General features: G+C 44.2%; 2 protein-coding genes across 3 annotated transcripts; one reads left to right on the plus strand and one right to left on the minus strand.

The window, feature by feature from the left end:
- Positions 1-2120: 2120 nt before the first annotated feature.
- On the plus strand, positions 2121-29549 carry LOC124035789 (lysyl oxidase homolog 1-like). Its single transcript, XM_046349520.1, has 7 exons — positions 2121-3673; positions 11257-11365; positions 12519-12656; positions 19691-19847; positions 20130-20225; positions 26169-26284; positions 27743-29549. Exons 1-7 carry the CDS (start codon positions 2557-2559, stop codon positions 27747-27749), a joined length of 1740 nt encoding a protein of 579 aa, XP_046205476.1. The 5' UTR covers positions 2121-2556; the 3' UTR covers positions 27750-29549.
- A 20281-nt stretch (positions 29550-49830) lies between these two features.
- Positions 49831-56297, minus strand: LOC124035790 (secretory carrier-associated membrane protein 5-like). 2 transcript variants are annotated; one of them, XM_046349522.1, is made up of 7 exons: positions 56049-56297; positions 55440-55495; positions 55121-55243; positions 52692-52848; positions 52325-52426; positions 51651-51768; positions 49831-51455 (listed from the first exon to the last, which is right to left on the minus strand). In XM_046349522.1, the coding sequence occupies exons 2-7, from the start codon at positions 55444-55446 to the stop codon at positions 51264-51266; spliced, it is 699 nt and encodes a 232-aa protein (XP_046205478.1). In that variant the 5' UTR covers positions 55447-55495; positions 56049-56297; the 3' UTR covers positions 49831-51263. The 2 variants fall into 2 exon arrangements, with proteins under 2 accessions (XP_046205478.1, XP_046205477.1); XM_046349521.1 differs by having other exon boundaries at positions 55121-55246; positions 56049-56295.
- Positions 56298-57500: the final 1203 nt, after the last annotated feature.

A 57500-nucleotide genomic window follows, 5' to 3' on the forward strand; every position in this document is an offset into this window, starting at 1 on the left:
AGTGATAATGAAATGACCAGGACAGTAGCATTCTACACAGTAGAAGAAAGCAGCAGAGAATCGGTACTACAGTTTTAACAGCGAGAATAAAACCAGACGTTTTCTGCCATTGAACTTTGCCATAAATGAGCACTTGTCTCAACAGCAGCATAGCAATGCCCCCGCTGTTAACTAACATGGTAAATCGAGGGTAATTGCCTCCAACCTGTAATAATTTCCCCTTGGTGAATGAAAGGTAGTTGACATTTTAACAGCCTGTGATAGCTGCACAAGAACAGAATGATCTGATCATACCAGGCTATTAGTGATCAACTGTTGCTGCAGGCAGGACTGGGAAGAACAACAGAACGGCTGTGCACCTGTTCTGTTCTGTTCAGCAGGTTATCCGCTTTACGAGAAGGGAAAGCACGTGAGTGATTCCAACCAATTCTCCGAATCGAGAGAGATGCTGAAATTGCCTCCCTGTTTTCTCCTCTGGACTGCTTGCTATCTTGTTATCTTGCTATCTCATTTTCCGGTCTTGACCAGCTAGATGATCCTAATTCATCAATGACAGAACCACCTAAACTAAGGCCGTACCAAGAATATCCGCTTGACGTGTGTAAGATGCAGTAAAGCATTTCAATACTCAAATGATATCCCCTCTCATCTCTTTTGAGTTTGTGCTGGTTGCTCCATACAGCATTGAACCACGAAGGTTGTGTAGAGCCGTAGCCAAATGGCACCTGGGAAGGATTTAGTTCTCTGCTCTGCTATATACAGCGTCACAGTGTCACATACATATTGATGCCCTCTACAGGAGCCTTTTGGCCCACTCCCTGGAGGAGCTCCTCCTAAGTTTCCTCATTAGCGTTGACTATAGGAGTTGGAAAGACAGCACAAACTGATCTGGAACCAGGCTAGCTCTTTGCAGGACATTGGTCTGACTTTCAGAAAAGAAAATCAAAATCAAAAAACAAAATCATCTTGTTTTACTGAGTCATGTTTCAAAAGGAGCCGAGCGGAGTTGGCAGAGCTCAGCTGATTTAATTTAAACCTCTGATCCTGTCTGTGGCGGTGGAATGTTGTCCTTTCGTTGGTCTGTAGCACATTCTGCCAGCTCCCGACAAAGGCCCATGCCAATTCAAACACCTTGGAAACCGCTGATTTTGATAACAAGGAAAAATATGATATTGTCTCTCTCTCCCTCTCTTTCTGTCAAGGCAAACGGGAACCAGATCTGCTGTTAATTTGGAATGTGTTTACTTGTCTTTGAGAACAGTTGTGTACTAGTGTGATTACAGCGTTACTACACAGATATAAGAGCAACTTCATCTATCATTTAAAAGGGGCCCGTGCACACGGTTTGATCTGGGAGCTTTGTATGGGTGTATTGTTCATTGTACTGGCCACAGGGGAGATGCTGGGTGGGGAGAGTAAGAAAGGCTGTTGCTTAATTGACCTCAACTTCATTGCATAATATGCCTTGGGGTGGGGGACACTTCACATTTCACATTTCTACAGTACAACCACATAGTGGGAGGATTGTTGAGATTTAAAAAACAACAAGACTTTCTCTGTAACCAGATGGAAAATCCCCTCGTATCAGGACATAAGTGTACAGAAGGCAATAATAGTGACTGTTTTCAATGGCCGATCTGACTGAATCAAAGACGATCTGATCCCTCTGTGTTTCTCTGAAAGCTGTCCCTCACTCTCTCTCCTCTTCATCAATTATCCAGTTTAAAGGAACCTGTTGCTCATTGTCACTGAACTGATCTGAGTGGCTCTGTTACCAATTCCTTTCTAAAGTTCTTTTTGTTACATGTTATTTCCCATCTGTAGGTAGTTATGAAGTTAAAGGGTTTGCTAGACACCTGTGTGGGTGAATCCAGGCCATGTTCAACGCATCTCTGCTTGTTCAGGATGATAAAAGAATTTGGGCAACGGAAAGTGAGCCGCGATATAAATCTGAGTGCCTTTGCAGATGGTGATGTTGACTCTGGAAGCCTTACAGAGCGAGTCCTGGCTCCTGCAGTCAGTCCAGGAAACCACTCTAGCACTAGGGCCATGTGGGACCTCTCCTTTTTTTTTAAAGCAGTTGAGAGTGCTTTTTTTCACAACCCATTGTAAGCAATCAGAGGAGCAAATAGAAGGCTTCGGTCGAGGCACACAGGCAGGCACTCCTCTCCAGAAGGCTGAGTGAGAGCAATGCTCAGTCAACTGACAGTCACAGCACAGCTAGACAGCCAGGAAGACAGGGCATTCTCTCACAGCACTAACAGACACTAGCATCACCAGCGGGGCCTCTGGAGCCCACTCACCCCCCTCCCGGATATGACTGCTCCTGGACACAGACTGATCCTCAGCCTCTCTAGCCAGTTGTAAGGAGCAGCGAATGGACAGAACCACTGGCATATCCTCCTGCTATCCTCTCCACACCCCCACCACGCGCTGCTCCATACCCCCAGAAAAGGATTCATGCTGTGTTGACATAGGCTACAGGTGGTTGGTCGTGTTTGAGCGGCTGTTGGTTGTTTTCTCTGTGTGGTGGTGAGTTGAGGTGTGTTTAGTGTCATGATGATGCTGCCTCTTGTTGTGATGAGCTTGGTGTGTGTGCTACTGGGCTCCGGATGGGCCCAGGCCCAGGACCAGGCTGTGGGGCAGGATGGCGCTGCCACCCCCTGGAGACAAATGATCCAGTGGGAGAACAACGGCCGGAGGTTCAGTCTCCTCAACAGTGGAGCCGAGTACGTCCCTGCAGGAGCACAGGAACAGGAGAGAAGTCACAGAGTGGTGGTGGCTGACTCTCGCCCCCGAACCCCCCGCAGACCACAAGGTGGGAATGTACGCAGGCAGGCCCCCTCCAGGGGAGGCTCGGAGACCGTGAGAGGACAGGCCAGACATCCATTTGGCTTCGGACAGGTGCCCAACAACTGGCGCCAGGGCTCCGTGGGGACAGGCTCCACCAACCCCCGCTTTAGGCCATCCACTGGGTCCTCTTCATCGTCCTCATCATCCTTCTCATCTTCCTACAATGTCCCTGTCCAACCCTACCCGCAATACCCCTTCCCTCAGCAGCCCTACCCCCTGCCCTATGATCCTAGTGTGGTGGAGGGAGCAGGTCGGGGCTACGCGGAGCCACCCTTCCAGAGGGCCACAGGTGGAGGCTATGGAGCTGGTGGTGGAGGATACGGTGCTGGTGGTGGAGGATATGTTGGTGTCGGTGGAGGATACACTGGAGTCGGGTATGGAACGGGTGCTGGTCTGGCCCCTGTGGTTCCACGCTCCCCTCAGGACTATGGTGAGGATGGCTACCGTTACTACCAGTCCTATGGCTACGGGCCCAACCCTGCCGTGCCTGCCGTGCCTGATGTGCCAGCACGGGCTGCCCAGCCACCCTTCTCAGATGGCCTGGACCGCAGATACACACACAGCCTCTACAATGGAGGAGAAGATCCTGCTGCTGCTGCTGCTGCTGCCGACACAGTGCCCGCTGCCCTGGACAGGACAGTGGCTGGCGCTCAGCCTCCAGTACGAAGTCCCCAGTATGAGCAGTTCCCCCCGTTCGGTAGGCCCCAGGTGCAGCCACAGCCTCCTTTCCTTCCGCCTGTGGTGCCAGGTAGAAACCCCAACACGGCCGTGGAGAACCCCAGCGTCAACGTCGGGAGTGTCTACCGGCCGGAACAGAGAGGTATGCGCAATTAACATGCACAAAGTCATTTAGTTCAACATACTATGTCTTATAACAAAGCCAGCTCTTTGTCCACTGTCCAACCAGATGTTTTAAATCATCAGAATGTACAGTATTTTTTTTTTGAGAGTATGAAAGATTATCTGTATGTGGTCCTAAAGAAAAAAAATAGATTTGTCATCTTCTATTTAGTCAACTTTATAGTCTGTTTGATGTGAGCAGTACAAGACAGTCATGCAAACCACGAATGAACCACCAGATCCTAATGGTAGCGCACATGTGAAGTGGATTATGCACTTGTGGGGTCACATCCAAGCTTTTCCTCAGTTGAAGGAAAGAAAACAAGAAGGGAATGTGGCTCCTCTACTCTGCTCCTCTGCTATTTCCTGACAGCGGTGGACAGTATGAGCCCAGGGGGAGCAGAACCCTTACCACCTGTCTCCCCAGCTATGTGCCTCTGCAGCTGGAGAAGTACACTGTTTTCTAGAGGTCACATCTCTCAGGCCCAAAACACAGTACATGGAAATCTCTTTTTAAATAACCAGAATTTCATTGCTATTTACTGGCTCAAGTCTTTCAATTATAATTTGCCAAACAAAAGCAAACTCTACTGAAGGACGGTTCATCTTTCCCCCCTCACTCAGAGGGGTTATTGAAACCAGGTGTTGAGAAAGGCCTGCCAATGTGGTGAGCGCACACACAGGGCTCACTGTGTCATAGCTTGGGGAGTAAATAGTCTGCTGAAAATGGCTTGGCTCTTGGGGAGGTCTGGGTGTAGAACCTGGGAATAGAGGTTACCTCGGTTTTGGGGCTGGCTGGAGGAGGGTGACTGGGGCCTGGGTGAGCAGGATGGGAGAGAGGGGGGTGCTGCCTGTACCACTACCAGAGAGAGAGAGAGGGGAGGAGGGGGTGCTGCCTGTACCACTACCAGAGAGAGAGAGGGAAGGAGGGGGTGCTGCCTGTACCACTACCAGAGAGAGAGAGGGAAGGAGGGGGTGCTGCCTGTACCACTACCAGAGAGAGAGAGAGGAGGAGGGGTGCTGCCTGTACCACTACCAGAGAGAGAGAGAGGAGGAGGGGGTGCTGCCTGTACCACTACCAGAGAGAGAGAGAGAGGAGGAGGGGGTGCTGCCTGTACCACTACCAGAGAGAGAGAGAGAGAGGGAAGGAGGGGGTGCTGCCTGTACCACTACCAGAGAGAGAGAGAGGAGGAGGGGGTGCTGCCTGTACCACTACCAGAGAGAGAGAGGAGGAGGGGGTGCTGCCTGTACCACTACCAGAGAGAGAGAGAGTGGAGGAGGGGGTTGCTGCCTGTACCACTACCAGAGAGAGAGAGAGGGGAGGAGGGGGTGCTGCCTGTACCACTACCAGAGAGAGAGAGAGTGGAGGAGGGGGCTGCTGCCTGTACCACTACCAGAGAGAGAGAGGAGGAGGAGGGGGTGCTGCCTGTACCACTACCAGAGAGAGAGAGAGGAGGGGGTGCTGCCTGTACCACTACCAGAGAGAGAGAGAGAGAGGAGGAGGGGGTGCTGCCTGTACCACTACCAGAGAGAGAGAGAGAGGAGGGGGTGCTGCCTGTACCACTACCAGAGAGAGAGAGAGAGGGGGGGTGCTGCCTGTACCACTACCAGAGAGAGAGAGAGGAGGAGGGGGGTGCTGCCTGTACCACTACCAGAGAGAGAGAGAGGAGGAGGGGGGTGCTGCCTGTACCACTACCAGAGAGAGAGAGAGAGGAGGAGGGGGGAACGGATTAGTGGAAAGTCCCTGTTTCACATGGTCCATTGCCTCAGGAAATCAAACAAATATTTAGTATGAGCTGGGGTGAAGAGGGAGGGAGGGAGCATCAACAAGCTACTCTTAAACATGCAGTGGCCCAGCCAAAATGCCCAATATTCGTTTTGTAATTCAAAACACACAATTTCTTGAAAACCAAGGGTAATTGATAGACTCTGTTCTGAGAGCCAATCACAGGGCTGGGTTAGGGAGTATGGTGAGGGTAAGGGGTGGACACCGACTTTATTATTGGAGCCCAAAGTTATCAATGTGGAAAACATTTATTTACAGTAACTGAAGCCGTGTGGCGAAAAGTGACGCAATTGCCAACACGTGTGTGGGAGTTTTCTCTGTCCTAGCTGCTAGGAGCCTCCATGGCCTGAGGAGCAGGGACATCAGATGGGGTACTCTCCTCTGGTTGGGAGCATGGAAGACTGACTTACACATATTTCTATTCCTCTGCCTGGCCAGGCTGTGCATGAGGCTCCTTAATGTGCCATGTGCTTCAGTTCCATAACTCAGTCTCACGCATTAAGACACTGGAATGTGGAAGCATTCTTCTCTGTCCAAGACACAGCCAACGTGTGTGCAGATGCCTCAGCTTTCTCACACGCCATTTAATAAATGTGATATAAGTTCCTCCTGTGGGCCGACAGTCAATAGAAGCGAAGGCTGCAAAGGGATTCCAATTTAACTGACCTTCGAATGTGGAGAACCGGTTCGCTTTGTTGCCACTCAAATGAATAGGACTCAAATCAAAGACCGATTAGACACAGAATTATTGAGGGTCACATTTGATTTGGATAGCCTGGCTAGTCCATCTGTAGATGCTCTACACATGGTCATTCTGTCGACAAACTATCTGTTGATAAGAAACCGCTGGCTTAGGTTACAGTTAGGGCTAGGTTTAGAATAAGGGTTAGGGCTAGAGTTAGGGTAAGGGTTAGGTTTAGGTTTAGGATAAGGGTTACGTTCAGGATTAGGGTTAGGGTTAATAGATAGTCAGTTGAAACGTTAGTGATAGTCTGTAGAGTATCCACACATGAACTATCCAAAGTCCACTGGGCACAGACATCAGTTCAATGTCTAGTTTGGATTTATATTTGGTTGAGTTGTCAACTAACGTGAAACAACGTTGATTCAACCAGTTTTTGCCCAGTGGGAAGTGTTAATGTATTGACTTGTCAATAGAGATAAGTAGTAACTTGTCTTGTTTATTGCCAAATGGCCTTAATGGGAACAAGATAAATGAGGGATGTGGAAAGAGCCTGTGTTGGTGTGTTGCAATAGGCTCGGACTTGTCTTGTTCACGGAGAGCTGTGACTGCAACCATCACAGCACTATTATATTGCACTCTATTCTCTCACCACTCTTAAGCTCTCACGTATTCTCACATGCACCCACTCCAATGAAAGAGCTGTTCTCAAAAGATAAATGACATGCCATTGACTTCGTAAAAGGGATGTGTTTATATGTTGTGTATTGTACACTTTCAGGGAAAGACATTATTAAAGAACTGGCAAAATCCAACATCTTTTCTCTAGTGCCCCACTTAGAATATGATACAGTATGTACAGCCTTGTCAAATGCTTTTGAGGGCTGATCAGCCTTTGGTTCAGACACACTATATCCCTCTGAAAAATACCCAATTTCCAGTTTCCGGAGATTAGGGGGCTAAAGAACAAAGGCTTTGGCGAAAGAAGAGGGAGAAGAGTCCGCTGCTGGATGGAAAACCTCTGCATTTCACACAGGCCTTACAGTGTTTACATGGTCTGCCCCAGGAAGCATCCCGTGGCCTGTAAGTCTGCTTCAGAGAGAGATGACAAATAGGATCTGTACACAGTGCTGGGAAAGACAGAACCCTCACTTGAACCTGTGTCTAAACTGGGGAAGGCTCACCTGGATGTTAAACAGGCAGAGGAGATAGGAAGCTTTCTCTGTAGAATTCCTATAAACAAACTGTATCCAAAGCCTGCTGTAAACAACCGTGATGACAGAGCGAGAATACAAAAGTGCAACGCTAAATATCATGTCCCCGTATGGCTTCAGTTGTTTTACTGTTTTTTCAATTTGGCCGGGACCAAAATGAAGCTGATGGTAGTTTTTGAATGGTATACCAGAGGTCAAAACACGAGATTGACTTTATGTTGCTCCAACTGGTTCACATTTAAGTGGATGTCTGGCCTTCGAGGTTGAGGTAAAGGGGGAGGGAAGGGGGTGGTGATAAGGTATCCCAGTGACCCTTTCTGACATGCCCTTTACTGGAAATGGGACACACATTGGCTCTGACAACTCAGGCCTGCTTTTTTATTTAGTCTTATGTTTTCTCTGACAGAGTCGATCACTGGCCCAGTTTAGGAACAGCGGGGTGTGAGATCATTGTTGTTTTACCTTAGCATGCTGCTCTGTCTCTCTTTCTCTCTCCCTCCATCTCGCTCATTTTCTTGCATGTGAAATAACTTTCCATTTTTGATTACTAGGAGCCTACAGCAAATATGAAATATGAACGTTGGCTACTGTAGCAGAACAGAATTGCAAGTGTAGTTGAGGAAGTTGATTCTGTAATGCTTATCATTATCCCCTCCAGATATGAATAGTCTGAATGTATTTTTCACGCCAAAGGTTAACATGGAACGACAGGTGCAAATTAGGATTAGTGTCATGAAACATCACATCACATAAAGAGGCCCCAGCGTTTTAGCATCATTTTCTCCCTATGTGTACCAACCATGTTTTCACTTTCACATTCAGGTTGTGAGGGAAGTATTTTTTAAAGAATGAATGACTCATTCATGTATACTCCATTGTATTTTTCTTGGCATGATTAGCTTTTTTGTGTACACTAAGATCAGAATCTATAATGACCTATAGGGAGGGAGTACTAATCCTGCTGAGATGATCATCTGGAATGTACTGTAATTAGTGATTCCTGACTGCAGACCACAGGGCCCACCTATCTGAATGTGCAACCATATGTAACCGGTGGTCATAACTCTACACTAAATCTTCGGTCCCTCTTTAAATGACGTTCAGCTTCTAGAGGCTTCATAAAGCCTTCATAAGCGCTACATAAAATGATCGCCATTGTCAACTGTGACATAACCCACTATGTCGAATATGATGTAATCATGCTTTATACAGGGTGACATGTTGTGCTGAAGGATGGCACACACTATAAAGTGATGTCATGTTAGTCACATTACACCTAATCCCTGTGTTTAACACTTCTTTGGTTACTACCTAATCCCATATGTGTTATTTCATAGTTTTGATGTCTTAACTACTACTATTACTATTATTCGACAATGTAGAAAATAGTACAAATACAAAAAATATATATGTGGGGGATTGGAAATGATGCAGACAATTACATTGATGGAAGCCACAATCTATCTGCATATTAAAGATGATTTACCCTCTAAAAACTTAATTTGTACACATCATGTTGCCTAGCCCATAGCCCTATATGTTTTGTATCACAAGGTTTGAATCACAACTAAAGTGGCCAAATAACTTAAAATGAAGCACATTAATTTGCTTTATAACCGGTGTAGAGCCTAACTGGCATACATTGGCGGCGCGTGAGTTTCAACTTTGGGGAAGATAACTTTCACTATAAAAATGTAATAGAATAGGTCAGCTTTTGTACCATGGGGGACAGTAGATTGTCATAGGCTAGTGCTTCTGCTGTTCGTTAGGCCGACTCATCTGGTTGGCTGATGAAAAGTCAATGTGGACAGTTATTCCAATATCTTCAATATGCGCCTCGGAATTCGATAAGAAGGACTCGCGCAGTTGCGTCCCCGATGTGTCTGTCTTCACTTGTAGCCTACAGGTGCTGAGATGCCTGTGAGAAGGAACAGATCATGTGACAGTCATTGGTTAATAAGAATTGAGATATCTGAGAGAATCATGGAAGTGAGAGGTGCAGCCTGGAGAAGGAAATTATGATTATTATATTCAGCCCAAGGGTACAACGGCCACTGGCCACAAAAGACCTGGATGTTTTTAGTGGGCATTACAGCCACACAAGGGGGATGCCGCCAGGAAATTTGAGGCATTATCAAGTGCTTGTCAAATTGTGAATGAGAGACTGATGAAGTGTTTGCAGCCTGCGCAAGAAACAAACTAGAGCTCATGCCATTCATCATCAGAGTCGCATCTTTCAGTCTTAGAATTTATTCCAAATCTAAACATATAGACCTCCCGAGTGGCATAGCGGTCTAAGGCACTGCATCGCATTACAGACCCAGGTTCAATCCCGGGCTGTATCACAACCAGCCATAATGGGAGGTTCATAGGACGGCGCACAATAGGCCCAGCGTCGTCCGGGTTAGGGGAGAATTTGGCCGGGGGGCTTTACTTGGTTCAATTTCCTCTAGCAACTTCTTGTGTCGAGCTGGGCGCCTGCAGGCTGACCCTGGTCGTCAGTTGTTTCCACCGACACATTGGTGCGTCTGGCTTCCGGGTTAAGCTGGCGGGTGTTAGGAAGCGCAGTTTGGCGGGTCATGTTTTGGAGGATGCATGACTCAACCTTTGCCACCCGAGCCTGTTGGGGCGTTGCTGCGGTGAGAGGAGAAAAAGGGGGTCAAATACAAAATCAATTTTAACATATAGCCCAACGTTTGTATCACAACTAAAGTTGCATAAATAACTCTGAATGAAGCAGATAGGAGGACCTGTTTCTTTGTTAACCGCTCAACACAGAATAGCCGCATGTGTGTAGTCCCCCAGAATCATTTGGAGAAAATATCCTTTCGCTGCCCAGAGGCATTTGAACTCATAATATGATCAGTGTCTCGTCAGCAACACTAAAAAAGTACTTCCATGTCAGGGAATTTCAGAAATGTTTTAAATAAATGTACCTAACGTAATAGTAGAAAAGTGTCAATAACCATTAACGATATATGAAAAATAATTGTCTAAACATGAACAATTAACAATCCGAAACCTGGAAAAACAAAAACAAAAACAAAATATTTTTTAAAGGCCCTACCAAAGTGTTCTTCTGTGCATGACTGCACACATCCTTCTGCAGCACAGCATTTTGGGGAAAGTTGAGTTCAGGTCCAATATTGACTATGCACCCAAGAGTGAAAGAGGTTGGGCCATCCTAGAAATGTTTTAGTGAATTAATAAAAATATATATAACATTTAGCAGACGCCTTTATCCAAAGCGACTTACAGTCATTGGTGAATACATGTTTACGTATGGGTGGTCCTGAGAATCAAATTCAATATCCTGGCGTTGAGATGCTCTACCAAGAATGTATGACAGGTTTATAAATGTATTGTGAAGCCTCAATTTAATATGATTTATAAGGCCTTTATTAAGCTGTGCTTATACCACCCTTTATAAAGCACAAGTTTATGTCATATTTGACATAGCGGGTTATGTCACATTTGACATTGGTGGTTATGTCACGCAGTTATGCCACATTTATGAAGCGTTTATAAAGCATGAAATATGGTTATAAATGATTTGTAACACATGTATGTAGTGTTTAGGAAGGCTTTATAAGCTGCACATCATTAAAAGCGTGAACTTCTACTGCATCTGTATCAAAGTCCTTACAATAACACAACGCAGGGGAATGAAATATAGCTGATGGATGAGGAGGTGTAAAGCTGTGCTGTTTCATTTGAGGAATGACCTCACTGGTCGGTGCACCACAGCGATACTCTATATTCTGTCAAGGGAGGAAGCAGACCGGTAAAAGTTGACATTGGCATCAAGGTATTGATACTAACATGATTGAATCAATTGCTGTCGAAGGATACTATGTGTTGAGCCAAGTGTCTTGTTCTAGGTTTGCCAGACCTCGTTCCTGATCCCAACTATGTGCAGGCCTCCACGTATATCCAGAGGGCTCACATGTACTCTCTCCGCTGTGCTGCCGAGGAAAAATGCTTGGCAAGGTAAGAGACCATTTGAAACCTTTTAAGTGTTTTAATAAGTGTCTGTGTTTGCTTTGGATGAGGAGAACATACAATAACTTTGTTAGTAGTCACTCTGTTATTAGTCACTCTGTTAGTAGTCACTCTTATCACCAATTTTTGTAAGCCAGTTGTCACATTCTGATGGACAATCAGTCTCCTCCAGTTAGAACACATTGTAAGATTCCATGTGGCTATGGGTGAATGTTAGCATATTATGTCTCAGATCCGGACTGTTTTATCTACCTGCTTAGTAAATGTACTCCTTATCTAAACTGCAGTATATACAGTTTGGAACCCAGTTCACGGTGCAACATCAATAACCTGACATCTGATCACCTAGGCCTGTCACTAAGGCTGCATTTATACAATTTTGACGTCTTTTGACCAATCAGATCATGTCTTTTGCCTATAATTGGGCAAAAGATCAGATTTGCGCTGCCTGTGTAAACGCAGCCTAAGGCTTGCCTATGTAACGTGGCCTGTCAGTAAACGGTTCTCTGAGTGGTTTGGTCTGCAGTCGCAGCACACAAAATGGTCCTCTGACTTTGGCCCCAGGGTTAGATGGGTACGGTACAATTGCCCAGACTGCAGAGCATTTAAATGAAGGCGATGAACTTTGTTGTTTCACTGGCTCTTCTGTTTGCCCTCCTTCCTGTCTCAAGCACAGCCATTCCTCGAAGCCCTCTCATATTCTGTCTGTGTTATCAGCAGTCATGGACAGATGGCCTTGTATAATGTGCTATACACTCCAATGTCAACAACAGCCATAAGATGAATTGCAAAGATTTTTACTGATACTTTGGAATGCAGGTTATTATTAAAACAATTCTAAAATGTGTTCATACTGGACGTCTCTAGACAGTGTATGCCCGTCCTCTTCCTTGCTACAAAACTGAAAACGTGTGCAGTAGGCTATGGAGATTAATCACAGTAATCTGTCATTATTTATTTAACATCTTTTTTCCCTCTAGCTTTTCCAGACACGCTCAATTCTGTCTTGTTGCAGGAACACATTGTGAGCCTGAGGTATCAGAAACTCACCGGGACAACCCTTGGGAGACTAGTTCTCTGTAGCCTTCTGTACTTTCCTTCACTCATTGCTATTCCATTCTTTGTGTTTGTCTCCCCACAGCACTGCCTACAGCGCTGAGACTACAGACTATGACGTCAGAGTCCTGCTTCGCTTCCCACAGAGGGTGAAGAACCAGGGGACGGCTGACTTCATGCCCAACCGACCTCGACACACCTGGGAGTGGCACAGCTGCCATCAGTAAGTAACCAGTGTTTCCCCAAACCCATACAGTATATGCTATTGGTTTATGATGCTCAAATCAAATTGTATTTGTCACATGCGCCGAATACAACAAGTGTACACCTTACAGTGAAATGCTTACTTACAAGCACTTAACCAACAATGCAGTTTTAAGATAAATACAAAAAAAATAAAACATAATAATAAGAATTAAAGAGCAGCAGAAAAATAACAGTAGGGAGGCTATATACAGGGAGTATCGGTACAGAGTAAATGTGCGGGGCACTGGTTAGTCGAGGTAATTGAGGTAATATATACATATAGGTAGAGTTATTAAAGTGACTATGCATAGATAATAACAGAGAGTAGCAGCAGCATAAAAGAGGGGGCAATGCAAATAATCTGGGTAGCCATTTGATTAGATGTTCAGGTATCCCGCTCCTTGAAAGTGGCAACTCTACTCTTTAGCTCAGTGTGGATGTTGCCTGTTTGGTGTATGTACGTACAGTCCATGTGGGGACGATTTCATCGATGCACTTATTGATGAAGCCAGTGACTGATGTGATGTACTCCTCATTGCCATTGGTAGAATCATAGAACATATTCCAGTCTGTGCTAGCAAAACAGTCCTGCTTCCTACTTTAGTGCTTGTAAGCAGGAATCAGGAGAATAGAATTATGGTCAGATTTGCCAAATGGAGGGCGAGGAAGAGCTTTGTACCCGTCTCTGTGTGTGGAGTAAAGGCGGTCCAGAGTTTTTTTCCCTCTGGTTGCAGATTTAACATGCTGGTAGAAATTAGGTTAAACGGATTTAAGTTTCCCTGCATTGAAGTCCCCGGCCACTAGGAGCCCCGCTTCTGGATGAGCGTTTTCCTGTTTGGTTATGGCCGTATACAGCTCATTGAGTGCGGTCTTGGTGCCAGCATCGGTTTGTGGTGGTAAATAGACAGCTACGAAGAATATACAGTGGGGCAAAAAAGTATTTAGTCAGCCACCAATTGTGCAAGTTCTCCCACTTAAAAAGATGAGAGAGGCCTGTAATTTTCATCATAGGTACACTTCAACTATGACAGACAAAATGAGAGAGAAAAAATCCAGAAAATCACATTGCAGGATTTTTTTATGAATTTATTTGCAAATTATGGTGGAAAATTAGTTTTTGGTCAATAACAAAAGTTAATCTCAATACTTGTTATATATCCTTTGTTGGCAATGACAGAGGTCAAATGTTTTCTGTAAGTCTTCACACACTGTTGCTGGTATTTTGGCCCATTCCTCCATGCAGATCTCCTCTAGAGCAGTGATGTTTTGGGGCTGTTGCTGGGCAACACAAACTTTCAACTCCCTCCAAAGATTTTCTATGGGGTTGAGATCTGGATACTGGCTAGGCCACTCCAGGACCTTGAAATGCTTTTTATGAAGCCACTCCTTCATTGCCCGGGCGGTGTGTTTGGGATCATTGTCATGCTGAAAGACCCAGCCACGTTTCATCTTCAATGCCCTTGCTGATGGAAGGAGGTTTTCACTCAAAATCTCACAATACATAGCCCCATTCATTCTTTCCTTTACACGGATCAGTCGTCCTGGTCCCTTTGCAGAAAAACAGCCCCAAAGCATGATGTTTCCACCCCCATGCTTCACAGTAGGTATGGTGTTCTTTGGATGCAACTCAGCATTCTTGGTCCTCCAAACACGACGAGTTGAGTTTTTACCAAAAAGTTATATTTTGGTTTGATCTGACCATATGACATTCTCCCAATCTTCTTCTGGATCATCCAAATGCTCTCTAGCAAACTTCAGACGGGCCTGGACATGTACTGGCTTAAGCAGGGGGACACGTCTGGCACTGCAGGATTTGAGTCCCTGGAGGCGTAGTGTGTTACTGATGGTAGGCTTTGTTACTTTGGTCCCAGCTCTCTGCAGGTCATTCACTAGGTCCCCCTGCGTGGTTCTGGGTTTTGCTCACCGTTCTAGTGATAATTTTGACCACACGGGGTGAGATCTTGCGTGGAGCCCCAGATCGAGGGAGATTATCAGTGGTCTTGTGTGTCTTCCATTTCCTACAAATTGCTCCCACAGTTGATTTATTCAAACCAAGCTGCTTACCTATTGCAGATTCAGTCTTCCCAGCCTGGTGCAGGTCTACAATTTTGTTTCTGGTGTCCTTTGACAGCTCTTTGATCTTGGCCATAGTGGAGTTTGGAGTGTGACTGTTTGAGGTTGTGGACAGGTGTCTTTTATACTGATAACCAGTTCAAACAGGTGCTATTAATACAGGTCACAAGTGGAGGACAGAGGAGCCTCTTAAAGAAGAAGTTACAGGTCTGTGAGAGGCAGAACTCTTGCTTGTTTGTAGGTGACCAAATACTTATTTTCCACCATAATTTGCAAATAAATTCATTAAAAATCCTACAATGTGATTTTCTGGATTTGATGAAAATGATGAACCTATGATGAAAATTACAGGCCTCTCTCATCTTTTTTAGTGGGAGAACTTGCACAATTGGTGGCTGACTAAATACTTTTTTGCCCCACTGTAGATGAAAACTCTCTAGGAAGATAGTGTGGTCTACAGCTTATCATGAGATACTCTACCTTAGGCAAGCAAAACCTTGATACTTCCTTAGATATCGTGCACCAGCTGTTGTTTTCATCTATACATAGAGCGTCACCCCTTGTCTTACCAGAGGCTGCTGTTCTATCGGTGTATAACCCACCAGCTGTATGTTATTCATGTCGTCGTTAAGCCATGACTCGGTGAAACACAAGATATTACAGTTTTTAATGTCCAGTTGGTAGGATATACGTGCTTTTAGTTTGTCCATTTTATTATCCAGTGATTGTACATTGGCCAATAGGACAGATGGCAAAGGCAGATTAGCCACTCGTCACTGGATCCTCACAAGGCACCCCGATCTCCTTTGGCGAAACCTCAGTCTCTTTCTCTTGCAAATGACGGGGATGAGGGCCTGTTCGGGTGTCTGGAGTAAATCCCTCTCGTCCGGCACATTAAAGAAAAATTATTTGTCCAATTCAATGGGAGTAATTTCTGATGTCCAGAAGCTCTTTTCGGTCATAAGAGACGGTAGCAGCAATATTATGTACACATTAAGTTACAAACAATGTGAAAAAACAAACAAAATAGCACGGTTGGTTAAGAGCCCATAAAACAGCATCCATCCTCTCCGGCGCCAATGTACACAACCTTGCTATGGTAAAAACGGTAAGATGCTCTACAGGGTTAATCGGATTTGTTGTTAAATTTGACACTTAAAGTTGGCTGTTTAGCTCTTTCGTTTTGTGTTAGTTTGGTTAGCTGAGGTCAGTGCGTTCACATTTTCTCTTTTTGGTGCAATCATGACTTCACTTCATACAGTATGTCATGACATCACTGATATGTTTGGACACCCTCTGCCCTGCCCTTCCTCTATGACCTTGCGTTCCACAACGGTTTTATTGGTCACAGTATGTCTGTGTTCCTTGGGTTTGTGCAACAAGTTTCAGGCTGTACTTACTGTCCTCAGCTCTATGGAATGTTGACTGCCCATTAGCAGATTGGCAATGTTGCCTGGTGACATCACTGTTTGTTTATACATTGGTTTCCAGGGCGGGAGTTAGCCAATGCAACAGCTCGATTTGACTGGCCAATGGAAATGGAATAGAATCCATAAATGTTCCTGTCAATCTGTTCCCTGGCATCATAGGCCTGGTGCCTGGTATTATATGATGACATGGATTTGTGTTAGTGGAACAGTACAGAACACAGTATCAAATGTGCTTGTTTGAGAAAAGAACAACTCTTTGCCAAATCAACTTCACTGTCCTACATTTTCCCCCCCAATGGAATACAATGAGTCGTCAGTATATGACCCCTTAATCCATCTATATTTTAATTTGTGTATTAAGCAAATGTTATACGGTACAGAAAGTTTAGGATAAAACCTTAGAATCAGTGTTTTATGGAGACAAACAGATAGCAGGAACTCTGTTTAGTTTAAATAATTTAATTTTAATACAGTGTGCATCATTAGATTCAGATTTCTCTATAAAAAATGTCAATCTCAATATAACATTTCTGTCCATTTACACAATAGAGTGATCAATTATGATCAAACAGTACAATAGATGTACACAGTTAAAATCCGGATTATGTACAGTGCCTTCAGAAAGTATTCAGACCCCTTGAAAGTTACAGCATCATCCTAAAATATATTTTTTTCTTCATCAATCTACAAACAATCTACACACAATAACCCATAATGACAAAGTAAAAACTGTTTGTTTTTTTTAGAAATGTTTACTAATTTATATATATTTTTTAAATTTAGTCTCATAGCAAAGGTTCGGAATACTATTGTAAATTTCAATTATTATTTTTTTATACATTTGCAAACATTTCTAAAAACCTGTTTTCACTTTGGCATTATGGGTTATTGTGTGTTGATTTATTTATTTATTTAAAATCCGTTTTAGAATAAGGCTGTAACGTGACAAAATGTGGAGAAACTCAAGGGGTCTGAATACTTTCCAAATGCACTATACATGCAGATATTCCGATTATGCTCCTCTTTTCTTCTCTTTATGTTGAACACAAGCATTACCTCTAAGGTCAAAGGCCCATTACTGTTTGCCCAGGCGTTATGTGATACATTTCTGGGCCTCCTGTAATCTGGTTGGACTGTATGGAATGCAAACACCATCCTCTAAATATTTCCCCCTCTTCTCCTGCCTGGCCTCCTGGACGTCTTTGTATTGCATTTTAACACAACTGGAAAATGACTTGTGGTTATAAAGTGCAAAGTGGGATTGGAATGTTTTGTATGTTAGGATTACAAGCCATGCTTATTCCAGCCTTCTCTCTGTGTCCTTCCAAAAGTTAATTCTCTCTAGTCGACATAGTCACAAGGGGAGATCCAGGATTACAAGGCGAGGGAAAGGGCCCTCCTGTCCAGACAGCTCTAGACCCAGTGTCTCCCTGTCTGTCCCACTCTCACAGAGAGATAACAATCTCAAGGCTTCCATCTAAATAAACGTCTTTCGCGGGAACAAAAATAATGCCCATATTTCAAACCCCCATTGCACTGAACACCCACCTCCAAACCCCTGCCCATAGACACATACACACAAACACACACACACACACACACACACACACACACACACACACACACACACACACACACACACACACACACACACACACACACACACACACACACACACACACACACACACACACACACACACACACACACACACACACACACCACATACAGTGGGTGTTTTGCAGAGAGCTGCCCTCTCAGGATACCCAGTGTACAGCCCTTTCAATTCCTCTGTGTTTACAGATTCCCTGTGTAGTCGGTGCAGATTCCCCCTTAGAGAATCGCATGGTGTAGCTTTTAGCCTGCGGAAACACACTGTTCCTCACCTGAGAGGAGCTGTTTACCATCCAACTGCTATGGAACGAATGACTTCTTCCATTTGTCACCTCCTCCATTGGTGGAAAGTACCCGTCTGCTTTTCCCTCCAAGCCTCCATTCAATCTTTTAATGACTACGCCAGTAAAAAGTTGTAGCTATGTTAGAACAGGGAGCATGAGGTAAGGAGACTGGGTTATTATTTATACAGTCTGAGTCCTACTGACTGAACCAGCTCCAGCTCTTACCACACCTGCACTACATTCACCAAAACAAACACTGACATAATTCTTAGTGTCTGGAATCTGGAATGTGACTTTCAGTAAAAATAGCAAGAAAGGGTGATTCATTTCAATAATCAAGATTAGGATACATTTAAGTGAAAGTGAGATGAATAGGTTGACAATGCACCGCAGCTTTTCAGCCATTCGACACTGTGTTCACAGTTCAGATGACATCTTCAAAGGAAATCAAACTTGGCTGAAATACGAGGCCATTACTGTATCTGGGAATCGAGATACAATATGTTTTACATTTACCATGCTGCCATTTATTCCAAACAGCAGGAGACTGAATAAGACAGAGGATGCCTTCTTATTTACAGTGCAACACTGTTTCTAATGCATATTTAAAGGAATCCCCCATGTATGTCACTGGTATTCTCAACCTTACAGTGTAGCGGTATCTGTCGGATTTGTCTGAGTACCACAGTGTTAACAGTTCGTATGGAAAGGATATTCACAACATGCTGGTCCGCAGAGGGAAACTGTAAACAGCCAGCCCTCTCAGGTCACTGTCTGACACTTGGCATTGGTCCACATCCCAGCTACAAGATGGTGCACTGCTACTAGAGTAAATGATTTCAGATGGACCAGCACCAGCAGTATACTGAGACACAGAGCGGTGTAGCTCATTTCACATTCTGAGGACATGATTTGTTCTCATGGGTAACTAGGCTAGCAGTGGCAAGATCCAGCATTCCAACACTGTTAAAGCTGTGTAAACACACACACACACATACACAAACGCACGGGCTGACAAAGACGCATTCACACACACAACACGAATACATGCTCAATCCTTCACTTATCTTGCGATAGTGATTAAAACTTTCCAGATTGATAGAAAGTAATTAACGAGACCTCAGACATCAATAGATTGTTAATGTCTTGCTTCATCAGTGAATGGTTGTAGGTATTAATTACATTCTAGTCTCCTTTGGTACTTTGTGATATGCTCAGTCAAGCTGCACCGAGTTGAAGTGTTGACAGGTGAGGGCAATGGGCTGTTCAAATAAACAAGCACACCTAATTTAAAGACTTTGGATGGTGGCCTGCAGCAAACAGTTTGCTCTGTGTTGGTTTACTGATTATCATGTAATTATCCTTTATGCAAATTGAGCACATCTCTAGTATTGGTTGTTGTACCTGTCATTAACTGAATTTATAAATGTTAAAATTGGACTCTTCTTTGTTCCCCTGCTGACCACCCTGTGCCATGCCTCCTCTCTCTGCTGCGCGACACACAGACGCTTTTTACCTGTCACAAATGCATTTTTATATGGTAAAAGTGGACATTCATTCCCCTCTTGTTGCACTACCGACCACCTATTTGCCCTTCTATCTACCCACAGACACTACCACAGCATGGATGAGTTCAGCCACTATGACCTGCTGGAGGTCACCACAGGAAGAAAGGTGGCTGAGGGACACAAGGCCAGCTTCTGTCTGGAGGACACCACCTGTGACTTTGGTCACCTGAAGCGTTATGCCTGCACATCTCACACTCAGGTAGATACACCAACACATATCTCACTAAGGTAGATTTGCCAATAGACTTGGCATGGCATCATTAATTTGTCTGACGCAAGTTGGTGTCATGGTCTTGCAGCAGGTACCGCAACACGGTATCATCATCTGAGTTCAGCGAGCAACCACAAAGTCTCAGTTCTTCCACCCCACTCAGTCTTTCTATGAGTCAGAGATGGTGCAGAGGCACGTCTCTCTGCTGCTGAGCCATAAGCATAGTCTGTTGATGTTCCACGTGAATAACTCTCCTCTATGTACGTCCAGGGTCTGAGTCCGGGCTGCTACGATACGTACAACGCTGATATTGATTGCCAGTGGATCGATATAACAGACATCCAACCTGGGAACTACATACTAAAGGTGAGACTAAGAGCAGAGGAAAGTTCTGATGTGTACTTGGTAATCTTCCAGGAAGGCGCCATTCCAAAGGCAACATTCCATAGGAAAAGGTGCGCCCGACCAGGTTACTGGGAAAATGTATCTGAAAGTTTTACATGTGGAAAGTTGTCTTAAGCTATAAAACATTAAGGTTCCTAGACTGTGGCTCATACCGATCTACTCGTTTTGACTGCAATTCAGTCCCATCGCTCTCTGCCTGTCTGTGTTGACCTCATGTGTTTCAATGAGGGATGAATCTTAAATTGGGTTGCATGTCGTGGACAGTAATATTTGACATGTCTATATACAATATATATGATATTATAAATAGCTCCCATGCGACTCGTAGGAAGAATAAAGAATTAGCCTATTCAAATGTTTCTCTGACTCCATAAAGATAATTAAAATATACAAGCAAGCTTTAAGCAATGTGTTGACGTTGACTAGCAAGAATTGGTCTGAGAATTGTCTATATCAAAGGCAGGCATTTAATTAACATTGTACAATGAATGGGTTCACCTACAAGCCAGAAAGCTTCATTTACAAAGCATTGCCGTGCGGTAGCAGAGAAAACAGTCCATGACTTGGGTGACTGGAGTCTTTGTCAATGTTTTGGGCATAGACTGGATACAGGATAAGAGAGAGATCAGGCATTTCATTCCATTTATAACATCTGAAGCCGTAACCTTTCAACCCGAAACCAACCACCTTTGAGCAATCAAATGATACCAAGTTTACAGTAACCTGCACACTCCCAGGCCCAATCTCCACAGGGTGTCACAGCATATAAATGCTTGTATGGGGGATGACTGAGATATTTTTGCATATAGTAATTCAGATTTCACCTTTATACAGATACAAGTAACCACAGAGATCATACAAACATAGATTGTATCAGAGTTATCCTCAGTGAACAGTAACCACACAGATCATACATACATATAGATAGCATCAGAGTTATTCTCAGTGAACAAGTCTCAGACAAAAACCATACGTGGATACTATAGTATTATTCTATCACAATCAATATCAGGTGCTCTGGATACTGTAACAGAGATAACAGAGATACAACCTTGGCCCCTCAGAAGGGAAAGAGCTGACTTGTCATGTTTGTCATTTATTATCATGTCTTGTCCCTGTGCTCCCCATGCTATTCGTTTCCCTCTGCTGGTCTTATTTGGTTCTTTCCCTCCTATCCCTCTCTCTCCCCCTCCCTCTCTCACTCTCTCGCTCTCTCTTCTCTCTATCGTTCCGTTCCTGCTCCCAGCTGTTCCTATTCCCCTAATCATCATTTAGTCTTCCCACACCTGTTCCCGATCCTTTCCCCTGATTAGAGTCCCTATTTATTCCTTTGTGATCCGTTCCTGTGCGGTCGGTTCCTTGTATTGTATTCACCATGCTGTGATTGCGTTTCGCCCTGTCCTGTCGTGTTTTTGCCGTGATTGTGTATCACCCTGTCCTGTCGTGTTTTGTGCCTTCATCAGATGCTGCGTGTGAGCAGGTGTCTCAGTCGACTACGGCCTTACCCGGCGACCTGCAGTCTGTGGTCGCTTCTCCAGTTGTTTCCCTCTACAAGTCTAGAGGATTTCTGTTATTCCGTTTTGGACTTTAATAAACTCTGTTTCTGTTAAGTCGCTTTTGGGTCCTCTTTCACCTGCATGACAGAAGGAACCGACCAAGGAATGGACCCAGCGACTTCAGACGCTCGTTACACTGCCGTCGAGATCCAAGGAGCCATGCTCGGCAGACACGAGCAGGAATTGTCCGCTGCTCGCCATGCCGTGGGAACCTGGCCGCTCAGGTTTCCGACCTCTCTGGACAGTTCCAGAGTCTACGTCTCGTGCCACCTGTTACTTCCTGGCCTGCCGAGCCTCCAGAACCTAGGGTTAATAACCCACCTTGCTACTCCGGGCAGCCCACTGAGTGCCGCTCCTTTCTCACGCAGTGTGAGATTGTGTTCTCTCTCCAACCCAACACATACTCTAGAGAGAGAGCTCGGGTTGCTTACGTCATTTCACTCCTTACTGGCCGGGCTCGAGAATGGGGCACAGCTATCTGGGAGGCAAGGGCTGATTGCTCTATCAAATTCCAGAACTTTAAAGAGGAGATGATTCGGGTTTTTGACCGTTCAGTTTTTGGTGGGGAGGCTTCTAGGGCCCTGGCTTCCTTATGCCAAGGTGAACGGTCCATAACGGATTATTCCATTGAGTTTCGCACTCTTGCTGCCTCTAGTGAGTGGAAAGCCGGCGCTGCTCGCTCGTTTTCTGGAGGGACTCCACGCAGTGGTTAAGGATGAGATTCTCTCCCGGGAGGTTCCTTCAGATGTGGACTCTTTGATTGCTCTCGCCATCCGCATAGAACGACGGGTAGATCTTCGTCACCGGGCTCGTGGAAGAGAGCTCGCATCAACGGTGTTTCCCTGCTCCGCATCGCAACCATCTCCCTCCTCTGGCTTTGAGACTGAGCCCATGCAGCTGGGAGGGATTCGCATCTCGAATAAGGAGAGGGAACGGAGGATCACCAACCGCCTGTGCCTCTATTGCGGAGTTGCTGGACATTTTGTTAATTCATGTCCAGTAAGAGGCCAGAGCCCATCAGTAAGCGGAGGGCTACTGGTGAGCGCTACTACTCAGTCCTCTTCATCTAGATCTTGTACTACTATGTCGGTCCATCTACGCTGGACCGGTTCGGGTGCTACATGCAGTGCCTTGATTGACTCTGGGGCTGAGGGTTGTTTCATGGACGAAGCATGGGTTCGGAAACATAACATTCCTTTCAGACCGTTAGACAAGCCTACGCCCATGTTTGCCTTAGATGGTAGTCATCTTCCCAGTATCAAATTTGAGACACTACCTTTAACTCTCACAGTATCTGGTAACCACAGTGAGACTATTTCTTTTTTGATTTTCCGTTCACCGTTTACACCTGTTGTTTTGGGTCATCCCTGGCTAGTATGTCATAATCCTTCTATTAATTGGTCTAGTAATTCTATCCTATCCTGGAACGTTTCTTGTCATGTGAAGTGTTTAATGTCTGCCATCCCTCCCGTTTCTTCTCTCCCTACTTCTCAGGAGGAACCTGGCGATTTGACAGGAGTGCCGGAGGAATATCATGATCTGCGCACGGTCTTCAGTCGGTCCCGAGCCAACTCCCTTCCTCCTCACCGGTCGTATGATTGTAGTATTGATCTCCTTCCAGGGACCACGCCTCCTCGAGGTAGACTATACTCTCTGTCGGCTCCCGAACGTAAGGCTCTCGAGGATTATTTGTCTGTGTCTCTTGACGCCGGTACCATAGTGCCTTCTTCTTCTCCGGCCGGGGCGGGGTTCTTTTTGTTAAGAAGAAGGACGGTACTCTGCGCCCCTGCGTGGATTATCGAGGGCTGAATGACATAACGGTTAAGAATCGTTATCCGCTTCCCCTTATGTCATCAGCCTTCGAGATTCTGCAGGGAGCCAGGTGCTTTACTAAGTTGTAACGCTTACCATCTCGTGCGCATCAGAAGTGGAAAACGGCGTTTAACACTCCGTTAGGGCATTTTGAGTACCGGGTTCTGCCGTTCGGTCTCGCCAATGCGCCAGCTGTTTTTCAGGCATTAGTTAATGATGTTCTGAGAGACATGCTGAACATTTTTGTTTTTGTCTATCTTGACGATATCCTGATTTTTTCTCCGACTCGAGATTCATGTTCAGCACGTTCGACGTGTTCTACAGCGCCTTTTAGAGAATTGTCTCTACGTAAAGGCTGAGAAGTGCTCTTTTCATGTCTCCTCCGTTACTTTTCTCGGTTCCGTTATTTCCGCTGAAGGCATTCAGATGGATTCCGCTAAGGTCCAAGCTGTCAGTGATTGGCCCGTTCCAAGGTCACGTGTCGAGTTGCAGCGCTTTTTAGGTTTCGCTAATTTCTATCGGCGTTTCATTCGTAATTTCGGTCAAGTTGCTGCCCCTCTCACAGCTCTTACTTCTGTCAAGACGTGTTTTAAGTGGTCCGGTTCCGCCCAGGGAGCTTTTGATCTTCTAAAAGAACGTTTTACGTCCGCTCCTAACTCCACGTCACTAGACAATTTATTGTCGAGGTTGACGCTTCAGAGGTAGGCGTGGGAGCCATTCTATCCCAGCGCTTCCAGTCTGACGATAAGGTTCATCCTTGCGCTTATTTTTCTCATCGCCTGTCGCCATCTGAGCGCAACTATGATGTGGGTAACCGTGAACTGCTCGCCATCCGCTTAGCCCTAGGCGAATGGCGACAGTGGTTGGAGGGGGCGACCGTTCCTTTTGTCGTTTGGACAGACCATAAGAACCTTGAGTACATCCGTTCTGCCAAACGACTTAATGCCCGTCAAGCTCGTTGGGCGTTGTTTTTCGCTCGTTTCGAGTTTGTGATTTCTTACCGTCCGGGTAGCAAGAACACCAAGCCTGATGCCTTATCCCGTCTGTTTAGTTCTTCTGTGGCTTCTACTGATCTCGAGGGGATTCTTCCTTATGGGCGTGTTGTCGGGTTGACAGTCTGGGGAATTGAAAGACAGGTTAAGCAAGCACTCACGCACACTGCGTCGCCGCGCGCTTGTCCTAGTAACCTCCTTTTCGTTCCTGTTTCCACTCGTCTGGCTGTTCTTCAGTGGGCTCACTCTGCCAAGTTAGCTGGTCATCCCGGTGTTCGAGGCACTCTTGCGTCTATTCGCCAGCGCTTTTGGTGGCCGACTCAGGAGCGTGACACGCGCCGTTTCGTGGCTGCGTGTTCAGACTGCGCGCAGAAGAAGTCTGGTAATTTTTTCTGCTTCTGCTCCTGGTCTTGCTGGGTCTCAGTCTGTTCCCTGCCATCGCATCTCTCCTGTTCTTGTCCCTGCCCTTGCTGTGTCTCAGTCTGTCCCTAGTTCTCATTTTTTTTTTTAGAGTAGTACCCTAGTTTCCCTTTTTATCGTTTTGTTACGGTCCTGAGGAGAGGAGTTGGGTTCTTTCTCGGGACGTGCTGGACCGTTTGATCTATGATTTCCTCCGTTGCTGCCAGTGTTCCTCCTCGAGAGCGCCAGGAGGCGCTCGGTGAGTGGGGGGTACTGTCATGTTTGTCATTTATTATCATGTCTTGTCCCTGTGCTCCCCATGCTATTCGTTTCCCTCTGCTGGTCTTATTTGGTTCTTTCCCTCCTATCCCTCTCTCTCCCCTCCCTCTCTCACTCTCTCGCTCTCTCTTCTCTCTATCGTTCCGTTCCTGCTCCCAGCTGTTCCTATTCCCCTAATCATCATTTAGTCTTCCCACACCTGTTCCCGATCCTTTCCCTGATTAGAGTCCCTATTTATTCCTTTGTGATCCGTTCCTGTGCGGTCGGTTCCTTGTATTGTATTCACCATGCTGTGATTGCGTTTCGCCCTGTCCTGTCGTGTTTTTGCCGTGATTGTGTATCACCCTGTCCTGTCGTGTTTTGTGCCTTCATCAGATGCTGCGTGTGAGCAGGTGTCTCAGTCGACTACGGCCTGCGCCTACCCGGCGACCTGCAGTCTGTGGTAAACTTCTCCAGTTGTTTCCACTCTACAAGTCTAGAGGATTTCTGTTATTCCGTTTTGGACTTTAATAAACTCTGTTTCTGTTAAGTCGCTTTTGGGTCCTCTTTCACCTGCATGACATGACTAGTCCTTGGACATTGGCCTTTGTTCCTGGACCATTTGCCATGCAACTCCACGTGTCAGAAAGCACATTAGCCTACAGCACACATACAACTATCTTAATTCCTCATCAATTCCCCATTGACATCAACAGATGATTTAAGCAGCACTTCAAATGTTTTATTTACGCATACAGAATCTCAAGTCAAGATTCTCCGTCCGATCTCTGCCAGAATTCCACTGATAAAAGTACTGTGTAAGTTATTGTTTTATTCCTACCTGCCTAGCTGTAGTGGTATCCTCCTCTGCCTCCTCTGCCTCTCAGCTCCAGGTCAACCCCAAGTACCTTATCTTGGAGTCCGACTTCACCAACAACGTGGTGAGGTGCAATATCCACTACACGGGACGCTTCGTCACAACGACCAACTGCAAGATATCTCAGTGAGTACGGCAACGTCTCTTTTATGACACTAGTCAAAAGACAAGCGCTCATTATTATGCCAAACTACCTGTTAGAACTGTTTTTTAGTTCATTACCTAATGATTCTGTCAATCATGTTCATCAATGTCACCAAGATGAATGATTACTGACTGTTTTATACTGCCTCTCAAAAGGAGCACTAAGGCTATTGGGACTTTCAATGGGTTGATTAGGAAGTGCATTATTACACTCCGAATTACTGAAAAATCCATCTCTTTTTATGAAAGAGACTCAGCTTTAGAGCATACTTTATCTGAGCAATGAAAATGTACAAGTGAGGTAGTAAATCACCTCTAGTTGTATGGAGTATATAGGGAGTACACAGATAATTACATGGTGAGTGGGCTAAAGCATTCAGAAAACCAACTGACCCTTTCTTTGACATTGGAAAGATATAGACACGTATAATGACAGTATATACCCTATGTGATTGTCTTAGCTGTGAATAACTAACAACAAACATGCTATTTCGTTTTTTTTTTATTGTTTTGTTTCAGTTTTCTTTTTTGTGATCGGAACAGAAAGCATGTGGGGAGGCTAGGAGACGTTTGTATTGTACATATTAAAAAATGGTGTGTTTTTTTTGGGATGATTGATCAAGTCAAAGGTTAGGTTAGGTTTCAATTATAAACTCCAGCTCAATGTGACTTGGATTTAAATGGAAAAGCACTGAGACTGGTGCAAAAGCAATATGGTGGAAGGAAACTCGCTCTAACCCACGTTTACGCAGATTCAATGCTTTTTAACTTAGCGGTACATATAAGAAGAACAGGGGCCGACTGGGACCAAAATTCGGCCCTGATACACCAGGCATTTTTTCACTTGAGGCCCCCTCACCAGCCCATTTTATTTCTTTAAGGTCCCCATTATTAGCCAGATAATGATGATTTTGCACAACAACAAAAAAGTTAGACAATCCCACTGGGCTAAAAACGCACCACCCCATCTGACATTTTCCCTGTTAGCTAGTGATAGCTAGTGACAGTAATGCACAAATTAGGCCTATTTGAAACTTACCCATCTCCTGGCAGCATTTACCTGCCCGGTTCAGTAGCTTTAAAACACTTCAAAAGCATGACAACCCCATTGAAATTCGATTTCTGTCCAATGTTTAGGTGGAAAAATTAAACTGAACATAATTCATGATTGCTTAATTTTCTTTTAGTTCGTTTTGGTGTCAAAGATAATAGTTTTAGTTTTTCAAACAGGTTTATTCATTATTTTATTTCCGTTTCTAAGTCGTTTTTCATGATTTTGTTTTCATTTTAGCTTCAGTTTAAGTTCACTATAATAACGTTGCCTCGGTCTACAGAAAGGGCCTTTAATAAGAATGTGTGGACAGGTACACTAACCTCTCTGTCTCCCTGTGTTATCAACACCCGCCTCATTGTGTTATTTGTTCTATGTCCATCCTGAAGGTCCTGATCGGACGTGGGAAGGCTGCCCAGCCAGGGTGAGTCCTCCAGGACAGTGCTGTTCCATTGAAATGTGAATGGAATTCGTTTTGTTATTGTTGTTGCTGTTGTTTTGTTTGTGCTGTTTTTGGTTTCCTGGGCCCAGAGTGAACATGGGATCCAGTGGCACTGAAGAAACCATGGGGATATTTACACAGGCACACAAACTGAAAACCCATCCCAAACTCATCACTCCAGTCTCCCACCGTCTCCATTGTTGTTTTCCTTCTATATTATCCATAACCTTCTCTCCCAGACCAACCCCACTGCTCGTATTTCTACTCTGACAGCCTTAATGAGGCTTTTGTCCATGAAATAGTAAACATCTTGGACATTGTGAGTACGTTGCTCACAGCTGTGAGCGGAGTGGCTCGGTTTGGTTTGAAATAAGGTGTGAAATGGAGCTGGTGCTGAAATTAGTGGTCCCAGACGAGTCTGGGCTCAACTGCAATCCAACAAAAAAAAAGAAATGGTGCATTCATCCACGCTGTCTGGGAGGAAGACATGGCAGCTCCAGCCAGTGACTCACTAGGACCATTATAGTGATGTTGTTCTTCTTCTCTCTGCCTCTTTGTGCCAGTTTTAAAACAATGTGATTCCCTGAGCACATCTACATAGTGTGATATTATGGAGAGACGAGAGAGAGGGGAGAAGCCAGGTCTTGTTCGTTTGCACACGTTAGTCTCCATCAAGTAGTCCCTCACATAAAGAGGCTGTCAGAACCCAGAGCGTTACCGCCTCTAAATACCGACAAAGTCCGTTTTCGTCCACGTCCTTCATTTTTGTGTTTGTCTCACAAGAAAACATAAAGCTTAGTTGGCAGAACTGCCATTTATTTTCAAGGAGGTGCTTTCCAGAATTAAACTTACATTGGAGTTTTCTTTTTCAACTACCAACACTGGTCAGATGCCAAATAGGTTATCTGTAGCTTTGTAAGAAGAATGTACATGACAATTAACCCACTGATGCATGGTTTTAGCTATAGAGAACTGTACTTGTTTTAATTGATTGTATTTTGATTCTTCTCTTCTTTAATGAAAGGGTCTTTAGTACTGTGTTTGAATTGTTGCTGTATTTGTGAAATTCCAGGAACTCATATATCGTTTTTTATACGAATCCAGAACATATTTTGTATTTGTTCAAATTGAGTGTGTTGCGGCAGAGAGTGACTGTAAAGAAGAAACTACTGTTGTAAAAACCTATCATTGTGATGCATTACACTAGTAGGTTTAGCTTGGCATTACAGACAGACAGAGTGCCGAAATGCCGCCTCTACCTACCTCTCAAAGAGTGAGCTATTGTTTCCTGTTGAGTGTACGGTTTCTATCAGACATCCCTGTGATGACGGCCCACTGTGGCCTCCCACACACTCCATTGCAACACACACCTACAGTAAAACACTTAAGAGAAAGGACGTAGAAACGTGAACAAATGCAGAACAGGTCTAGTCTCGTATTCTGTTTATATACCATATTACACGTTAACATGACCATTTTAAGATTGTACATAGTAGTCTATCAATGCTGTCAATGACCAACACTTCTTTGTATTCTGGTTGCTCTTGATATTGTTTACCAAGACAGGTGGAAAGTATAATTAGGAGATTCTATTCGATCAATGGAATGACACTATTAGACTTGTGGATTATAGCAGGCATCATTAAATATATAGAGTATATGTTGATTTGCTTGAGTTCTTCTGTTCTTGAACACCTGTCAAAAATGACATACCTAATAAAGACGTACATTTACACCTCTATAAGGTGTTTGGACTGACATGTGACATTTGTTTACAGGCTGTAGTTACCGATGTGGTTTCTGTCACTGTGTTAAAAAAATGTGTTCCAGCACAAGACATAAACATTAGAGCAAACTTCAATGCTGGAAATGACTTCAACTTCCAGTTTCATGTGTGTATCTCACGTTAGGATTTGGACCTATATCCATTTTGATATGTCACTTCATTTTATTGTCCCTATTATGTGTAAATAAGAATTGCATGGTCAGTTTGGGATTACACTGCTCCGGAGCGTTCACGTAATAGGACAAACAGTGCCCTGAGATTTGAATATTGAAAAGTTATTTATGGTTTCCTACTCTGAAATGTCAGGTGAAGGTATGTTTATTGCATTATGGCATTTACTGTAGGTCTGTCTGTGTTGTCGTGTACATTTATCATGCAGCATCCGTGCAGGAATGCAAAACAGACCTTTTCAGATTCAAAAAAACATACAGTGAATACAAATACAGTGGGGGAAAAAAGCATTTAGTCAGCCACCAATTGTGCAAGTTCTCCCACTTAAAAAGATGAGAGAGGCTTGGAATTTTCATCATAGATACACTTCAACAATGACGGACAAAATTAGAAGAAAAAAATCCTGAAAATCACATTGTAGGATTTTTAATGAATTTATTTGCAAATTATGGTGGAAAATAAGTATTTGGTCAATAACAAAAGTATATCTCAATACTTTGTTATATACCCTTTGTTGGCAATGACAGAGGTCAAATGTTTTCTGTAAGTCTTCACAAGTTTTTCACACACTGTTGCTGGTATTTTGACCCATTCCTCCATGAAAATCTCCTCTAGAGCAGTGATGTTTTGGGGCTGTTGCTGGGCAACACAGACTTTCAACTCCCTCCAAAGATTTTCTATGGGGTTGAGAACTGGAGACTGGCTAGGCCACTCGAGGACCTTGAAATGCTTCTTACAAAGCCACTCCTTCGTTGCCCGGGCGGTATGTTTGGGATCATTGTCATGCTGAAAGACCCAACCACATTTCATCTTCAATGCCCTTGCTGATGGAAGGAGGTTTTCACTCAAAATCTCACGATACATGGCCCCATTCATTTTTTCCTTTACACGGATCAGTCGTCCTGGTCACTTTGCAGAAAAACAGCCCCAAAGCATGATGTTTCCACCCCCATGCTTCACAGTAGGTATGGTGTTCTTTGGATGCAACTCAGCATTCTTTGTCCTCCAAACACGACGAGTTGAGGTTTTACCAAAAAGTTATATTTTGGTTTCATCTGACCATATGACATTCTCCCAATCTTCTTCTGGATCATCCAAATGCTCTCTAGCAAACTTCAGACGGGCCTGGACATGTATTGGCTTAAGCAGGGGGACACGTCTGGCACAGCAGGATTTGAGTCCCTGGCGGCGTAGTGTATTACTGATGGTAGGCTTTGTTACTTTGGTCCCAGCTCTCTGGAAGTCATTCACTAGGTCCCCCCGTGTGGTTCTGGGATTTTTGCTCACCGTTCTTGTGATCAGTTTGACCCCACGGGGTGAGATCTTGCATGGAGCCCCAGATCGAGGGAGATTATCAGTGGTCTTGTATGTCTTCCATTTCCTAATAATTGCTCCCACAGTTGATTTCTTCAAACCAAGCTGCTTACCTATTGCAGATTCAGTCTTCCCAGCCTGGTGTAGGTCTACAATTTTCTTTCTGGTGTCCTTTGACAGCTCTTTGGTTTTGGCCATAGTGGAGTTTGGAGTGTGACTGTTTGAGGTTGTGGACAGGTGTCTTTTATACTGATAACAAGTTCAAACAGGTGCCATTAATAGAGGTAACGAGTGGAGGACAGAGGAGCCTCTTAAAGAAGAAGTTACAGGTCTGTGAGAGCCAGAAATCTTGCTTGTTTGTAGGTGACCAAATAAATTCATAAAAAATCCTACAATGTGATTTTCTGGATTTTTTTTCTCATTTTGTCTGTCATAGTTGAAGTGTACCTATGAAGAAAATTACAGGCCTCTCTCATCTTTTTAAGTGGGAGAACTTGCACAATTGGTGGCTGACTAAATACTTTTTTGCCCCACTGTATATAGACAGCTGTTCATGGCCAAGCAAGAGACATGGCTGTATCATTTGTGTTGTGCATTCATCATGTGATATCGCACAACTAATTACTTTGTGTCTCCGATCAGGCTTGCTGGTCATCAGTCTCTCTCGATGTTAGTAAGCCTGAAATGGAGCACACACATCTCCTGTTCGGAGACATGTTGTAAGATCAGCTTGATTGGGTTGGCTTTACATTTGAACATCATTATGGGCATCCAATGCCATAATGTCCATATAAGAACATGGATATGGACAGACAGTGCCTTTGGTAAAGAAACAAAAATAAGTGTAGCATTTTTGTTTCTCTATAATGATGCTTTTCCAACAGCAGCTGAAGGGCTAAGGCTTATTTTGCGGAGCATTCCTGACCCCACAGTACAGGCCAATCTAACTAGACTACAAATATGTGGGTTAGTGATACACACTTAAAGCAACAAGAGGTAACAGGAAAGCCCGAGTAGGGAGTATAGGACATATCACAGCAAGCAATATCCACCCTTTTGAAGACTTCCTAAAAGGAACAATCACCTTCAGTAGAAAGGGTTATTAGAAGGTTCTCTAAACAAAGAAGAGTTGATTTAGTTTCTTTGAAAAACCCAATGGAAGAGAATGAAAGGAGAAGAGAACAGATACAACCCACACACACACACACACACACACACACACACACACACACACACACACACACACACACACACACACACACACACACACACACACACACACACACACACACACACACACACACACACACACACACACACACACACACACACACACACACAGAGAGAGAGAGAGAGAGGCTGAGTGGAAGTGTTTGAGGATATTTCACAGGCTTGTCTCACCAGGAGAGTGGAGCAGCCTAGATTCATACTGTGAGGGAGGGACTGTTTGCCTGTGTAACAGTCTGGCCGATACTTTTCCTGTATTACTAATGCAGCAGGATAAGATTATAAAAACAGGGATTTGCTGTCATGTTTGTCATTTATTGTCATGTCTTGTCCCTGTGCTCCCCAGGAGACTCTCTCGCTCTCTCTTCTCTCTGTCGTTCCGTTCCTGCTCCCATATTCCCCTAATCATCATTTAGTCTTCCCACACCTGGATCCTTTCCCCTGATTAGAGTCCCTATTTATTCCTTTGTGATCCGTTCCTGTTCCGTCGGTTCCTTGTATTGTATTCACCATGCTGTGATTTGCCCCTGTCCTGTCGTGTTTTTGCCGTGATTGTGTATCACCCTGTCCTGTCGTGTTTTGTGCCTTCATCAGACGCTGCGTGTGAGCAGGTGTCTCAGTCGATAAGATTGCAGTCTGTGGCCGCTTCTCCAAAAATCTAGAGGATTTCTGTTATTCCGTTTTGAACATTAATAAACTCTGTTTCTGTTAAGTCGCGTTTGGGTCCTCTTTCACCTGCATGACATTTGCCCTCTGTTAAACTCACTTCAACTTTACTTTTACTGTAATACTTGAAAGACCCGGTGCAGTCAAAATCAGATTTACCTGTATTTTATATATATTTCCAAACTATAAGGTTGGAATAATAATGTGAAATTGTGAAAATAGTGATAATGATCAATGCCCTTTTAGTATGAGAGCTGTTTGAAAAGACCGTCTGAAATATCAGCGTGTTTTGGTGGGAGAGAGTCTTGGCTTTAAATTAGTTAGTTAATAGACCAATAAGAAAGAGAGTTCCAAACTTCTCTGCCAATAACAGCTAGTTTTGAGTTGCACCCCCCCCCCACGCAAACCACGCCCAGACAGTCCTAGCAAAATTCTTGCCTGAAAAATTGTTCTTTGCTAAGAAGCTATTTTTCTACCATTTTAAATTAAAACAATCACAGTAAAGTCACAGTAAGGTACATAATTGTTACCCAGAAATGTTGCATTGGACCTTAAAGGCCATTTTTTATCATGATTGTGTAAAGAATTACGATTTGAATAAGTTGGGCGAGACCATAGCCAGTGGTGTTTGTTCAGGAAGCATTGTCATCCGATTCCAAGACGGCATAGCAGTACAGACGTGTTTTGTTCGTCTTCTCGTGTACTTTTGTATTTTTTTGTCTTTTTGGTATATATTTCAATTTTATTTTCATCTCTTCTCCATTTTAGTTCAATTATACCTTCCGGTAACCTGCCTCACCCAATGTGATACGGAACCGCTATTATTTTAAATTTTTAGACATTATAGCAAGAACCACCTAGCCATCAGAAGCGAACCATCTAATTAGCTACAAGCTATTTAGTCATTGTTAGCCACTGCTTGTGGACTTTATCTTCTGCACAGGTACCAGCCCTTTTTTTTAGCTTGGATAATACTCGCCAGCCTACCAGTAACGGACTGTCTCTCCACTACAATGCCGGATTCCTGCCGTAATCCCTGGACCATTCTCCTGATCTTCACAGCTAGCTAGCACCCACCGAGTTACCCAGTACCGAAACTATCCCTAAGGCCTCCTCCCGGCCTACTCAGTTTTTCACCCGGACTCCACCCAAACACAGCTAGAACCCACTACTCCACAGGATCCTTGCCATTAGCTCTGGACCTTGGCACCGGATCACCGCTGCTACCGAGTGGCTAACGCCCCTGCCCCGAAGCTAGCACCAGTTAGCCGTGAGCCAGGCGCATCTCCCGGATAGAAAACTAAATTACTACAACTACAATACCTCTTTCGCCATCTGGCTTGGATCCTTAGTCGACACGGCGCCCCGCCGCACCACCACGGCAGGTCTGCCGACGAATACTCCATCCACTCTGGCTTCAACCGGCCTCCGTCGGACGTCGGAGCAGACGCTTCTACAAGCCCCGGGCTTCTAACTTTAAACGCTGTGTCGCCCTCGTGCTAGCGTGATAGCGACTACTCAGCGGCTTTCCTCTTCCATCTGTTGCTGCCCCCTGGACCCTATGATCACTTGGCTACATAGCTGATGCCCGCTGGACTGTCCATTAATCACGGTACTCCATTCTGTTTATTTTTTATTATTTTTATTATTATTATTTTTCGTGTCCCCAGCCGCGAACTCAGGCTCTGTGTGTAGTTAACCGAACCTCTCTGCCCAGTCATTGCCATTTTACCTGTTGTTGTTTTAGCTGATTAGCTGTTGTTGTCTCACCCATTGTTGTCTTAGTTAGCTCTCCAAATCAACACCTGTGCTTACTTTATGCCTCGCTGTATGTCTCTCTCATATGTCAATATGCCTTGTATACTGTTGTTTAGGTTGGTTATCATTGTTTTAGTTTACTGCGGAGCCCCTAGTTCCACTCATTATACCTCTGATACCTCCTTTGTCCCACCTCCCACACATGCAGTGACCTCACCCATTATAACCAGCTTATCCAGAGATACAACCTCTCTTATCATCCCTCAGTGCCTGGGCTTACCTCCACTGTACCTGCATACCACCATACCCCTGTCTGCACATTATGCCCGGAATCTATTCTACCATGCCCAGAAATCTGCACCTTTTATTCTTTGTCCCCAACGCTCTAGGCGACCAGTTTTGATAGTCTTTAGCCGTATCCTCATCCTACTCCTCCTCTGTTCCTCAGGTGATGTGGAGGTAAACACAGGCCCTGCGTGTCCCCAGGCACCCTCCTTTGTTGATTTCTGTGATCTAAAAAACCTTGGTTTCATGCATGGCAACATGAGAAGCCTCCTCCCTATGTTTGTTTTACTCACTGCTTTAGCACACTCCGCCAACCCAGATGTCCTTGCCGTGTCTGAATCCTGGGTTACGAAGGCCACCAACAATTCTGAGATTTCCATACACAGCTACAACATTTTCCGTCAAGATAGAACTGCCAAAGGGGGAGGAGTTGCAATCTACTGCAGAGATAGCCTGCAAAGTTCTGTCATACTTTCCAGGTCTATACCCAAACAGTTTGAACTTCTACTTTAAAAAATGAACCTCTTCAGAAATAAGTCTCTCACTCTTGCCGCCTGCTATCGACCCCCCTCTGCTCCCAGCTGTGCCCTGGACACCATTTGTGAATTGATTGCCCCCAATCTAGCTTCAGAGTTTGTTCTGTTATGTGACCTAAACTGGGATATGCTTAACACCCCGGCAGTCCTACAATCTAAGCTAGATGCCCTCAATCTCACACAAGTCATCAAGGAACCCACCAGGTACAACACTAAATCCGTAAACATGGGCATAGACATAGACATTATCCTGACCGATTTGCCCTCCAAATACACCTCTGCTGTTTTCAATCAGGATCTCAGCGATCACTGCCTCATTGCCTTTATCCGCTATGGGTCCGGGGTCAAACGACCAACCTTCATCACTGTCAAACGCTCCTTAAAACACTTCTGCGAGCAGGCCTTTCTAATCGACCTGGCCCGGGTATCCTGGAAGGATATTGACTTCATCCCGTCGGTCGAGGATGCCTGGTCATTTTTTGAAAGTAGTTTCCTCAAATCAAATCAAATCAAATTTATTTATATAGCCCTTCGTACATCAGCTGATATCTCAAAGTGCTGTACAGAAACCCAGCCTAAAACCCCAAACAGCAAGCAATGCAGGTGTAGAAGCACGGTGGCTAGGAAAAACTCCCTAGAAAGGCCAAAACCTAGGAAGAAACCTAGAGAGGAACCAGGCTATGTGGGGTGGCCAGTCCTCTTCTGGCTGTGCCGGGTGGAGATTATAACAGAACATGGCCAAGATGTTCAAATGTTCATAAATGACCAGCATGGTCGAATAATAATAAGGCAGAACAGTTGAAACTGGAGCAGCAGCACAGTCAGGTGGAAGTTGAAACTGGAGCAGCAGCATGGCCAGGTGTACTGGGGACAGCAAGGAGTCATCATGTCAGGTAGTCCTGGGGCATGGTCCTAGGGCTCAGGTCCTCCGAGAGAGAGAAAGAAAGAGAGAAGGAGAGAATTAGAGAATGCACACTTAGATTCACACAGGACACCGAATAGGACAGGAGAAGTACTCCAGATATAACAAACTGACCCCAGCCCCCCGACACATAAACTACTGTATCATAAATACTGGAGGATGAGACAGGAGGGGTCAGGAGACACTGTGGCCCCATCCGAGGACACCCCTGGACAGGGCCAAACAGGAAGGATATAACCCCACCCACTTTGCCAAAGCACAGCCCCCACGCCACTAGAGGGATATCTTCAACCACCAACTTATCATCCTGAGACAAGGCTGAGTATAGCCCACAAAGATCTCCGCCACAGCACAACCCAAGGGGTGGGCGCCAACCCAGACAGGATGACCACAACAGTGAATCAACCCACTCAGGTGACGCACCCCCTCCAGGGACGGCAAGAGAGAGCCCCAGTAAGCCAGTGACTCAGCCCCTGTAATAGGGTTAGAGGCAGAGAATCCCAGTGGAAAGAGGGGAACCGGCCAGGCAGAGACAGCAAGGGCGACTCGTTGCTCCAGAGCCTTTCCGTTCACCTTCCCACTCCTGGGCCAGACTACACTCAATCATATGACCAACTGAAGAGATGAGTCTTTAGTAAAGACTTAAAGGTTTAGACCGAGTTTGCGTCTCTGACATGGGTAGGCAGACCGTTCCATAAAACTGGAGCTCTATAGGAGAAAGCCCTGCCTCCAGCTGTTCAAAAAATGCAGAACTAAGAACATATATATAGCCCTTGGTTCACTCCAGACCTGACTGCCCTTGACCAGCACAAAAACATACTGTGGCGGACTGCAATAGCATCGAATTGTCCCCACGATATGCAACTGTTCAGGGAAGTCAGGAACCAATATACGCAGTCAGTCAGGAAAGCAAAGGCTAGCTTTTTCAAGCAGAAATTCGCATCCTGTAGCTCTAACTCATAAAAGTTTGGGACACTGTAAAGTCCAAGGAGAACAAGAGCACCTCCTCCCAGCTGCCCACTGCACTGAGGCTAGGTAACACGGTCACCACTGATAAATCCATGATGATCGAAAATTTCAAAAAGCATTTCTCAACGGCTGGCCTTCCTCCTGGCTACTTCCAACCCCGGCCAACAGCTCCGCTTCCCCGCAGCTACTCGCGCAAGTCTCCCCGGCTTCTCCTTCACCCAAATCCAGACAGCAGATGTTCTGAAAGAGCTGCAAAGCCTGGACCCTTACAAATCAGCTGGGCTACACAATCTGGACCCTCTCTTTCTAAAACTATCCGCCAACATTGTTGCAAACCCTATTACCAGCCTGTTAAACCTCTCTTTCGTAACGTCCAAGATCCTCAAAGATTGGGAAGCTGCCACGGTCATCCCCCTCTTCAAGGGGGTGTCACCCTAGACCCAAACTGTTATAGACCTATATCCATCCTGCCCTGCCTATCTAAAGTCTTCGAAAGCCAAGTTAATAAACAGATCACTGACCATTTCGAATTCCACCGTACCTTCTCTCTGTATATATCAATGATGTTGCTCTTGCTGCGGGCGATTCCCTGATCCACCTCTATGCAGACAACACCATTCTGTATACTTCTGGCCCTTCCTTGGACACTGCGCAAACTAACCTCCAAATGAGCTTCAATGCCATACAACACTCCTTCCGTGGCATCCAACTGCTCTTAAACGCTAGTAAAACCAAATGCATGCTTTTCAACCATTCGCTGCCCGCACCCGCCTGCCCGATTAGCATCACCACCCTGGACGGTTCCGACCTAGAATATGTGGACAACTATAAATACCTAGGTGTCTGGCTAGACTGTAAACTTTCCTTCCAGACTCATGTTAAACATCTCCAATCCAAAATTGGCTTTCTATTTCACAACAAACCCTCCTTCACTCACGCCGCTAAACTTACCCTAGTAAAACTGACTATCCTACCGGTCCTCGACTTCGGCGATGTCATCTACAAAATAGCTTCCAATACTCTACTCAGCAAACTGGATGCAGTCTATCACAGTGCAATCAGTTTTTTTACCAAATCACCTTATACCACCCACCACCGCGACCTGTATGCTCTAGTCGGCTGGCCCTCGCTACATATTCATCGATGCTAGGTAATGCTCCACCTTATGTCAGTTCACTGGTCACGATAACAACACCCACCCGTAGCACACGTTCCAGCAGGTATATCTCACTGATCATCCCCAAAGCCAACACCTCATTTGGCCGCCTTTCCTTCCAGTTCTCTGCTGCCAGTGACTGGAACGAATTGCAAAGATCGTTGAATTTGGAGACTTTTATTTCCCTCGCCAACTTTAAACATCAACTATCTGAGCAGCTAACCGATCGCTGCAGCTGTACATAGTCCATCTGTAAATAGCCCACCCAATCTACTTACCTCATCCCCATACTGTTTTTATTTGATTTACTTTTCTGCTCTTTTGCACACCAGTATCTCTACTTGCACATCATCTGCTCTCTTATCACTCGAGTGTTAATCTGCTAAATTGTAATTATTCACTCCTATGGCCTATTTATTGCTTACCTCCTCATGCCTTTTGCACACACTGTATATAGACTTTCTTTTTTCTACTGTGTCATTGACTTGTTTATTGTGTATTGGCTTGTTTATTGTTTACTCCATGTTTAACTCTGTGTTGTTGTCTGTGTCACACTGCTTTGCTTTATCTTGGCCAGGTCGCAGTTGAAAATGAGAACTTGTTCTCAACTAGCCTACCTGGTTAAATAAAGGTGAAATAAAACAAATACAAAAATCTAATCCTTCGGAATGAAAATATTTCTCATCTCCGGAGAACAAAATGTCCAATATTTCCTGTGTCATCCCCATGGGTGTTATGTTCCTCCTGTTTGTCCCTGTATTACCCTGACCACTGACTTCCTCTCTGTGATGGCTATTTGCTCAGGCTGCTCTCAGCCTTTTCCTTACGGTACACAGACACTTCTAAAAACGTCCTCCAGATTATTGTGTGTGAGTGTGTGTGTGCGAGTACGTGTGTGTGTGTGCGCATGTGTGCGCGTGTGTGCGCGTGTGTGCGCGTGTGTGTGTGTGTGTGTGTGTGTGTGTGTGTGTGTGTGTGTGTGTGTGTGTGTGTGTGTGTGTGTGTGTGTGTGTGTGTGTGTGTGTGTGTGTGTGTGTGTGTGTGTGTGTGTGTGTGTGTGTTTATGTGCTTGCTGGAAAGAGAGGACAGGGCAACAGAATACATGGCAGTGAGTTACTGTACAACATTTGACATCAGCTTTATTATTGTATTTTTTTATTTTTTTATTTAACTTTTATTTAACTAGGCAAGTCAGTAAAGAACAATTTCTTATTTAAGATGACGGCCTACACCGGCCAAACCCGAATGACGCTGGGCCACTTGTGTGCCCCCCTACTGTATGGGACTCCCAATCACGGCCGGATGTGATACAGCCTGGGGAAGGTGCGGAGGCATTCCTAGGCTCTACATTAAACATGGACAATTGTGAATGTAATCCATGTTATGGCATGTGATTCAGGTTGTGTAAACATTGGGAACACATTTTGGCCTCTAAGAACTCTCATGCTACAGGCGTGGCTCTATGGGGATCAACTGAGGTCTTATACTGCTTAGGCTCTAGGAAAAGAAGCAGTGGGTGTGAGGAGGGCCGATGAGGGTGATGAGTGACTTGTAAAATACACGGTGAGCTGTACAGTATTGCAGAGTTAAGTCTGACATTATCTTCATTGTGAGGGTGTCATAGACCGTCACTCAGGACAAAGTTGAGATCCATTCACACCCATAGGAGAGGTACAGGACAGTTTACAGTCCTAGAGATCCATCTATTAAAACTCCCACGAGGCCAGAGTGGACAGGTAATTGATGTATCTAATAACCAGTCACGGAACACTTAATCATGTCATTGCTACATGGATCTTCATTCCATGGCCTGTCTATCTATCTCTGCCGGTCTCTGACTGTCTGTCTCCTCTCCATCAATATTCATTAGTCCACCTTTGGTCTTTACCATCTTACTTCCTCTGACACAGTTACAAAGTGTTCTGACTTGGCCTTAGCATTCTATCCTTACTTACTCTCAGATCAATGATAGAACTAACTAGCTACAAGCTCACTAAGCATTCCAACATCATTTGACCATAATTTGAGACAAGGCTTGAAGACATAACTTGAGACTGCTCTACTCCCCACTCAAGCATTCTCTTGGTGAGGATAATTGAATTGAGAGGAAGGAGAGAAAAGGAATTATTATGCAACCAGACACTGCCAAAAAATAGCCCCCAGACATGCGGTCTCATTCTGCAGAGCCTTCCCGCTGCACACATATTCTGTAGCACAACATCAAGGCCACAGGTAATTCATCTTCTGGCTGTTACTGCGCTTTTCAAATTAATTCAATGAATAAAGGCTCACCTTCATTTTCAGGGAGGATAAACATGTTGCTCTGTGGTCAAAGAGAAAGGAGAGATTGTCTTTGGGAATGGAGGGAACAAAGAGCGGGAGAAGGAGAGATGGAGCAGCCTGGTCTGAAATACTAGACGTAATATAGTAAATGTAAATTCAAGACACTTAAATTAGCATGATATGTTACGTTTGATATGGTTGCATAAGAAAGAAGGTTACTTTAAACTTAAAGAGGGTGGTTGGTCTGGGTGAATGGGTCTGCATATAAAGCAAATGTCTAGCAGCCCAACTTTAGCATTTGAGCTATTCAGCATCTTTGCAACTATTTACTACTTTTCAGCTACTTTTCAACTACTTAACATATTAGCTAACCCTTCCCCTAACAATAACTCATAACTCTAACCTTAACCTTAACCTTAACCCCTAACCCCTATCCTAGATGACATTAGGCAATGAGTTAACCTTAGCGTTAACCACCTAGCCACCTAGCTAACATTAGCCACAACAAATTGGAAATCGAATTGCAATTCGTAACATATCATAAGAATTGTAATTCGTAAGATATCGTACAAAATGGATGATGGACCTCCACAAATTAATACATGCCAGTGGAGGCTCCTCAGAGGAGGAAGGGGAGGACCATCATCCTCTGTGAATTTCATACATATCAATAGCAAAATATAAAAAAGTTATCCTTTTTAGTTAAAACTATACTAAAATATATTTACATCATAACCAAATAATTGATTAAAACACACTGTTTAGCAATTAAGTTTCTATAGTAGCCTCAACAGCACCATGGTGTAGCCGGAGGACAACTAGTTTCTGTCCTCCTCTTTGTACATTGACTTGAATAAAGAACCTAAGAGGCTCATGGTTATCACCCCCTTCCATAGACTTACAGAGTAATTATAAAAACTTCTGGAGAATGTCCTCCAACCTCTCAGAGCTCATGCAGCATGAACTGACATGTTGTCCACCCAATTAAAGGTTCAGATCATTAATCTAGTACTGAAAGCTATCTAGCAATGCAGTGCATAAAATGTGGTGAGTAGTTGACTCAGAGAGAGAAAGACAATAGTTGAACAATTCTGAGAAAATTCATTTCTTTAAAAATTCAAGAGAAACGAGAGAGAGATCATTTTTTTCACTTTCACTTAGCTAACAAATGCAGCTAGCTAGTTTAGCATACTCAAACACCCGGCTCAAACAGAGAGGGATGCTATGTTAGCAAGCTGGCTATGGCTATCCAACACTGGAACTCTTCCAATTCAAGGTTTTGGTTTTCTTAATTTATTGCCACCAGGGCCCACCTGTGTAACTGCTTGGAGCGGGTTGTTGACAACAATGTAGGTTCATGAGTAGTGGTTAGTGGTTATGATATGAAGGTTTGGCTTCGAAAGTTTTTTTTGTCTGGTCTCAGACAGCTCATGTGTTGTGCACTGAAATCCACAAGCGAAGAGAAAAGGTGAGAGGTGGAGAACACATAGTTATGAGAAGGAGTTCTGCAACAAGCAAAATGATTATGCTGTTTGAATGTGGCTGCTATGAAAGTGAACTGTGTTTGCATGTGATCAAGGATTTAAAAGCATTTCTTAAACGGAATGAAATGGGGATAAACATATAGGAATTTGTCCAATAGAAAGTCTCGTTTTCAACTGTTGGTCTAATGATTACACCTTAGATCAGCTAGATGCAGGCAAGCATGTGCAATATGGTATTGAATGTGTCACTGTCTGTCACCTTGATTATTCACATTTTTTGTACACCTACTGTATATTGTACACTTTCATTCATAGGCTAGATTGTAGCAACCTCATGATGGGTATAGTGAAAATTCAAGTATCATGTAGTAGCCTAAACCTGTCGATGTTACATTGAGCTGGATGAATGAAATATGAATGACAGTCATCCAATATGCTATAATATAAATAAGGCTCATAAAAAAATGCAATCTCTCACCTTAAAACCTTTTCCTGCAGTGGGCTAAATCAGGTTTCTTAAACAAATCTACTTTGAAACAAAAGTATACACCACACTCACATGGTTATGGGCTCAACAAAAAGAAGAGCTCTGTACCATGTCAGATATACACTGAATGTACAAAACATTAAGGGCACCTACTCTTTCCATGACATAGACATACCAGGTGAATCCAGGTGAAAGCTATGATCTCTTATTGATGTCACTTGTTAAATTCACTTTAATCAGTATAGATGAAGGGGAGGAGACAGGTTAAAGAATGTTTTTAAGCCTTGAGAAAATTGAGACATGGAAAGCATTGGAGTCAAAATGGGCCAACATGGGCCAGCATCCCTGTGGAACGCTTTCGACACCATGCCCGACGAATTGAGTCTCTTCTGAGGGCAAAAGGAGGTTGCAACTCAATATTAGGAAGGTGTCCTTAATGTTTTATACACTCAGTGTAGAGTTGACATGTTTTTAAATGTTGAGTTAACATCCCAATATTACAGTTTATATAAACCACAGAATAAAATATTTAAAAAAAAAACGTTTGACATAGAAACACTGGATTTTCTGTACAAAAAATATGAATAACATTCCACCCATGAGGCCACGAGGGGGCGCTTTGGTGATTCGACTGCAGGAAAGGGTTACAGACTGCTACATACCATACCTGATATATACCATACCCCTACAATACTTAGGGATAGATCCAACAGAGTAAACGGAAATCCGGGACACAAATTAGTATAATATTTCACCTGGATTTCCGTTTCCTTGTTGCATCTACCGCTGAGTCCAGGTTGGATGGAGAAAAAGGAGCAATGACTGAGTGGGCACAGTGTAAGTGGGCACAGTGTAAACTGAGTGGGCACAGTGTAAGTGGGCACAGTGTAAGTGGGCACAGTGTAAGTGGGCACAGTGTAAGTGGGCACAGTGTAAACTGAGTGGGCACAGTGTAAGTGGGCACAGTGTAAGTGGGCACAGTGTAAGTGGGCACAGTGTAAGTGGGCACAGTGTAAACTGAGTGGGCACAGTGTAAGTGGGCACAGTGTAAGTGGGCACAGTGTAAGTGGGCACAGTGTAAACTGAGTGGGCACAGTGTAAACTGAGTGGGCACAGTGTAAACTGAGTGGGCACAGTGTAAGTGGGCACAGTGTAAACTGAGTGGGCACAGTGTAAACTGTTTCCATCATTTGAACAGTGAACTAAATGATGTTCTGATTTACATGCAGCTGCCTTCACTGGCTCATTTGTTTTGATAATGGCTCATCCTGTCTCATCCTGTACATATTTTATACAGAGCAGAGTGTGCCGTATATATCTGAGATAACAACCATCTTACTTTTTGTGTTAGCGCTCTGCATCGAAAGCGATGGGCGTTATAGGAGGCCGGGAAGCAGCTTGAGTAGTAGACTGACGACACACTCGAGTGCACAGCCTGACAGTTTAAATGCCTCGTGCCTCATCTCTGAAACATCTGGCCCCGTTTTTGGTGTCTGAGGCAAAGATCGATTCTTCTTAAAACTTGGGTTCTCTCACTTTCCCCACTCATCAGTTTTAAGGAGTATGCAAATGTCTCGTTCCTTCGTATCCCTGGGAGTCCGAACGACTGCACGGCTGCAACAACAGGGCAATACATTCTCATTAAGGCTCCCCTTCTTTGAAAGGGGAAGAAATTGAATTTGGGATATTCGTGTTTATGGTCCCAGACAATTGAAACTAATGACCGGATGTTCAGAAGGCAAGGTAGGACTCCCCCAGTTAGTGAGGGATATATCTGTCTGTATGTATGTATGTATATACAGAATGTCTGCAGACGTCATCCTTCCCAATGGGCTCCACAGGGAAAGCGGATGAAGTCAGCCACAGGGAGTGATGGCGCCTCGGCTGCAGCCCCTCTGCCCAGCGTCTCCCATCCTCTGACAGCACCATATTTCAGTGGACTCTTTCTACACGACAGCCTGTACTGTCCCTGTCTCCTCTGGGTGTCAATGGGACGCCTCCCATCATCAGATGGGTGATTTCACATCCTGGTGGCGGCAACAGTCTTTTCTGTAGCAGAGTAACGTGGCCTGACTCCAGACAGCTTGGTGACCCCTCCTTAGTTCTTGGCTGGCTGCTCTGATCCATCTCGTGATGTGCGTGAGAAGATGAGCTGGGTTGGAAATTCTTACCACATGATCACTGCTACTCTTGGAGAGAGTGTGTGTGTGTGTTTGCCTGTGTCTCCGGAACACATCATGTTAAGTTACACTCAAGAAAAGAAGAACAGGGGATGCCTGTGGGTATGCCATACTGCCTTCTGTGTGCCTTCTACTAACCATTAATCACTCTGTTAGTTAACCGCTGAGCTGCTGATGTATTTATCCTAATGAGAAACTAAATGAGAGAAACCAAAGTCTGGCCTTCCAAGAGGCCTGGTCTACAAGGCCAACTGAGACCAGGTCACACCTAAACTGATCTTCAGCTCCACGATGTTCCAGGTGACTCACCACACGCCTGAGTGATCCCAGAGAGTCCAGGTTTGGTTTAGGTAAGTGACCGCAGACACATACCTCTAAGAGCATGGTTTAGCAGTAGCCAGGGTGTGATCCCTCAGCCCAGGTCCCTGGGAGTGTTTAGAACAGCCTGAAGGGGAACTCTCTGTCTGTCTCTCTGCTGACTGGTAGCACATAAATCCCCTCTGTGTTCGGCCTGCTCCAGGTCATACACTGTGGCCTCTGTGTGGACCCCCCTCCTTCTTCACACTGCCCTCCACCGCCCTCTCCTCTCATGTAAGCTTGACTGATCATGGGGAAGAGATGTGTTTACTGTATGAGGGAATTTTTAGCAGTTTGCCATGGTGACTGTAATCAAAATATTGAAGCTGGAGGGGGATACACAGCCAGGTCAAAAGTTAATGTCGACACATTTTGAGGAATGGCTATTGACTTTATGTTGTAAATTCAACACTGAGAGCAGTTTTCACATCTTCGCTAAGACCTGGGTGAGATGTTGCTAAGCTGAGTTCCTGGTATAGTCATGTCTACTACACTATCATGAAAGACAAAACAATATGTTTTAAAAAGAGCAACTGTCTAAATACTATTAATGTTACTAAATGCTTATAACATGCTGAGTATGATATGCACTATCACTATACAACCTTAGTTGTTTATGAATCAATGATGCAATTCCAATGCTGCCAACCATCACTATTTCATATTAACCAGAATGCATCTATCTGACTTGTTCTTTCATAAAACGTGGGCCCAATTCAACAGATGGCTTTTAATGTTTATACCAATAACAGGGCTGGTCCGTGACTGCTAGTGGGTCCTCTGGGTGCCTATATCACTGTGTCATTTCTCCTTCAGCTCCTCTGAGTGATTCTATCACTCTCAACATAAGGAGAACGGGAAAGCAAGGGGACATCCACGGATAAATCCATTTAAAGGGCTTTTGAATCTAATCTATGATGAGACACCTTCTCAGAGGATGTCCAGGGTGAAATTGTGCTCAGTAAATTTGAGTTTACCAAGAGTAAAGTTATTAGCCAGACAAGTAAATGTTGGCCATATCGCTTTTATCACCTTGACTATCTGGGATTTCTTTCTGTTTGTGTTCAGGGCTGTGTATCTGGGGAAATCACACACTGGCAGAGAAGAAAAACACAGATCTTATACTGCCCCCAGTGGACAACTGGTTGAACAGTTTAACAGCGCACCCCCCACTCACACTGGATCAACACTGCCACCTATAGGCAGTCTCTGGATGCACAGGCTCACACTAGGTTTTCTCACTGGATAGAGAATAAATGTTTCTTGGTTTCATTTGTTGTGTTTTGGAAAGTATTTCAACATCACATTTTAATTACGAAATGCCAATGTTTGATTTAAACGAAGAAAAGGCAATTGCAATAAATAGGTGCCATACATTGTGAGATGCTTTCGTGACCGCAGATTAACGATCTGCACAGAGACAGTGGGTAAACAAGTGACATGAATAACTTCCAGACAGGAAGTTAGAGATTTGAACGGGATCTTAAAGCGGCAATCACCAGTTTAATCAACAGCAAAGTGATGTCCTGCTCCCTGTTTCAGTAAAAAGCTGAGGGATGGGGCTGGAGACATTTAACCAGAGCTAACACTGACCATCCATTATATAAAAATGATCATTTTCACCATGTCTTTCGTCTATATCTTGTTTGTTTACATTTACTTTCTTAACAAACATTGGAGTAAAACAAGCTCATATTTTGGGTCGTACCGACAGTTGAACTAATAAGGTCATGAGGCATTTATAAGTTATATTCTTCAAGATTCAATGGGTACATATCAATAATTCATTAATTCAAGTCAACAAATGAATAGCAACTGCAGATTCCCCTGGAATATGTAACATATTATATGGTTTGCAGGACGGGGTGTCACATATCATATGAAATGGATGATGTTGTACACAATAGCACACCATTTTCGGGGACCAGTTTTGGATCGTGAGCGCTACTTTCAAAACTACCGGCTGAAATTATACAACACCTTCATAACACATATTTAACTGCCTGGTTCCAAAATCAGCAAGGGACTGGAGAGCTAATACAGTGACAGCAACTAACAGCAACTAGTGTGTGAAAACCTTGAAGACTTACAGAAAACGTTTGACCTCTCTCATTGCCAACAAAGGGTATTTAACAAAGTATCGAGATAAACTTTTGTTATTGACCAAATACTTATTTTCCACCATAACTTGCAAATGAATTCATTAAAAATCCTACAATTTGATTTTCTGGATTTTTTTTCAAATTTTTTCTGTCATAGTTGAAGTGCACCTATGATGAAAATTACAGGCCTCTCTCGTCTTTTTAAGTGGGAGAACTTTCACAATTGGTGTCTGACTAAATACTTTTTTACCCCACTCTATATATTCAAGGCATAAAATGGAATAGAGTTTGTTTAATGTCCGTAAGGGAAATCAAAATATAAAACAACAAGACAACATTTTTAAATGTACGTAACAATTACACTTTAGAATAAAAGTCCTCTTCTAACTGTGCTGTCCAGTTGTCTCTCCATGATGACCACGCCATCTCACATGATCAGCATAAGCATAAGCATATCCCACTGGTTCAATGATCTCCCACACATTTAATGACATGGACATGACAAAGAAGCAACAGCATCTGCTGGTACTGTGTGAGCTGTGGTGGTTGCACATGAACTTGCACCAGGGGAAAACGTTGGTCAATGCTTCTGCTTGATTACTGCATAGACGGAGCTTATTGAATACTGATTATATCACAGTTTAAGCTAACAGTGCTCTAGACACCTTTACATCAGTCGCAGGCTAATCTAAGCCCAAACAACTGTACTTACAAACACAACCCTTCCATAGTCAAGGGTTATCTGCATAGCTTACACCAAAGTACATAGTTCTGAGTACATAGCTAATTCCTTATAGATGTAGGAGAGAAAGGAAGTATAGGTTTGGGGGATTTCTCTAAAATAATTTGCATACTGTAATAATGTTGAATACAGCTACTTGAGGGGTTAAGGGGCCTTGGTATATATATAATTGGCCAGGTTAGTGATCTAGCTAGAACATGAACTAGTGAACACCTGGGAAACACTGTTTTCCTATTGCTCTCTCTCTCTTCTTCCCTCAATAGGAGCCCATTTAGGTCATTTTCAAACCCCTACTACCCCAGAGAAAGTGGCACCCACACCGTGCCATAAATGTCTCACTCTTCCCCTACAGCTTAGAGCACACTGTAATGTGTTCACGGGGACCGCCTGCTCAGCCATCTGCCCCTGTGAGAGAGAGAGAGGTGGCAGGAGGGCAGTATGAGCCAGGCTGCGGCTGACTGGAGCCCACTTAGATGTAAGGCTCTATCTCTTCCCTTCCTTCCTGGTCACATGTAGCTATTACTTGGGAACAAGAGGAACCATTGAGCTGTTGACTGAATACTGACTGAGCTATAGACCTAAAGTCTACCGTATGGATAGACAGACATCTGAGTGCAGGCAGCTTGGATATCAGGGATTTTCTCTCATACAAATAAAAGGAACCATCGGCGCCCCTCTGTGGTCAAACAATGGTACAACAAGACATACAATGCAACGCTGCTGTCTAACATTGTCAACCCTAGACAAGACGTTAACTACACACGTTTTAAAAAAGAACACCCTCCAAGACATGTTGAGATTCAACACAAAACACAACGAGAAATCCTAGCAATTAATTTATAGCTCACATTGATTCATTTACATTAGACATTACATGTTTATCTAAAGCAGGGCTCTCCAACCCTGATCCTGGAGATACCCTCATGTAGGTTTTCCTTCCAACCCCAGTTGCAATTTAATTGATTCAGATGATAAAGCAGCTAATTATTAGAAGAGAGCCTTGTTCTAAAGACATTTTGTACAATAGTCCCCTAAAACGAGTTCTGTGTTTTGGTACGCATTCATTACTTCATTCATTACTTCATTCATTACTTCATTCATTACTTCATTCATTACTTCATTCATTACTTCATTCATTACTTCATTCATTACTTCATTCATTACTTCATTCATTACTTCATTCATTACTTCATTCATTACTTCATTCATTACTTCATTCATTACTTCATTCATTACTTCATTCATTACTTCATTCATTACTTCATTCATTACTTCATTCATTACTTCTCAGACTTTCAGAAGAAAGTCCCATTTCCATGACTGTGGATAAATGCGACTGGCCTGCAATCCTTCAGCTCGGGCCTAGGAGCTGGTAGCACACAGTTATCTCTCCATCGAGTCTCTTTAAAACAGCCTCTGAGCGAGCCCGATGAACGTACACAGTGAGCCCCAGGGACATCAACACCAACGTCCAGGTTAAACTCGAAGGAATTGGACTTCCAAATCTCGCTACCTCCTCAGTATTAAATCAAAAACAGGATTATGGGTTCATTTTAAATACATATTATATAAGCTATCAAAAACATACACATGGACGTGAAGGGCAAAGGTTCACAGTTTGTGCCCAGTGTTTATAGCTCTGCATTACCTGAAAATAATACCCTGATGGCTCAGAGGAGAGTCCGTTTTGTTCAATCAGCTGGCATTCACTAGTATACAAAGTACATATTTATTACCAAATACGCCATCTCCTACTGTACATAAACACTCCTGGTAAAATATTAAAGTTATCCCAGTGCTACATTCTGTAATAAACCGCTTTTATCCGCTTTGAAATCAGTAGATTTAAAAAATAAAATAAAAATACAAATTTAAAAGTGAATAGTATTGCACTCAAACACAGTCTTACATGGCTCTCTTCCTACAGCCAGTGGCTACATTTATTCACGGCAAAACCTAGAGTCCAGTAACTTACTATGAAAAAAACAAGCAAATATATAATTGAGATACTATATCATGAGCATGACTTTACAAGTCATGAGCAGGAGGAGGCTACCAAAAACCAAAACCGAAGATCATAGAGGAGAGGATAGTGGGTGATCAGATTGAGCTCTGACGAGCAGAGTTGGTGCTGTGTGCATATGGCCACAGGGCCCTGCTAACACAGTGACATAAGATAGGGACACGTCTTTGATGTGACGCACCAAGACAAAGCAGCGGAAGCAGAAATATGACATCACATAGTCGAAACCGGATACTGTAGTTCAGTGTAGATGCTGAGAACATGAAATGTCTTTACGTTATGGGTGTTCAGAGTCAGCTGGTATCGTGTGGAAGTGTAGTGTAGTGCCCTATAGCAGGGGTATGTCGCTAGCAACAATAGAATAAATGATTACAGCTGAAAAGAGGAGAATATCATCCTTCTAATGATGTCGACATTATTTCTTAACTCCTAATATTAAGCAAATTACACTTATTGGAGCCAATTACACTCACCGGAGTATCTGATATCGGCTACCAGTGCGTCAAGTGTCGCTGGCTGCTGGTAAGCTTTCTTGGCTTAGACATGCATTTTTACAAACATATGGCTAACCTTTGTGTAACCAGCTAAACAGCAGCTCTAGGTGTATTTGGAGTTACCTTTCAAGCTAATAGGCTATGTTAGACTTCCTTCCCCAATTACAATAATGAAAAACAATCTACCAAATCCTATTCATTTTTGAAATGTTGATTACTTCTCCTTGACATTATCATTCACTTGATGCTAAGACAAGACATGTGAGAAGAAAACAAATCCCTAACGTATGATGGGGGTCCCTGGGTTGCCGGTGTGCCTGGGAGAGGGTCCCTGGGTTGCCGGTGTGCCTGGGAGAGGGTCCCTGGGTTGCCGGTGTGCCTGGGAGAGGGTCCCTGGGCAAGAAAGGTTGAAGACCCCTGCCCTATAGAAAGAGCTGTTGTGATAAAGACACACTTTTTGGGGGATGGGATAAACAGATACCAAACTCCTGCTCCTGCTTTGACATGCTTCCCTCCACTTTATCCCCTACATCTGGTTGTCATTGTACTGTGGGGTGTTGCTGGAGTACTGCTGATCCGGCATCATGGCCCCCGTGGCGGCTCCCATAGCTGCCTGCTGCGCTGCCTGCTGGATGTGGGGGTTCTTCCAGGCCCCTGTGGTCCACTCCTCCTGAGCCTTGCCTATGCTGCCCCCGCTGCCACGGTAGAAGTTATGGACCTGGAGAGAGGGAGCAGTGGGACGACAGGAAAATGTCAGGCTGCACATAAAGATGACAGAGAGCAATGGAGACCTTTGTTGCTGCCCTATGCACCAGCCGGTACACTGGGCATGAGTGACTGACATAAAGATCAGCACATCTTCATGCTCTACGTGTCCCATGGTTGTGACGGAACACAGATGGTACAGACTTGCCTTGGTGAGGGCGATGAAGGACAGCGTTGCCGTGGCAGTGAAAAAGAGGGTGGGGATAAGCATCAGCAAGGCGATCCAAAGGTTGTAGCTGAAGAAAGAGATGGTGGCCAGCCAGCCGCTGAGAGATGTAGAGAAGAAGAAGATAGTTACCGTTTGCTCGTGTACACTGAGTATACCAAAATTTAGGAAGACCTTCCAAACATTGACAGCGATCATGATCACTTTATGTAGCAGGCTAATATCATGGATCAGCCTTAAAAAAAAGTTTTATATCCCACATATAAAACCATCCATTTCTGAATGTTGACATTTATACACTTTATGGAAGCTGCCATTACAATTATATCTGCTAATCAAAGTGAAGCCAGGTGACATTTAGCCCTTAACAGCCTTAAACTCAAACCTAATGACAGAATGGAGTCATAAATGTCCTGAGTGAGGCTATTTCCTGACTGTCATCTATTGCATTGTTAATGATATGACAGGATGTGGTAATGTAGGAGGTTATACTGCTGTTGTTTTAAAGACATAAATGTTTTGGCTAAACATTTGTCGGTAACACAATAACTTTCCTTCATAATACATTATGGAACATTTCTAAGCATTTATACATGTGTATAATCATTTATAACGGGCTTATTATTGAAGGTGATTTGAATGTGTAAGCAGTTTACCAGTTTCCCCAGCCTGGGATCCCTATGCACTGGATAATACTGATGCCCACCTGGGCCATGAACACAAAGAAGAACGCCATGAAGTTGAACGAGCTGTCAGTCCTCGGAGAACGACAAAAAGGAATTGTAAATACACGGACACACAGCACATTACACAGTGTGGTACTTGTTAGATTTCTCTTGGCGGTAACTGATTTCCCTTGACTGACGGTATATCACTATGATCAAGCATAATGGTGTCATAGTAAGATTGGGGGGGTTTTCCTGACCACATAGCCTGATCAAGAAAAACTATGGGCCCTAGTTATAGCTTAAAAAGATCTAGTGGTACTTGGATACCTTATGGATGTGTATGAAATCCACTTACTTGAAGGCCTTGTAGATGGGCCTGAACCAGCATGCATAGGAGCAGGGGGTGAAGAGTATCAACCATATGATGGCCATGCCAAAATTTGTCACACCCCCTCCACCCAGCATCCACACAAAGCAGCCCACCAGATTCACAGCCAGGGTGATTGCATACACTATAAAACACACCACCAGGAGAACACACTGTTATACACACCAGTAGAACAATGCAAAAGCATAATACAGTATAACCCCAGTCAGGGAACCAGCTCTCAGATAACTGTGCACATTCTGTCCACTCCGGTTCCTTGGGTGTCCTTTCTGTAGATGTCCATATTTTCTTTTCTCTTCTCTGTTTTGCTCTAAGTCTCAGTAATCTAGCAAACGTACTGTTCTTAAGAACAAATTGGTTGTAATTTAAAGCACTGCGTGAGCTAGAGGTTCAGTTCCGGCCTGCTCCACAGAACTGCCACAGGCAGCCAATCAGCTTCAATTACTGGTCCACAAAGGGAAGAGATATCCCTTCATCCAAGCTACAAACCCAACCAGAGCTATAATAATAGACCCATTAAGTGATTAGTCTTTTACAAACCCAACCAGAGCTATAATAATAGACCCATTAAGTGATTAGTCTTTTTTTCATCTCAGGCAAAGAAACAAAGTGAAGGCTAGAACTATTTTAATTGGTTAAGTTGAGCAAAGAATACCTTTGAGTTTTCTGTACAATTCTGTCTATTCTTGACCAATACATCTAATGTGACAAGGGTGACTATTCAATGAGGTGAGTTTAGGGGGTTAAAGTTTAGAATGACTGAAATCATGGACACATAAACTCATGGAAACATCAAACATGCAGAGCAAAGCACAACATTCCATCAACACTGGATTTGGTGTCTAAGTGCAAACACAGAGGTACAGAATACCTGTTTACATGTTTATCACTTAATGGGGGATCTGCAGAGAGAGAGATAAGTCATTAAATGTGAAGAAGGAGCAGCATATGCATCATCCCACGGGCCTGGATGACAGACACACTAGTGAAGGCAGATACTCAGTGAATTTCAGGAAAATGTAAATAGTGAAACAGTGGAAAAGTGATCATTTTTAGATAAAATTATACAAAATATATTCACGTCACTAAATAATTGATTTAGTCCATGCTCGTGCTCATAAAAAAAAAATGCTCTTCCCTCATCTTAAACGGCACCGACCACCACCGACATACACATATCTAGTTCAACCAGAACACCCTCCGTCATTCTTTGTAGCTGTGGTGGATGAAGACAACCCATGTGGCATGGGAGAGGTTAACTGTCAGCTCCCGTGTGTTCACCACAATGATCTAATCTGAACAGTAGGCTACACAGAAACTCTGCACAGAGGGGAAACTTGTTTCACACTATTTTGCCTTCCTGAACCGTACTGTCCTGGCACACTTATTTTCCTTTTAACACGTTCCTTTCCAGCACAGTTCCAGCAACTATGGTTGATGAGTAATCAGGCCAGCGCAGTGCAGCTTGGCTAGGCTCTCTTGGCTCAGCTCAGTAGTGTGAAACAAGTATATGCAATAAGAGATCATAACCCCTAAATATGTGGACTATAACAGTGTGGCTGACTAGAGTTGTTCTAGTATGGGCTGTGGGTAGTGGGCAGTGGCTAGTGAGCTGTGGCTAGTGGGCAGTGGCTAGTGGGCTGTGGGTAGTGGGCAGTGGCTAGTGGGCTGTGGGTAGTGGGCAGTGGCTAGTGGGCTGTGGGTAGTGGGCAGTGGCTAGTGGCTAGTGGGCTGTGGGTAGTGGGCAGTGGCTAGTGGGCTGTGGGTAGTGGGCTGTGGGTAGTGGGCAGTGGCTAGTGGGCTGTGGGTAGTGGGCAGTGGCTAGTGGGCTGTGGGTAGTGGGCAGTGGCTAGTGGGCTGTGGGTAGTGGGCAGTGGCTAGTGGGCTGTGGGTAGTGGGCAGTGGCTAGTGGGCTGTGGGTAGTGGGCAGTGGCTAGTGGGCTGTGGGTAGTGGGCAGTGGCTAGTGGGCTGTGGGTAGTGGGCAGTGGCTAGTGGGCTGTGGGTAGTGGGCAGTGGCTAGTGGGCTGTGGGTAGTGGGCAGTGGCTAGTGGCTAGTGAGCTGTGGGTAGTGGGCAGTGGCTAGTGGGCTGTGGGTAGTGGGCAGTGGCTAGTGGGCTGTGGCTAGTGGGCAGTGGCTAGTGAGCTGTGGGTAGTGGGCAGTGGCTAGTGAGCTGTGGGTAGTGGGCAGTGGCTAGTGGGCTGTGGGTAGTGGGCAGTGGCTAGTGAGCTGTGGGTAGTGGGCAGTGGCTAGTGGGCTGTGGGTAGTGGGCAGTGGCTAGTGAGCTGTGGGTAGTGGGCAGTGGCTAGTGGGCTGTGGGTAGTGGGCAGTGGCTAGTGAGCTGTGGGTAGTGGGCAGTGGCTAGTGGGCTGTGGCTAGTGGGCAGTGGGCACTCACAGATCCACAGGTGGTAGAGTCTCTTGCACATGGTGCGATGCTGTTCAGGGATCTCCTCGTCAAAGTCCTGGTAGAAACACGGCTGCAGGGGGATGAACCCCGGTATTGGAGGGAAGTTATTCTCTGCTGGAGAAATGACAATCATTTCATGAGTCATTAATACATTGGTAGCATTTGCAGGTGTGTCATGTTAGGCTAGATAATATTGTTTGTATGATTGGTTGGTTGATGAGAGCCAAACCATAGAGTAAATGACTTTCATTGAACACCATGATAATGTACCAAAATGTGTCCATTTAAATTGAATGCAAATCCTTACCAGCCATGACTGTTGATTTTATTGTTCAGATTGTTTTGGTCCTCAATCTCTTGAACCTACAAATAAAGAAAGTGTAGCTTTGTAAATGCAGTCATTCTAAAACTCAGTACCAATCAGCTTTTGCACTCACTGGAGAAATGTATTTGCACATTACATTAGTAGGTCTAACACAATAATTGAACAAAGACTACTGACAGAAAGAGATGGACCAATTATGTCAGTGTGCAGCTTATGTGTGACACCACTTGTGACATACTGTAGCTATGCTTTTATCCAGTGTTTTCGAGATCTATAATCTCAACGTTGTCACTTGTCACATTCGACTGAAGAGATTTGCTGGCACACACACACACACACGGAGACGTGTTGGTGGCATCGGCTCAATGGTGACTCTTCAGGGTTTAAGAACTGGGATCCTTCCGGTGTGCGAGTAAAAGTGGAGACTTACTAAATCAGTCTGCATAGCCTAACATTCGTGGTGTTTTGTTTGAATTCGCTGAATAGACCGATATACTGCCGGTACTCGCTTCAAGTCAACCCGCTATCTTTGAAATTAGTGCTATCCTGATAGGGATCAACGGACTTCCATTGGAAACATAATCTGCTTACCTCCTCCTGTCCTGAGCGCACTGTTGCTATTTACAATGTTCTGTCCCTCGGCTGCATGCTATCAGTTCCACCTCATCGAATATGAGGAATGACAAAGCTTGATAATGAAGAGATAAAGTCGAATAAATCACTGTTATTTCACTTTTTTATACGAGGTCGTGGAAGTAATGCATCTCCAATGCCGTAGCTGTCCTATCATTGTCCGTGAATCTGCTGTCCCATCAGTCCTGACCAATAGGCACACTGCTCTCTACTCGCGATTTCGGCGTCTTAACATTATTATCCAATCGTTATCTGGCTCTCCCTTGTTCCATGGCAGCTGCTCTCCACGGTGCTGAAGTTAATAGCCCGCTGTCAACAGGGAAAGCCATGTCATCAGTGACCTACTCTGGTGTTACTGGTGCGCTTCGATCCTTTTACTCATAATGATCACCAAATGAATGTTTATGAAATTAATCAAATACGGGATTATGAATCAATAATGATCAAGTAGTAGGTATTATCGTTAGTCATTGGCATACAATCTTTCACTTAATGTTTGATATTCATATGCAGAAATGATGGTCAGCAATTACGGTCTGTCAGGGGTCTCATTTATACTGTTTGATAGGGGTCATATGGTTTATGGGCGGGGCTAACATTGTTTACTGTTTATTAATGTATTCCATCAATAATGTACAAAACAGGAGGGGGTGTTAGCCAGCAGATGGCAGTGTTGATATTGGTTTTGTTTCTGGTTTGTCAGTCAGGGGGTTCAGTTCAGCACAGCTTTACTGCTTGGAGTTACAGTATCATCTATCTATACAGTTGACATACTCATCCTATGAATGTTCCTCACCTTACAGAGTAATATGGCATTTATGTTTTAATGCTTTATGATGGATGAATTTAGCATGCAGACCTTTTCACTATGCTTCTCTTGTTTACAGTAAACCTCAACTTTTATGTTCAACACTGGTTAAAACATTCTACACATTTATTCCAACAATAATGAATAACATACCCAAACTGCACTGTCTGGTATAGCCCTTCCTTTGTTGTCCTCAAATAGATTAGCATGACAAATTGGATGTATTGACCACAGAGCCTCTCCTGCCCTTTCCAATAGCAGATCCAATTGTCCCTTTGTTCAATTACTCATATCCCCAACATGAATCATTCGTACATACATGGTGCCCAATCAGTGATTACAATATCTTTCACAAAGTTAAAATATGCACATATTTGCATGGGATGAAAACATACTTGTGTCTTGGACTCTTGGAACATTAGCCCTTGGGCTAAAAGAGATCCTTGCTAAAAATCAAATCAGGTCTAGGGACACAATTGGAGAACTCTACCATAAAATCTACCATGAATAACTCACTGAACTAAACTCCTCATCTTTGCCCACCTGGACATGTCTCTCTTTTAAAACCTTATCAGGATTCTTCCAGCCACTTACATTTTCAC

This window comes from Oncorhynchus gorbuscha, linkage group LG05 (genome assembly GCF_021184085.1).
Source record: "Oncorhynchus gorbuscha isolate QuinsamMale2020 ecotype Even-year linkage group LG05, OgorEven_v1.0, whole genome shotgun sequence".
Taxonomy (NCBI): Eukaryota; Metazoa; Chordata; class Actinopteri; order Salmoniformes; family Salmonidae; genus Oncorhynchus; species Oncorhynchus gorbuscha.

Coding starts and splice junctions, on each gene's coding strand:
- LOC124035789 (XM_046349520.1), top strand. CDS start 2,557: ATGATGATGCTGCCTCTTGTTGTGATGAGCTTGGTGTGTGTGCTACTG. Junction 11,366..12,518: donor GAGGAAAAATGCTTGGCAAG/GTAAGAGACCAT, acceptor GTCTCCCCACAG/CACTGCCTACAGCGCTGAGA. Junction 20,226..26,168: donor CTGGGAACTACATACTAAAG/GTGAGACTAAGA, acceptor TCTGCCTCTCAG/CTCCAGGTCAACCCCAAGTA.
- LOC124035790 (XM_046349521.1), bottom strand. Junction 52,427..52,691: donor CCCATCTACAAGGCCTTCAA/GTAAGTGGATTT, acceptor TCGTTCTCCGAG/GACTGACAGCTCGTTCAACT. Junction 51,456..51,650: donor CCTTCATCGCCCTCACCAAG/GCAAGTCTGTAC, acceptor CCCTCTCTCCAG/GTCCATAACTTCTACCGTGG.